Raw genomic sequence first — 72,089 nt, forward strand, 5'->3', positions numbered from 1 at the left:
TCGTGAAAATGTTTTTTGAGGTCGTGAAAATAAGCAAGATTTCCAAAATGACTACATAGGACGATAGTAACGTATAGCTTAACGCTGAACAGAATGACTTGGCTAACATGCAGGTTGAAAATGCAAGATTTCAGAACCCGATCTGAAATCTCGCTCTGAAACTGAAGCAGTTATTATGACAGATCACTTATTGTCAGAAAATAATGCTCAGTTAGGTGACCTTGCACGTAGTGCAAATCACCAATATGATGACAGGATTTCACGTGAAATAAATGTTCCAATGGGTGATATTTCACTTGAAACGAACATACAAATAGCCGGTCAGCCAAATGATTTCGTGGTCGTATTGTTACAAAAGTTTAAGGAAATGAGGGGTGACATGACCATGCAATTTGAGAACCAGTCCAAAAAAGTACAAAGCCTATCCAAATATCTAAAAAACCAATCTAGTAACATAAAGAAATTGGCTGCTAATTTCAGCACGTTGTTATTACAGTACGACTCCAGCTAATGATGTTTCACAATTAAAGGAAACTTATTGTGATCTTCTGGAAGCTGTTCAAACCTTGTCTAAATATGAAAAGCAATTAAAAGATACCGTTGTGCAGTTAGAAAACAAAGTCGATAGTTTCGTAGAAAAATAAGGTGTTAGAGTACAAAAACAGTTCAGTGATCATTGCAAGTATATTGTTGACGAATTGTCACAATGGCTTACGGACAAAGTTGTAGAAATTAATGCCAAATTAAATTCAGAACTAGAGGGCGTCGTAGGTGAAAGGTCACAGCCGCTATGTCCAAATTTGACAATTCTGGCAAATTGGTAAAATCCGAATTAGAACAAATAAACGTTATTTTAAATAAGGATTTGTCAGAATGACTTGACTAAGTAACTGCCCAAATCACGAGAGTAAAACAGGAATCGTCTCTAGACACGTGCATAGTTCAAGGCACGCCACCGACTGCCAATGAAACATGTGATTATTACGCCAGTTCTATTGCAACAGATCATACAACTTGTGGTAACAACACAGATTCTAACAGCCTATCGCCAACTCGTGTTCCATATGAACTAACGACTGCAAAATCAGTTTCTTCTGTTTTACTTGAAGAAAGTTTAATTCAGCGCAAGCAATTCTAGGTCTTTATGTCAAAATGACGGTGTCAAATTGTGTCGCCGAGTTATAATTCTAGTCTGCCTTATAGCTGTCTACGATAAATACAGGCCCGAGCGCACGCCTGTGTGACGTCAGCAACGTAGTGTTCGTGGCCAACGATAAATACTTACATTGACCGCTACTGTTCTGTAGCGGGTGATGGTACTTACCAAAACCCTTCGGTCAAACCTTTGCAAGCGTGGTAGGAAAGCTTTTAGCAAAAATCTTTGATAAAAGTTACAGCGAGGTCAATTGTTTACACGTCCCTTCACTTTATTTAGCGCATTTAAGCTATAAAATGAAGTACATTTGGTGCGTGCTACCACCACAGTGATCATTTCAAAATATGAAGAATACGAAATTCTTCATAACTCAATGCACGTTGACTACAAAAATCGTAATAAGAGGTTGGAATCTTACAAAGAAATAGCTGCTGCAATCAGCAGCAATCAGCCGCATTCAAAGTTGCTGCGCTGTGGAAGATGTTAAACTTACATTTGAAAAGAAATGATGAGAAAAGCCAATTGTGTTCAAAGTGTATGTAAGTGAAATAAATGTATTTATTTGTACTCTAAATAACCTAACTTAACCTTCATTTGCGTGATTTATATATTGGTCTACATGTTTCTTTAATAATATATAAAATGGTACACCGTGGCATTCGAGTACTATACTGCCTGTTGCTAAAAATCTTAACCACGAGATGGGTCTTCAGCAAAAATAGCATTCGTGATTTAAATAATGAAACCACTGCATCAGTTATGTATTTTTTTCGCGTTTCGCACCATGCTTCGCGAGATTTTATTCTCAATATCAAGTATAATTATTTACATAGGTATCTATGTGATACCTGTGTACAACAGTGAAACTTCCAGCAGTTACACATTAAACACAGGCGTGTGCAGGCACGCCAACCGCATTTCGCTCCAACACAGTAAATTACGAACCTATCTGTAGCAGGTTGACAACACCCGTAATCTATAGCGATTTGCAGAGGATTGTGGATTGGTAGCTGAATCTAAAATAGCTGAAGAGACCTGCTACTGTTCTTTTACGCCATTGACTACAAACCAATACAAGAAATACCAGTCGTAAAAAATATCTGTGCAGGAGCATCCCTATGGCGGTGAATTTCTCCCTGAACGATAGTATGGTATTTTTTCTCATTGTGATAGTTCTCTACATAGCTATTGACGGTTAGAGGACTAGAGGGCCTTCTAACTAACGGAGCAGTGCTGATAGGATTTCGAGAGAATTAACGGGGATCTGTGACTTGGCTGGTGGTATATGTGGCTATATATCTAAGACTGGAAGACTTGTGCAAATATGGGGTTAAGAGATACTCTGACAAAAAGAGGCTGAGAGGTGATCTCTTAACTGCTTTTTCTAATCGTTGTGAGCAAACATATTACTCTCATCTACATGTGTCTTGTGAAGTGACTGCAGTGAGAGCATAGTGAGTATACCTCAGCTGTTCGACAAACAGATCGAAGAAGTATAAAAATGTTCACGGAAAGACAGTAATACAGCTATATAAATGCGTCAGGAACGAGATAAATAGGAAGTGCAGGGCAGCTACAGTGATATGGCCGCAGGCAAAAGACGTGACGCGCTGTTTTCCTCCTTGGGATAGCTCTCTACGTAGTCAGTGACCGGTGGGGGACCAGACAGCCTTCTCACTAATGGAACAGTGCTGTCGGAACGTGATGGGGCATCAAGAGAATTATCAGGGGTCTGAGAATTGGTGGGGGCATCACTTACTCGTCCGGTTCAAGAAGAATCAAATGCTATACATCAAAGACTCATAGATTAGTGAGAATATCGTGGGTAAGCGATACTCGCACAAAAGGGGGGTTTAGATATGAGTCATACACCGCTTCTTCTTTGTGTTGTTGGCACACATATTACAGCCTCTCACATATAACTTGCGAAGTGACTACAATGAGAAAATTAAAGGATAATACGAAAATATGCAGCAGAAGTTCCGTCTTTTGTTTTCTCCACAAATGAGGGACAATATTCTTCCGTGAGTTTTGTGTTCCTGTAAACAGGTGCACTGACGTCTTAACGGGCAGACTAAATTTACATCCACATCTACACCGAAGCGCCAAAGAAACTGGTATAGGCATGTGTATTCAAATACAGAGATATGTAAACAGGCAGAATACGGCGCTGCTGTCGGTAACGCCCATATAAGACAACAAGTGTCTTGCGCAGTTTTTAGATCGTTTACTGCTGCTACAGTGGCAGGTTATCAAGATTTAAGTGAGTTTGGTGTCATAGTCGGCGCACGAACGATGGGACACAGCTTCTCCGAGGTAGCGATGAAGTGGAGATTTTCCCGTACATCAAGTTCACGAGTGTACAGTGAATGTCAAGAATATGGTAAAACATCAAGTTCCGGCTTCGCTGCGTCCGGAAAAAGATCCTGCAAGAACGGGACAAACGACGGCTCAAATGGCTCTGAGCACTATGGGACTTAACATCTGAGGTCATCAGTCCCCTAGAACTTGGAACTACTTAAACCTAACTAACCTAAGGACATCACACACATCCATGCCCGAGACAGGATTCGAACCTGCGACCGTAGCGGTCGCGCGGTTCCAGACTGAAGCGCCTAGAACCGCTCGGTCACAGCGGCCGGCTGACCAACGACGACTGAAGATAATCGTTCAACGTGACAGAAGTGCAACCCTTCCGCAAATTGCTGCAGATTTCAACGCTGGGCCATCAACAAGTGTCAGCGTGCGAACCATTCAACGAAACTTAATACGCTTGAACCCTTGATGACTGGTCGACATAAAGCTTTACGCCTCGCCTGGGCCCGTCAACACCGAGATTGGACTCTTGATGACTGGCAACATGTTGCCTGGTCGGGCGAGTCTCGTTTCAAATTGTATCAAGCGGATGGACGTGTACGCGTATTGAGACTACCTCATGAATCCATCCAACGTGCATGTCAGCAGGGGATTGTTCAAGCTGGTGGTGACACTGTAATGGTGTGGTGCGTGTGCAGTCAGAGTGATATGGGACCACTAATACGTCTAGATACGACTCTGACAGCTGATAAGTACGTATGCATTATGTCTGATCACCTCCATCCATTCACGCCCATTGTGCATTCCGACGGACTTGGGAAATTCCAGCAGGACAATACGACACTCCACACATCCAAAATTGCTACAGAGTGGCTCGAGGATCACGTTTCTGAGTTTAAACACTTCCGCTGGTCTCCAAACTCTCCAGACTTGAAAATTATTGAACATATCTGGGATGTCTTGCAACGTGCTGTTCAGAAGAGAACTCCAGCCCTCGTAGTCTTACGAATTTATGGACAGCAGTGCATGATTTATGGTGTCAATCTCCTCCAGTACTACTTCAGACAATAGTCGAGTTCATGCAACGTCGTGTTGCAGCACTTCTGCATGTTCGCGGGGGCCCAACACGATATTAAGCAAGTGTACCAGTTTCTTTGGCTCTTCAGTGTATATGCATACTTCGCAAGCCATAGTAAGGTGCATGGCTGAGAGTACCCTGTACCACTACTAGTCATTTCCTTTCCTATACCACTCACAAATAAAGGCAGGGAAAAAATGACTGTCCGTATGTCTCCGTATGAGCGCTAATTTCTCATATCTTATCTTCGTCGTCCTTAGGCGAAATGTATGTTGACGTCAGGTGAATCATTCTGCAGTCGGCTTCAAATATCGGGGCCTCAAAATGTTCTCAATAGTATTCCTCTAAAAAAACATCGCCTTCCCTCCAGGGATTTCCATTTGAGTCGTCTGGCGTGTGTAATCCGTCTGCGGGAAAAAATTTCTCATCATGCAAAGGGACCCTCATGATAAATTTAATTAATTAGCCAGTCAATTCGATATCAGTGACGTGCCACTGTGCGAGGGAAACCGAGAGCAAGAGTGACACGGATGAGATTCGCGAGAGGGAGCGGTAACCATATGCTTTTCCGTAGCAGCGGTATCTTTCAACGAATTTTCAATCTCCCACCTACACAGGGAGAGATGCCCATCGTAATAAAATCAGCTAAATTACCGAATTTATAATGCGATACGTAGTATTAATATGATATTCACTGAGAGGCAACCATATGCCATACTGTGGCATCAAGCAGTCAGGCCTGCAAGATGAGTGCTCTGCCAAGCGAGTGGATTCATTCTTATTTATCGAGTAACATGAACTCTAGTACTCACACTTAAGTTACAAGTTATCCTCCTATATGATTAATACGCAACGGAAACACGCATCTGACTATCAGTAATTTACAGAACTCTGACTGTACACTACGCACTGGCAATACCACATTTTCTTTCTTTTTTTTATTTAACGGCTTTTGTCAACACGTGGCCACCGCACTGAATATGAATGGCGCACACATTATAAATTCGGGACATTATGACAACATACAATTCGAAGGAAAAGTCCACCAATCTTTTTCTTTTCACTATCTTATTTATTCCGATAAATTCTCTAGCCTAAACACACAAATTCTATAACCTACAACAATAACACATGAGAAATTCCGCCCAGTGGGCATGGCTTTACATTGGTGAATCTCTATATTATGGTCTCGTAATTATTTAACGCTACAGTGCACTTTCTGGATAGGATGGTGGATCTTTTATTATTTCTCACACTTCGACTCTCACAATCATCATCACGAAACTATCCTCCAGACCGAGCAGTACAGAAGGAACAAGCATAACCCACTAATCTTTTGAAACTACCTTGCTACTCTCCCATGCAAACCACACATACCCAAATTACATGACATACACCACACTACAATATGAAATACTGTGCTGTCACCGCCAGACACCACACTTGCTAGGTGGTAGTTTTAAATCGGCCGCGGTCCATTAGTACATGTCGGACCCGCGTGTCGCCACTGTGTGATCGCAGACCGAGCGCCACCACAAGGCTGGTCTCGAGATACGGACTAGCACTAGCCCCAGTTGTACGGACGACCTAGCTAGCGATGCATACTGTCGAAGCCTCGCTCATTTGCAGAGCAGATAGTTAGAATAGCCTTCAGCTAAGTCAATGGCTACGACCTAGCAAGGCGCCATTAGTAACATTGCATGTATCTACAGAGTCTCACTTGTATCGTCAAGAGCGATGTACCACAAGTATGGATTAAAGTTAAGTATTCCAGAAGCTACGTACTTTTCTTTATAGCATTCATTACGTATCCTGTTTCAGACCTCACGCCCATCTGCGTGAGCTTAGCGCGTGCCTTTCGGCTACTTCCGTGGCGTGGCTGTCTTGCTACGCCACAACAGTTGGCGACGAGTCAAAAAAGGGTCTTGTTCTTTCTACTTGCTTACATATACTTGTGTCATGGCTTCGCCACAATCTCCAGATGTACTGTCCGAAATTTATCGCTTGCAGAATCAGCAGCCGCAGGCGTTATTGGATGCCCTTGGACAGCTCGTCCAGGGTCAATGTGCACTGCAAAACGATGCGGCCGCCGCCGCTTCATCGCTACCGCAGCCACAACATGCAGTTGCACCCCCATTTCGTCCCTATGAACCAGCTACGGAAACATGGACGGAGTGGTCACGCCAGTTTGGATTTCATCTCGCCGCCTACAGAATTCAAGGTAACGAGCGGCAGCCTCATTTATTGGCGTGTGTAGGGGTGCAAACGCACCGTGTGATAGTGAAATTATTTCCCCGACGCGACGTAGCAACTCTGTCCTACGACGAAATTTTGTCGGCATTGGACGCCTGTTTCAAAGAAACAGTCAATGTCGTTGCAAAAAGGTATACGTTTTTTCGTACAAAACGTACGGCCGGTCAAACTAATAGGGAGTGGGTTGCAACTTTGCAAGGCCTTACAAGGGATTGTGCTTTTGAGTGTGAATGTGGACTCCCTTATTCAGATACTATGGTGCGTGATGCAATAGCACAGAACGTTTCTGATGTTCGCATACGGGAACAGATTTTGAAACTCGTCAATCCCTCCCTTCAACAAGTGAGAGACATATTGGATAGACAAGACACGCTTGACTTTGCTCAGGAATCATTTGCAACTTTGCCAGCCGTGTGTAACATTAACCGGCCCGCCGGGCGCGCTGCACGGACCGGTAAACTGCCCTCGCGCACGTCCACGCAGCTGCCGCCATGCTCTAAACCAGGTGTGCCGCGCCAGCATACAAATGCAGTGAAATCATGCCCGCGGTGTGCTACTAGACATTCGCGTGATACTTGCCCGTCACGCCAAGCTATTTGCTTTTTCTGTAATAAGAAAGGACATGTTCAAAGTGTTTGCCAGAAAAAGCTCAGATCAGACAATCACAACCATTCCAGGCCCTTTGCTTCGCGCCGGAATCGAACCAAGAATACTCAGGCTCGTGAACCTTCGCCCATGGACATTCATGTAGTTAATTCCACTTCGTCCAGTGCCACTGTCTCTAACAGTGACTGTGTTCGTCCCCCACAAAGTGTGTGTCGACGTCGCCGGAAATCACGTCAATTAGCAAGTGATGCTGTACCTGTTTCAGTTCAAATTGCACGAGACAGTCACTCTTGTCGTCAGCAGGACAATAAACTTTTTGTAGATTTGGACTTTAATGGCAAGGTCATACCATTCCAGCTCGATACCGGAGCTGCAGTTTCATTGACCAATCACGACACGTACAAACAACTGGGCAAATCTCCGTTGCGTGCCGCAAATGTTCAACTCACTAGTTATTCAGGACAGCATATCCCTGTGTTAGGACAGTGCACTCTTCTTGCAGCATACAAGGGACAAACAAAACTTGTGTCATTTTACATCCTTCGTTCTTCTACTGCAGTGAACTTGTTTGGTTTAGATTTATTTCAGTTGTTTAACATGTCTATAGTAAATCAGATCCTATCAGTGAATCAGACTGTGCCTTCAGACAGTGTTTCTCATCTATGTGAAGAATTTGCAGACATTTTTGCACCGGGTCTTGGTTGCGCTACGAACTATGAAGCACATTTGGAACTGAAAGTAAACTTGCAACCGAAATTTTTCAGAGCGCGCAATGTTCCCCACGCATTGCGTGATGAGGTCGCAAGAACATTACACGATTTAGAATCACAAGGTGTAATTGCACGTGTGCAGGCTTCTCTCTGGGCCTCACCCTTAGTAATTTTGCCAAAACCTTCTGGAAAATGGAGACTTTGTGTGGACTTCAAGGCCACTGTGAATCCACAACTAGTGATTGCAACTTTTCCATTACCCTGCCCAGAAGATCTTTTTGATAAACTGTGCCCGGGTAAATATTTTTCGAAGTTGGACCTAGCAGATGCGTACTTGCAAATACCAGTGGACGAAGAATCCCAGCGCGTCTTGGTGGTTAACACGTATCTTGGTTTGTACCGATTCAAAAGACTGCCATTCAGGTGTGCCTCCGCCCCTGCATTGTTTCAGCAATATCTGCAAACTGTTTGTGCATCGGTCCCTACTGCTGCGAACTATCTGGACGATATTGTGATGTCCAGAAGGACAGCCGATGAACATTTAGCAAATCTAAGAACATTATTTCAGGTATTGCGACAAAATGGTCTTCGCTTGCGGAAGGACAAATGTGTGTTTTTTGCTCGTGACTTACCATATCTGGGACATGTAATCAATGCCCAAGGCATCCATCCCAGTCCAGAACACCTCCGTGCCATACAAGACTTGCCTTCGCCGCAGAATTTGAAGCAGCTACAGAGTGTGTTGGGTAAAATTAACTATTATCATCGCTTTCTGCGCAATGCCTCTTCCCTTTCAGCTCCGCTTCATCGCTTACGATGTAAAGGTGTTCCGTTCGTCTGGACGACGGAATGCGAACGAGCCTTTCGCCAGTTGCAATCGGCGTTGCTTTCTAATACTTGCCTTACGCCATTCGATCCCCAGAAACCCCTTTTGCTGATGGTAGATGCATCGGATTTCGGGATCGGTGCTGTGCTTGCGCACAAAGATGGATCGCATGATCGCCCTATTGCCTTTGCGTCCAAATTGCTCTCGTCTGCGCAAAGAAATTACTCGCAGATAGATAAAGAAGCTTTGGCTCTCGTCTTTGGTGTTACAAACTTTCATGATTTCTTGTATGGTCGTCACTTTACCATCATCACAGACCACAAACCTTTGACATCGCTTTTTCATCCGACCAACCCTGTACCTCCACGTACAGCGCAGACATTCATTCGCTGGTCTATTTTCCTCTCGCAGTACCGCTACGATATCTTGTATCGGTCCACTGCTAAGCACGGAAACGCCGATGCGTTGTCCCGTTTGCCTGTTGCTGAGGATAGAGCATTCGATTCTTCCGAACTTGTTTGCATGTTCATTGATGCGGAAACCGATGAAGTGGTCGAATCGTTTCCGATGGATTTTCGTCGTGTAGCTACAGCCACAGCTGCTGACCCTATCCTTGCTACCGTTTTGCGTTTTGTTGCTACGCAATGGCCTTTGTCAAAGTCTCGGATCGAGGATCCGTGGGTTCGCCGATTTTTTGCTCACAGGGAGAGACTTTTTGTTCGACGTGGTGTTTTGTTGTTGCGTTCTGATAATGATCAGTCCAGGGTCGTGGTCCCACGTTCGTTACAGTCCTCTGTCTTACGGCTTCTCCACCAAGGACATTGGGGTATAGTGCGAACGAAACAACTAGCTCGTCAGCACTGTACTTGGTTCGGAATCGATGCTGCGATTACGAATATGTGCTCTTCTTGCATGGCGTGTGCTGAACAACAATCCGCACCGCCGCAGAAATTCTTTGCATGGCCAAAAGCCACTTCCCCTTGGTAACGCTTGCACATCGATTTTGCTGGTCCATTCTGGAATGCTAGATGGTTGGTTGTGGTAGATGCCTTCAGTGATTTTCCTTTTGTTGTCCAGATGTCTTCCATGACGTCATCTGCCACCATCCAAGCGTTGTCTGCTATCTTTTGCATTGAAGGTCTTCCGCAGACTATTGTTTCCGACAATGGCCCACAATTCATGTCTGCAGAATTTCAGTCTTTCTGCAAGGCCAATGGTATTCAACATCCGACATCCGCGCCATTTTCGCCTCAGTCAAACGGTGCCGCTGAACGATTGGTCCGGACTTTCAAGTCACAGATGTTGAAGTTAAAAGAGTCGCATTCTCGGGAGGACGCACTGTTGCTCTTTTTGTCTTCGTATCGCTCTCAGCCCCGAGATGGTCCCTCGCCGGCTGAGTTGCTCCACGGTCGTCCTCATCGAACCTTGATGTCTTTGCTGCATCCACCGCATCAGGTTTCTGTGCAGCGGCAGTCTCCTGCTTTTGCTCCAGGCGACGTTGTATTCTATCGCAACTATCGAGGTTCACGGCGTTGGCTCGCAGGGCGCATTCTTCGCTGACTCAGCCCATCTACTGGCTCGCCTCATCCCCAGGTGTTACTGACGCTGCCTTCCATTTTGCCCCATGGCGACGCGTCGTCGCCGCCGCCGCCGCCGCCTGTTCTCCCGCCGACGCCGCCCGCAGTGGACGCGTCGCTGCGGCCGCCAAGCGCCTCCCTGGGTCACGCGCCGCCGATCGCTTCCCGTGACCAGCTGTCCTCCGCCATGGAACTCTTGCCCGCTCCGGACCACATGGCGTCTTCGCGCGTCGGGCACCCCGACGCAATGGAGGTCGACCCTTCGGCCCCTCCTCTCTCTTTATGGGCGCATACACCGCATGTTGACGTGCACCCTGGACTAGGTTTTCAGGCGTTTCCTAGCTCCCCTCGGACCGAATGGCCGGGTGCGGGTGGCACAGCCTCGCCTGTTGTTCGGCTCCCCACCTCATCGCATACGTCAACATGGGGTCCTCCCCACGGCGGGCGGAAGCCATATAACACGACCGTTCGCCGATTTGCGGAGGAGGAATGTGGTGTCACCGCCAGACACCACACTTGCTAGGTGGTAGTTTTAAATCGGCCGCGGTCCATTAGTACATGTCGGACCCGCGTGTCGCCACTGTGTGATCGCAGACCGAGCGCCACCACAAGGCAGGTCTCGAGATACGGACTAGCACTCGCCCCAGTTGTACGGACGACCTAGCTAGCGATGCACACTGTCGAAGCCTCGCTCATTTGCAGAGCAGATAGTTAGAATAACCTTCAGCTAAGTCAATGGCTACGACCTAGCAAGGCGCCATTAGTAACATTGCATGTATCTACAGAGTCTCACTTGTATCGCCAAGAGCGATGTACCACAAGTATGGATTAAAGTTAAGTATTCCAGAAGCTACGTACTTTTCTTTATAGCATTCATTACATATCTTGTTTCAGACCTCACGACCATCTGCATGAGCTTAGCGCGTGCCTTTCGGCTACGTCCATGGCGTGGCTGTCTTGCTACGCCACAACAAATACTACACAGAGAATGGTCACAACATTATCACTTTCAGCTTTCCCACTTCAATTAATATTTATCCCAGTTTCACACGACACTGCCCCACTTCATAATTCCACTTTCCTACTATGAACTCTGGAGATATATGCACGTCTTCCTGTGCAATGCAAGCCAAGTGGTGTTGCTGGATAGACGGCCGACTCACCTTGCTTCTCGCTCAGAGTTTCAATCTAGCGTCACACGGAATCATATCACGCAAAGTAATATTAAGAACGTATTCATCACACACGCGAGTCCTCAACTGATACCATGGACGAGTACTTCTCTTTATCTTTTGTCTCATACACAGATTGAGACTCACACAGTACTCACCACGTGGAAGTACTCCTCTCTAATTTCAAGTCCTGCACACGCCATTTCTTAAATATTTCAACTTATGGTACACACGCTATTTCTTAAATATTTCAACTTATTCTACACATGGTAGTAACTCAGCTTAACTAAAGCACACGGAAGTATTTCAACTTATTGCTACATGTGGTTTCATTGTGACCGTTGGTCACTTCCGAAGATTACTACAATCCCATTAATATTACCTGCCTGACATTTAATTCTCCCCACAAAAGTTCCTGAAATAGAGAAATTATTATTTCAAACTACTCTTAAATATTCCACATGCATACCATGTCTTCACTCTTTTGTCATTATGGAGCACAACTAAAACAGGTCTTAACAGCACAAGATCCAGCGGCAGAGTGCTGAAACATGGCCGTTCTCGAGGTCCTCTCGCACCTCTGCTGAAGTGGGGGAGCACCTTGCTACCGTATTGGTCAGCCACATTTCAGGCGCTCAAAGCTCAGGTAAGTTTCATCTCTTTGGTCCCACCAAAGGTGGCCAAAGGATCGTCTCAAAGATGATCATACATTCACATTCACTATCTGCGGTTAGCAGACGACCATACATTCATTCATTTCACAGATCTCACCAAACTGGATGTAGGGATTTATTTTGTGGGAGTGCACATGTTATTAATTAAATAAATAAATTGTCATTCTTTCCCACACTGGTATCCGGCTTCGCTGTATTAATTGAAATTGAGTTATTTTACAAAAAAAAATGTGTTGTTCTGACAAAAATAATGACGTATGTTGTACCTATTATCAATGTCGGGCGGTACTGTACCCTTTCATCACAACTCCTCTGTGCTTCTCTATGGCTGCCTTAAGAGACTTCGTAGATGACGATGCATTTGACTTCCTTAAGAGAGGTCAAATGTGAGGAAGCATCCTGTGACAGAGACAGAGCATGCTCTTACCACACCGTCATGAGCCAAAAATGAGTTTAATATTCTAGTCCTGTGATGCAGGATGCAACGGATATTACTCTGATAAAAACAACTTTTTTTACTGGTTAAGAGAATACGTAGAGGAAATATAGCATGTGCCATACTGTTGTACAGGATTTTCACACTATGGATCAAGAACTAACAATACTTTAGTGATGTGACAATGTGTGTATGCTCCGATATCTTCTGTCTTCGAAAATAATACGCATAAATGGGAGGAATCTAAATTTCGCATGAGAAATTCGAGTGAGCGGACTAAAACATTCCCATCTCAGATTTTTTGAATTGGTGATCCTATGTTCGGGGTGAAATTGCAGTTATAACTCTACGTTCAAGTCGTGCCTGCTTGTCTCGCAATGTGCTAGGATTTAGCGAAAATGGTCCACGGCCAGCAGCAGGTGTGGTCACGAAGGCTCAGCTCACCTGAAGTCGTGGCTTAGCCTCTCACGACCAGTCATGTACAAAGAAAGGCTTCAGCTGGTTGGCTCTTCAGGTAAACTATACACTAGGTATATGGCGCTGGTCTAGACTGGAGGTGAATGGCAAGTTTTTTCGTCTTAAGATGTTGTGTTTAAGTAATATAATGAGCACTGCATTCATAAAAATGTTTTATGACGTATTTGCCACTATTCTGTTGGCCAGGTTTCAACTGGCGACTCATAAGTCGGTATAAGTGTGTCTCGTTCCCCAATGCTGTTGCTACATGACTCCTGTATACAGGGAGCATGGATTTATAGCAGCACTGTGTCAGTTGGTCACTGTTCTAATACTATTACCCATCCTTATGTCTCTCCCAGCAGCTCTTCACTTGTAAATTAGCAGGGGGCTATACTCCTGCATTTCAATGATACTTTGCTGTTCTGTTATTATTACCCATCCTTCCCACATATGGCTATTGGCTAGCCTGACTGCAGCAACTCTCTAATGCTAGACTAATAGTGAAAATATCCTCTCTATATCCACGACGTATTGATGAGACTGCCTAGAGCTACTCTCTACAACTCGGTCAATGGCAACTACCCATCGCCACCTTCCATTTTCCATAACCAAAGACAAAAATTTGAATTTTCCCCCAGATTCTTGAATTTCCTGCCAATTTCTGAACTTCCTGCCAATAAGAGGAGTGTTAGAGCGCACCGGTATTCTGCGTCAGCTATCTTGGATTGTGACATCACAGTTAGATTGTGCCAGTACTCCAAAGACGATGAAATGAAGCGAGTACCCTACATCTTTCCACACAAGCGATATGCAAATTGAATTCTTGCAAATAATAAATATATTATTATTATGTCCTCTGCAGTGCATTGCAATTAACATTTGAATTGCCGCGCGGGATTAGCCGAGCGGTCTAGGCGCTGCAGTCATGGACTATGCGGCTGGTCCCGGTGGAGGTTCGAGTCCTCCCTCGGGCATGGGTGTGTGTGTTTGTCCTTAGGATAATTCAGGTTAAATAGTGTGTAAGCTTAGGGACTGATGACCTTAGCAGTTAAGTCCCATAAGATTTCACACACATTTGAACATTTTTTTAACATTTGAATTTACCACACAAATTCGAATTTACCTCGAAAATTTGAATTTCCCACTGATTTTGAATTTCTCGCCATTTTTCCAGGTGAGGGAAGGGAAGGGAGTGACTTAATTAATTAGCCAATTAATCTGATATCAAAAGTGCAACACTGCCATATCTACACCAGGGGGGCAGGTTGAGGGATAGTGGGAAGGCCCCCATCTTGAATACATTTGGCTACAATGCAGACTGCACCAGAATTAGCTTTATACCACTGCCTGTGGTTTTCAGCAGTCCAGGCTGGAGGTTGGATCTATGACAGTCTATCTCCCATCCAATAAGCCATCTAGAGTCTTTGATGGAACAATGAGTCCCACCTGGGGACACAGCCGCCGTGATTTGCAGTGCCACCATCTGAGACAAGACTGATGGGGAGCTGTAGGTGCCATAATCCAGCGGACCTTCTGGTCGTCTAACCAGCAGGTCTAGGGAGCAGACCATCGTGAGTCACTGCGCGGGCATGCAGCTGCCGCTGCCTGATTTCTGTTCCCGTAAGCAGAGTGCGATGCTCCCTTCCGTTCTCCCATACACTGGCTGCAGCGTGACTCCACATGTCCAAACACTCCGTACAGAGCTGGCGGTGCCTCTCCTGCACGCCATCTACCGTACAATCAGACATTCCCTGGTTACGCACGTTCTGGAGCTGCTACTAGTCGTGTACAGAGCGAGTGACGCCGTCCACACAGCGTGGCCAGTGGCCCTGTGACACCGCTGTGCACTGAGGCCGCGGCTGAGAAAGGAGACAACTACGTATCTTTGAACAATAAACGTTTACTGTGTTAACGGTGATTCACTGGCGCCTAAAGGCGTCTTGACAGGCCATCACGCACTGAGCCACTGCGCACCCTCATCCGTAGGTGGAAAACCAACTAGATCCCATCTCCAAAAACTTAAAGTAACCACCCAACATATTGTCTCACGATTCAGGGTGCAACAGTAAAAAAGTAATGTATGTGGTGCAAGTCCGTGACTGCGCTACTGGCTTGACTGCAAGCAGAGTGCACTCATTCTTTGCCGTGGCTGTTGGAGTTGGAGAGTGGTGGGTTCATCGCCCCTGCTGCCTTTTACCCCCAGGGAAGATCAACAATACTGATTTTATAGCAGACTGAGTGGACCTGAGAACGTTCAGAAGAGGCTGGAGCGACGAAAATCCCCACTTGAATCTAGGACTGAAACCGAGACATCTACGGGCAGAGTCTAGTGCTCTACAAGCTGTACCACTACCGCCAGATTTAAAATATTATTCCAGCCAACAAAAATAAATTTATTTGTGACTTCTGTCAGTGGTGGAATCGAAACATACCAAATCGTAGATCACCACCTGAACATCTATCAAATTTAGAAAAATGTAAAACACTCCCCATGAGCTTTAAACTTAATAAAAGCATTTACGAAGATAATCGGAGGTTGTTAAGGATGATACCAAGAAACGGGGGAATGTTTTTCATCGCCACTTAGGTATTACACTATTTTAAGTGCAGCAAAACTTTCTTTTCCACGCTGATAGTGAAGTCCTTTCATCTGTAAGCAGAGTAAATTTCTTATTATTGGTGCAGTTAATGGCGAAATATGCTCCCCCCATGAACAATCAACCCTGCCGTTGGTGGGGAGGCTTGCATGCCTCAGCGATACAGATGGCCGTACCGTAAGTGCAACCACAACGGATTGGTATCTGTTGAGAGGCCAGACAAACGTGTGGCTCCTGAAGAGAGGCAGCAGCCTTTTCAGTAGTTGCAGGGGAAACAGTGTGGATGATTGACTGATCTGGCCTTGTAACACTAACCAAAACGGCCTTGCTGTGCTGGTACTGCGAACGGCTGAAAGCAAGGGGAAGCTACAGCCGTAATTTTTCTCGAGGGCATGCAGCTTAACTGTATGGTTAAATGGTGATGGCGTCCTCTTGGGTAAAATACTCCGGAGGTAAAATAGTCCCCCATTCGGATCTTACGGATCGGAGCGTGGAATGTCAGATCCCTCAATCGGGCAGGTAGGTTAGAAAATTTAAAAAGGGAAATGGATAGGTTAAAGTTAGATATAGTGGGAATTAGTGAAGCTCGGTGGCAGGAGGAACAAGACTTTTGGTCAGGTGAATACAGGGTTATAAATACAAAATCAAGTAGGGGTAATGTATGAGTAGGTTTAACAATGAATAAAAAAATAGGAGTGCGGGTAAGCTACTACAAACAGCATAGTGAACGCATTATTGTGGCCAAGATAGACAAGAAGCCCATGCCTACTACAGTAGTACAAGTTTATATGCCAACTAGCTCTGCAGATGCTGAAGAAATTGAAGAAATGTATGATGAGATAAAGGCAATTATTCAGGTAGTGAAGGGAGACGAAAATTTAATAGTCATGGGTGACTGGAATTCGAGAGTAGGAAAAGGGAGAGAAGGAAACATAATAGGTGAATATGGATTGGGGGTAAGAAATGAAAGAGGAAGCCGTCTGCTAGAATTGTGCACAGAGCATAACTTAACCATAGCTGACACTTGGTTCAAGAATCATAACAGAAGGTTGTATACCTGAATGAATCATGGAGATACTAGAAGATATCAGATAGATTATATAATGTTAAGACAGAGATTTAAAAACCAGGTTTTAAATTGTAAGATACACTCCTGGAAATGGAAAAAAGAACACATTGACACCGGTGTGTCAGACCCACCATACTTGCTCCGGACACTGCGAGAGGGCTGTACAAGCAATGATCACACGCACGGCACAGCGGACACACCAGGAACCGCGGTGTTGGCCGTCGAATGGCGCTAGCTGCGCAGCATTTGTGCACCGCCGCCGTCAGTGTCAGCCAGTTTGCCGTGGCATACGGAGCTCCATCGCAGTCTTTAACACTGGTAGCATGCCGCGACAGCGTGGACGTGAACCGTATGTGCAGTTGACGGACTTTGAGCGAGGGCGTATAGTGGGCATGTGGGAGGCCGGGTGGACGTACCGCCGAATTGCTCAACACGTGGGGCGTGAGGTCTCCACAGTACATCGATGTTGTCGCCAGTGGTCGGCGGAAGGTGCACGTGCCCGTCGACCTGGGACCGGACCGCAGCGACACACGGATGCACGCCAAGACCGTAGGATCCTACGCAGTGCCGTAGGGGACCACACCGCCACTTCCCAGCAAATTAGGGACACTGTTGCTCCTGGGGTATCGGCGAGGACCATTCGCAACCGTCTCCATGAAGCTGGGCTACGGTCCCGCACACCGTTAGGCCGTCTTCCGCTCACGCCCCAACATCGTGCAGCCCGCCTCCAGTGGTGTCGCGACAGGCGTGAATGGAGGGACGAATGGAGACGTGTCGTCTTCAGCGATGAGAGTCGCTTCTGCCTTGGTGCCAATGATGGTCGTATGCGTGTTTGGCGCCGTGCAGGTGAGCGCCACAATCAGGACTGCATACGACCGAGGCACACAGGGCCAACACCCGGCATCATGGTGTGGGGAGCGATCTCCTACACTGGCCGTACACCACTGGTGATCGTCGAGGGGACACTGAATAGTGCACGGTACATCCAAACCGTCATCGAACCCATCGTTCTACCATTCCTAGACCGGCAAGGGAACTTGCTGTTCCAACAGGACAATGTACGTCCGCATGTATCCCGTGCCACCCAACGTGCTCTAGAAGGTGTAAGTCAACTACCCTGGCCAGCAAGATCTCCGGATCTGTCCCCCATTGAGCATGTTTGGGACTGGATGAAGCGTCGTCTCACGCGGTCTGCACGTCCAGCACGAACGCTGGTCCAACTGAGGCGCCAGGTGGAAATGGCATGGCAAGCCGTTCCACAGGACTACATCCAGCATCTCTACGATCGTCTCCATGGGAGAATAGCAGCCTGCATTGCTGCGAAAGGTGGATATACACTGTACTGGTGCCGACATTGTGCATGCTCTGTTGCCTGTGTCTATGTGCCTGTGGTTCTGTCAGTGTGATCATGTGATGTATCTGACCCCAGGAATGTGTCAATAAAGTTTCCCCTTCCTGGGACAATGAATTCACGGTGTTCTTATTTCAATTTCCAGGAGTGTATTTCCAGGGGCAGACGCGGACTCTGACCACAATCTATTGGTTATGAGCTGTAGATTAAAACTGAAGAAACTGCAAAAAGGTGGGAATTTAAGGAGATGGGACCTGGATAAACTGATTAAACCAAAGGTAGTAAGAGCTTCAGGGAGAGCATAATGGAAAAATTGACAGGAATGGGGGAAAGAAGTACAGTAGAAGAAGAATGGGTAGCTCTGATGGATGAAGTTGTGAAGGCAGCAGAGGATCAAGTAGGTAAAAAGATGAGGGCTAGTAGAAATCCTTGGGCAACATAAGAAATACTGAATTTAATTGACGAAAGTAGAAAATATAAAAACGCAGTAAATGAAGCAGACAAAAAGGATACAAACGTCTCAAAAATGAGATCGACAGGAAGTGCAAAATGGCTAAGGAGGGATGGCTAGAGGACAAATGTAAGGATGTAGAGGCTTTGTTCCACTAAGAGCGACGTGTTGCGTTCAGTCCGTAAGGAAGTCTTCAATTCAGTCGCAAGTTTGGTCCGATGTTCGGTAACCTCGTATTTTTTTCGCTAAACGACAGTGCAGAACGGTGCCAGATGCCTTCCTGAAGTCGAGGAATATGGCATCAGCCTGAGCGCCGATGTCTACAGCGCTATGGATCACATGGAGTAGCAGCGGGAGCTGAGTTTTGCAACATTTTTTTTTTTTTGCGGAATCTCTGTTGATTTTTATAAACGAGATTCCGTTCTGCAAAAACGACATAAAACATGAGCGTAAAACTTGTTTCGTAATTCTGGAACATATTAACTTCGATGGTATAGGCCAATAATTATGTGCATCTCTCCTACAAACAATCTTGAATCTGGGAATGACCAAACCGCTGCTAGAAGGGGAACAAGTTGTTTCGTATAATCTCTTTAGTATATTGCAGGTATTTCGTCTAACCCTAATGCATTTCCACTATAATGATATGGAAATTAATATAACTAGAAAGAGAGTAAATAAAACAATGGCGGGTGATATAACTCATGACGCTGGGTTTTCGATTCAGGAAGTTCATCGATCAATCTATGAATACATAGACCTATTTATAAAAGAACTGCCACAACGATAACGACCATGAAAAAATTCAGAAAAATTTTCGAAATTTTTGAAACAAAAGTCCTTGTTGAGGCTTCCTATGATGCTTGGGTTGTAGAAATTTACGGTGTGTTCGATAACGATCAGATGCTGCCAGAATTAAAAAGTTACCGTAGGCATCTAAGTGCAACCGATACGGCCGGCCGGAGTGGCCGAGCGGTTCTAGGCGCTACAGTCTGGAACCGCGCGATCGCTACGGTCGCAGGTTCGAATCCTGTCTCGGAAATGGATGTGTGTGATGTCCTTAGGTTAATTAGGTTTAAAAGTTCTAGGGGACTGATGACCTCAGACGTTAAGTCCCATAGTGCTCAGAGCCATTTGAACCAAGCCATTTTTGCAACCGATACGAGCGTGGACTTTGCTGCTAGATGGACCGCCCAAGAAATTCTTCTTTTTATAATTAAATGGGACTTTGGTAAATAATTACCCTCTTATAATCCAATACAACTTGACGATCTCTATCTCAATCGCATCAAGCATGAGAAGTTTTTTCTAAACTGAAACTAAGAAAAAATTATTTCCGGTCTACGAAGAATCAAGAACAACTATCCAATCTTTCCATTTTAGCAACTGAAAGAAATGTTTCAAATAAAATATATTTCAACAACGTTATTGAGAATTTCAGTAAAATAAAACACGAGAATATGTACTGTAATAGTATCAGTAATAACTACTACCTCGCACTAAGCTTACAGAACTGATAGTATAAATGTACAAGTTTTGTTTCCAGACATATAAAAGGTAGTTTTCTTATTCTATTCTTATTATTTCTTTGCACTCTACCTGATGGTTGCTGCTAGATGTTGATTCGTGTTCTTAGTTTCCCATATATATCTTTTAGCATGCATATTACAATGACTAGAGCATAGAGGACACACATTATAAAGACTTAACTTTTTTTGTCAGCAATTACATCTGTGTTATTCATTGTTTACAAAATGTACACTACAAATACATCAGTTTCTAAGCACACTGGGGGCCTCATTTAGTTTCGCGCCCCAGTCCTCGGACGGGCTTAGTCCTCCACTGACTGTGTGATCCGGTTTCGCCCTGCCACTACAACTGGCATCCAGGTTGTCTGTCATCAAAGATCCAGGTACCCTAGTAACGCCGCCTATATATTCTTTCCGAAACTTCAAATTTGGAGGCGCCACCAAAACCAGTTCCAGCCACAGTTTCACCATCCTCCGTCGCCTACGCCAACGTTGCTGTACAACTTAACGTCCCATGCCGGAGGTTTCGACAGTGACGCCTCCTAGTCAGTCGATGTCGTCAGTCGGGTTGCCTCACAGCATAGGCACTCCTATCTGCGAAATGTCCACTTCTGTGTGCCACAGTTCCTTGTGTGTAGCCAGTCACTAATTTGGCCTGCACACTCGGGAACCTTTGAGAAGTACACTTCCTGCAGACATTGCAAAACCCAGCTGAGCAGACAAAATAAGACGAAATACAGGAAAAATGACACCGCATTGTCACATCGTTTCACGTCTATGTTAACAGCGCGCACCTTCCATGTGTGAGTGTTACTGAATTTCCGAATAACCTCGGCTGCCATTTATTGTTATACATCGAATGAACCTCTTGAGACGTCATGTTCGTAAATAGAATTTTTTGACGAAAAATTTGAGCTAATATCGTTTAATATTGTTTTCATCAATTCATCTGTTATGTCCCAGCGTTTGTGAAACTGTACTTATAACTTTAAGTTCAAGAATGTGTTTCTCTTGCTTCATTCGCTAAGTTTCAGACGATTCTTAATCTCTCACAACGAATGTATCATAGCACTGTGCTACTGGGTCACTTGACATCTGCGTGCCAATATTTTATAAATTAACATAAAGAAGGATTTAAATAAAGACGCAAGTACATTTCTATGCATTTAATATTTGGGTATGTTTCAGCGACAAAATGTCTTTGTACTAGGCTATAATAGCTCTAAAAATAGAATCGTGGTTGATTATATAATACTATGATTTCAATGCAACATATCGCAAAAGTAGAAGTGGAATGTTTTAAAGGTGATGAATAAGGACTCGAGCCCAATCATATGATGTCTGCAAGACAACAGCGTTGAAAATGCGCAGAGGCAGCTGCCTACGCAATCAGGTTGAGAACGTTTCACGTCTACGTGTTACTAAATATTTCAAATCTGACACACATATGGATTATAACACTCAAATCGTCAAATACCACCAAAGCGAGGAAAATATATTATACCACTTGTACAAAAAGTTTGCTTTAAAAACTCAGTAAATAATTAGGTTATGAGAATTAACTAAACAGCAAATTAAATTCTTCTATGCATACAATAGTTCGTCAAAAACCTTATTTTTATATCTCAATCATTTCTGAAATCACATGGTTGTGCTCTTTTTATAGACGGTCTTGTATCTACAGCTAACACCATGCTCCACGAGACACCTCATGCTGTGTCACGGAAGAGGCACCCCAAATATATTTGAACACTTTAAATATCGTGATTTCGGCTTTCGCCTCGATAAAATCACAATCGTCTCGTAAAATAAGGATCTAGCTAGCCACAAGACAACTTTGTTTTCCCAAACAGGACACTATGATTTTCGGTTCTACAATTTCAGCTATTGGTGAGACAAATTTAGTAACTCCACAACTTTTTGAAACTGAGAAAAATTTAGAGAGTAAAAATTGATTTATTATTGAGGTTTTTCTGTTGCTCTTCAACTGGGTTGAGGGATGCAACACCTAGATGTTTAATGCGCTCTCTTTGGAAATAACCATGCCTGACAGGATAATGTCAAGTAATTATTTGCTAAATAATAGTATAGGTAAAAGGATTTTTTAATTAATAACTGCCGACCGGGGTGACCGAGCGGTTCTGGGCACTACAGTCTGGAACCGCGAGACCGCTACGGTCGCAGGTTCGAAAAAAAAAATTATTAACTCTCGTGTCACAGTCTGATACTAACTAGGCAGGTCACTGCTGCAAACTAAGAAACGTGTAGATTGTAGAGACCAAAACCGACGCTAAGTCGACAGCCCAAAATGCGGGAGAGAATGAATTCTATGACTGAAAGTGACATACTGAGTGAGATAGCGCAGTGGTTAGCACACTGGAATCACACTGGGGAGGAAAGCAAGTTGAAATCCTCGTCGGTCATTTAGACTTAGATTTTCCGTGATGTCCCTAAATGGCTCCAGGTAATTGTCGGAATGGCTCCTTTGGAAACGGCACGGCCGAATTCTTTCCCCATCCTTTCGTAATCTGAGGTTGTGTTGCATCCCTAATGACTGTGCTGTCACCCGTATGTCAAACTCCAATTTTCCATCCTTCCTTCAAGTAACGTGATGCCCAACTCACTGCCACTGAACGACAGAATCGTCTTGTACAACACGCAGTCAACCAGAGCTCCAAATCAAAGTCCAGAACAGTAAGAGTCGGCATAACGAGGGCTTCCACGTAGCGACACTTATAAGGAGACCAAACGAACTTCCCCTCACAGATTTGATTTATATTGGCAGAATGTGCAGGGCATCACCAGAAGTTCAACGTATATAAACAGGAAAACGAAACACTCAACCGTTTCCGTGAAAATCGAGATTGAACATTTTAGGCGTGTTTATACAATTTATATAGTCGCCAGTTGGTTAGGAGTGCGCAGATGTGCGCTTAAGCCGGTATGGTAGCTCATCGTGTTCGGTCAGAGGGATAGCTGCTCTCTGTAATACTAAAACTGAGTGAATTATTCAATGGTTAACTGAACAGATGTCATGTGACGTCCGAGAGAGAGAGAGAGAGAGAGAGAGAAGAGCGGTAAACAGCGCATCTTTTTGGAGATAAACAAATAAGTGATTAATCTCATAAGCCCGAGGTCCCTGGATGGAATACGGCTACCGGTACTGTTTTTTGTTTCCGTTCCCACGTTATTCTGTCAATGTCCAGTATTAAAGAAATTCCTCCCAAATGTACTCCGCTGGTGCAGCCTTGCGACGTTCATTTTTACATGCAGGTGAATGACATAAAACGACTACGAAATCGCGCGTACATCATCGAACACAATAGAGAGAGATACCTTCTAGAGAAGATTGCATCAAAATTCAATCAATTGTCGTTTTTACCAACATTAGGTGATGTGCTTCAATATCCGTGGAACGCCGTTAAATTGTGTGGTGACCTAGTACCGTTTGTTTGTTTTGGAAGAGAGAAGTTGAAAAATCATGCGTATGCAAAATTTCGGCGTTAATCATACGTGCTATATGTTGCAATAATTATTGTCACTGTCATCCTCAGCCGGCCGCGGTGGTCTAGCGGTTCTAGGCGCTCAGTCCGGAGTCGCGCGACTGCAACGGTCGCAGGTTTGAATCCTGCCTCGGGCATGGATGTGTGTGATGTCCTTAGGTTAGTTAGGTTTAAGTAGTTCTAAGTTCTAGGGGACTGATGACCATAGATGTTAAGTCCCATAGTGCTCAGAGCCATTTGAACCATTTTGTCATCCTCATTCGTGTAGTGCTCCATCGGTTGGATTGTACACGTGTCACAAATGTAGATACAATAATATAAATGAAATGACTGTACTCATTTCATTAAATGTTCTCGTGTGTGATTTTTATTCCCAATCTCTTTACCAAAAAAGTGTTCTTCTTTTTTCAGGAGAAATATTACGTAAATAATACATGAATCATTAAATATTTATAATTTGCACTGTCATAATAAATTTTTTGTTACAATTGGAGCCGGCCGGAGTGGCCGAGCGGTTCTAGGCGCTACAGTCTGGAACCGCGCGACCACTACGGTCGCAGGTTCGAATCCTGCCTCGGGCATGGATGTGTGTGATGTCCTTAGGTTATTTAGGTTTAATTAGTTCTAAGTTCTCGGGGACTGATGACCTCAGAAGTCAAGTCCCATAGTGCTTAGACCCATTTTGAATTACGTGGAGATGAAAAAAAATACAAGCAGCGAGATTTGATCCAAAGACCTCGCTTTTATGAAAATACGCTCCTACTCATTTGGGTGAGGACTGCTTAAGTATTTGCGACCATACAGAGTAATTTAAATAGGTCTAATATTTTCAAACTCGATCTTCTCGGAAATAGTTGAGAGGTGCGACTTACTGTTCAAGTACCTGAAGTCCTAACCATGCTCTACAAACCCTGTCGATACGAATCAAAACGGTGAGGCAAAGTCCGCAGAGTCCCCTTATTACTACCGCTCCGTCAGCCAGGCCCTATCTTTTTTGCTTGCAGGAGGTTAAAATACATCGTCACGTAATGTGTTTACCGCGACCCATGGACTCACGGTTCCCAATGGCGGAACTATGCGCCATACAAAGAATGTCGTCGCCACACCCCGAGTCTGACCCCATATCGTTAAAGTGGCGGGATATTAGAATAATAATGTCTTAATGTTAATATTTATGAAAGGCATACGTCACAACAAACTTCTTCGCAGTGGTTCCATTTCACTTCATTCAAATCCTCCAAAGGATGATCGTGTGTTTCCTACCACGGTAGGATATGCTTCCATTTGAAGTGACAAACTTCCGAATGATGCGTCCTTCAACACCCTGCAAGAACCACAGTGATATCATAAATTTAAATTAATTTTCACTGCATATTTTCTTCTCAGATCTATGATAATTATATCACTTAATTTGTTTCATACGGAACTGTTACACTCTCCAACTAAACAAAATAGAATTTCCACCTAAAAAAAGTCAGTTTGACTTATATGTCACTGGTTAACAATGTGACGAATATACTTCACTGATATATAAAGTCCTTGCTACTATTTGAACAGGTGAAAGCAGATTAGCGATATCTTAAACATCTTTTAAGGAGTTAAAGTGGAAAAGTTAGGTGGCGAAGCCTGTACAATAATTACTTTACTTAATACTCCGAAAAGCGTTTAAATAAGTACCACACTAACGCTATAAAAAAATCATATGCGGTATTAAACGAAATTTGTGGCTGGATTGAGAATGTCATTGTAGGGAAGGCGCAGAATGTTATCTCAGACGGACAATCATCAAAAGATTTCCTTGTCGCTGCTCCAACTTTTTTTGTCGCTCCCTGAGCTCATCTACAGCTCATCTACTAGCCATCCTCGCAGTCGCTGTGATGACTGTCGACTAAACTACGCCATGATTTTTCTAAGACAACAACGACGAGAAGTCTGACTGTGTCAAAATTCTCCTTCGCTCTAACAAAAATCCTAAACACTTTTTCATCATAAGACCAGCTTCACAGCTTTTGCTATGTTTTTAAGTACGGAAAATTTCATGACAGTTAAAGAGGATATTGTCATACTACTAAATTTGTTCTGATACGTACGACATGGTCTATAGCCGATGTCCAAATTGGGAACGAAACTGTTCACTACTTCATACAAAATACACTGAAGAGCCAAAGAAACTCATACACCTGCCTAATATCGTGAAGGGCCCCCGCGAGCAAGCAGAAGTGCAGAGGAAGTGTTTTGAACTCAAAAGAGTGTTCCTGGAGCCACCCTGTAGAAATTTTGGACGTGTGGGGTGTCGCATTGTCCTGCTGGAATTGCCGAAGTCCGTCGGAATGCACAATGGACATGAATGGAAGCAGGTGATCAGACAGGATGTTTACGCACGTGTCACCTGTCAGAGTCGTATCTAGATGTATCAGGAGTTCCATATCACTCCAACTGCACATGCCCCACACCTTTACAGAGCCACCTCCAGCTTCAACAGTCCGCTACTGACGTGCGTGATCGAGGGATTCATGAGGCTGTCTCCATACCCGTTCACGTCCATCCGCTCGATACAATTTGAAACGAGACTCGTCCGACCAGACAACATGTTTCCAGTCATCAACAGTCCAATATCGGTATTGTCGGGCCCAGGCGAGGCATAAAGCTTTGTGTCGTGCAGTCATCAAGGGTACACAAATGGGCCTTCGGCTCCGAAAGCCGATATCGATGACGTATCGTTGAATGATTCGCACGCTGACACTTGTTGATGGCCGAGCATTGAATCTGCCGCATGCGTGAGGGTTGCACTTCTGTCACGTCGGTACGATTCTCTTTAGTCGTCGTTGGTCTCGTTCTTGCAGGATTTCTTTCCGTCCGCAGACACGTCGGAGATTAGATGTTTTGCCAGATTCCTGACATTCGCGGTGCACTCGTGAAATGGTCGTACTGGAAAATCCCCACTCCATCGCTACCTCGTAGATGCTGTGACCCATCGCTAGTGCGCCAACTGTGAACACCAAACTCACTTCAATCTTGATAACCTGACGTTGTAGCAGAAGTAACCGATCTAACACTGCGCCAGACACTTGTTGTCTTCTATAGGCGTTGCCTACCGCAGCGCCGTATTCTGCCTGTTTACGTGTCTCTGTATTTGAATACGCATGCCTGTATCAGTTTCTTTGGCGCTTCAGTGTATGTTAACTAAAGCCTCTCGATTCCAGAAGGAAGAAACTGAAGTAGCCTCCTTCCTTTATCCAAGGAATACTATCTCCATCATAATTCTTCAAATATTATTGTATTCAATTATTTTCCACGAATGTATGGCACTTTCCCCTACTACCGTTTGTTAATACAATCGATGGATTCTAAGGGATTCCAAATACAGTTAGGACCCCTCCACAGCAGCGTAGCAGTATACTCGCACCATGCTTTACTCATATGACCACAGAAGCTGTCTTTTTTCAACTAGCCCTAATCTGTGCACCCTAATACTGGTTCAATATCTGACAATTCCAGTTAGCATGGACTCATAGAAGAGCTTAGTGATACAAGCGTCAAACTGAACCTACTGTTTCCCATAGTAATAACTATAATAGCTATGTGAGTACGCATGGCTATGGGAAACATAGATATCACCCAGAGATATCCCCTCCTCACCACACAGGTACTTCCCTCGATTACCAAATGTATCCTCAACATGTATCCTATCAATTTATCCCCTTATTTAGTCAAGTTGTGGCGTAAATTTCTTTCCTCCTCAGTTCGACTCAGTATCTCCTCATCAGTAATCAGATCTACCCACCCAATCTTCAGCATTCCCCAGTTGCTCCACATTTCAAAAGCCTCAGTTTTCGTCTTGTTCTCACTCGTCACCCACGTTTCTCAAATGTCTATCATTATATTCCTTAAATATTTCACATTTGAACGTAACTTTAATTTTTTCGTCTCATTAATTGCCTCCTTATAGTATTTCTTTTTCCTGAACTCAGACTGGACACTATTTAACCCTGTCAACATTCTGTCATGTTTTAATCTACTATTTTCAGTACTTACAGTGTGAAACATAAATAGTTCAAACAAGAAGAGAAGATAAGCTTTCGAAATGAAGGAAGGAAGACTGGATTTAACGTTCCGTCGACATCGATGTCATAAGAGACGAAGCACAGGCTCGGACTGTGTCAAGGATGGGGCAGGAAATCGGCCGTGCCCTTTGAAAGGAACGATCCCGGCGTTTGCCTGGAGCGAGTTAGCGAAATCACGGAAAATTTAAATCTGCATAGCCGGAGACGGGTTTGGACCGTCATCCTCTCAAATGCGAGTCCAGTGTGCTAACTACTGCTCCATCTCTATGGGTATTTCGAAATGAGATGCTGCAGGAGACTGCTAAAGATTATATGGTTATATTGGTTTATCAGTGAGAAGATAGTAAATCTAAATGATGAGATATGAAATTTATGGCACAACTTGACTAAAAAACAGGATAGTTTATAGGATACATCCTGAGACATCAAGGAATCGTCCATTCGGTAACAAACAGAAATTTGTTAGACAGAAACTGTACAATAAGCAGACACAAATGGATACAGGCTCCAGTAGCTATGTAGGAATGGTGAGGCTTGTACATGGTAAGTTAGCTTGGAGAGCCGCGTCAAACCAGTCTTCGAACTGAAGACTAGAAGAACAGTGTGAAACAACACGAATCGCTTTGGAATTCATGGCTGTTGTACCCTGTAGCGTACTATGGCCGAGACTACAGTAAGTTTTGCGAGTAATGTACATGTATTTCTGACAACAGTTTACTGCTGCGCATCACTTACTGTCTTTCATTGAACATAGTTTTGAGTGAGCTTACTCAACACTTTTCGTCAAACAAGGAAATTAGACAAGATAGTCACAGCCTTTTAGATTATAAAACAAACTGCAAGCGACGCTAATGTTGAAACAAAAATTCATTATCATTCACATTCACAATAAATCAGTGCCATGGTACAATATCCTTGGCCGCAGGCTTGTCATTTCTGTCTCAATACTTATTTTCTCTCTGTTCCGACAGCTTCAACTCTTCCTTTTGCTTTTGTTTCTCAACTACTATCACATTACTTCACGCTAAAGATTGTTCCCAGTCGTTTACATATGTGTAGCGCTCGTAATAAAGCTTCATAATTGAAAGCAATCATCCATGGCAACATTAAGATAAGCTGAAATCTACTTCCTCTTTTTTATTTAATGGCGGCTACAAGGGGCCACCCAGTTATCGAGCGCTGACACAGCCGATAAGGAGCGCATACCGCGCTTACAAGCAGCACCCACTGCTTGTTTTCCCCTCGAACCCTCACGTTCAACGATATGACTCACTTTATTATGAGAAGAACAATTTGTTTGCGCTACATGAGTAATATTCCCAGCAATAACTGTAGGGAACTGCGCAGTTAACAAGCAAATAAGCATGTAGTAGCGATTCTCGAATCTCATAGGGCGAATTCCGAGGTGATACTACAGGGTGGCCACAACAAAACTGAGCCGCAAAGTATTCATATGACTGACGTGTAATGAGCCCTTGTTAAAGACAATGTCGGAAACCGTGAATTCAAGGCACCAATCGGTTGCTGTCACATGTATGCGCAAGTGCATCTCCCATATGCTATGCCCCTAGTACTTTACTGTGTCATTACTTTTGAGTGAGTGAGAGGAGCAGATTTGTTAAGTGACCAGCTGAATGTAACACAAAATGTTGCTCACGATAAAAGAACGCGTGTTCATTGTAGAATGTTATACGAAGCACAATACGTGGGAAAAGTTTGCTCAAGAATTCAAAACTGGAAGTATTTTGATAAAACCTCCAGTAAAGTTTTGTTAAATGGCGCGAACGGGCTATTAACGACTAAAAATCGTAGCTATCCGAAAAGAGTTCTAACACCAGAATGCATTGCTCGAGCCTAGAGCAATGCCCGACGATGTCTCAATCCCGTTTATCTGTGCAAGAAGGAATTTAAAGATCGTCGTGTCGAAACCATATGAAAAAGGATCTGCATCTGTATCCTTAGAAACCTAGTCAAATGTATGAGTTACAGTGTCTAGAATAACTTTCGTGTGCTGAGTTCTGTCGGCAGTTTCTGAGTAATGTTGAATCAGTATTTTTGGATCCTCAGCTTTTCATATCTTCAGATGAAGCACGGCTCGACACGCCGAGGTGTGTGAACACACGAAATATGCGTCATTATATATCAGAAAATCCCCGTCAGTACGTTAAACAGCAGTTGCATGAGCTCAAGACTGGTGTTTGGTGCGTAATATATATTGTCCTCATCGTAACACGATTCAAAGATGTGAAAATCACACTGTGAAAGATCCGGGCTGTACGGACGACGTTGCAGTGTTTCCCAACCAAATCACTGAAGAGTAGTCTTCGTCCGATTGGTAGTGCGGGGACGAGCGTTATCGTGCAAAAGGACGATTCCGTCCGACAAAATTGCTGGGTGTGTTGACTTCATGGCGCGTCTCAGTTTCTGCAAAGTGCTTTCACAGCGTTCGGGAGTGATTGTGATTCCTCACTCGAGGAACTCGACGACCAGAGGGCCCCTGCTGTCAGTCTTACCAGAACTTGTGTGAATAGCTTTGAATTTTTTTGGCAACGGAGATGTGTGCTGGCTTTGCCGTTTGCCCTCGGGCTGTCGGAATGTTATCGAACGGAATCATTCCGTTGCACGATAACACCCGCCCCCACACAGAGAATTGCGTCCGCAGCTCGTGGTCTAGTGGTTAGCATTGCTGTCTCTGGATCATCAGGCCCCGCGTTCGATTCCTGGCCAGGTCAGGGATTTTCCCCGCCCGGGGACTAGGTGTTTGTGTTGTCATCATCATCTCATCATTCGGGTAATGGCGAGACTGGAAATGGAAAGACTGGAAAATGTACAAGCGCTGATGACAGGGATGTTGAGCGCCCCACAAACCAACAAAATCATCACTGTCAATTGGACGAAGGCTACTTTTCAGCGATTTTGTTGGAAAAAATTGCAACCTCCCTCGTACAGCCCGTATCATTCAACGTGTGATTTTCATGTATTATACGAAGAAAGACATGCGTGGATGTCGGTTTCAGTTGAACGAGGAAGTGCAAGAGTGGGTGCGGTTGCGGATCCGTCAGCGACTGACCGCGTTCTACGAAACAGGAACTGATCGTTTCGTCTCCCAGTGGGATAGACGTCTAACGAGTGTGGCGATTACTTTTGAATGGAACCATTCCATGGACCCATTGTGGCGGGTGTTCGATTTTCATTTGACTGTCACTGATATTTACTATGTTATGTTGGAGCTTACCTTAGTTTAACTCGTTTCTTGTAGTGGCCATTTTCGCAGCAGCTGTATGTAAATTGCAGTTGTTTCAACGAAAATGCCTTTTGCATGCTGCATATCGAAATTTTTATTTTTATTTATGCACCCAGACGCGTTTCGCCTTTTTTACAAGGCATCCTCAATGGGTGTCCTGAAATATTACATGATTTGTCCTTTTTACACATAGGTTACTGTTTTACATCTAGGTTATAGATTTAAACGTTTTTTTACGAAATGGAAAGTACTTACAGGTAACTTCTAATTCACTGTATCAAATTAAACTAAAAAATTAAAAAACAAATACAGTCAGTGAACACAGTACATAAACACTCACAAACAACAGTACAACAAAACACTACACAAAGAGGCACAAACAGAGACAGAACAATAACGAAACAAAGATTACAGGAAAACAAGAAACAAGATTCAAAATGGTTCAAATGGCTCTGAGCACTATGCGACTTAACTTCTGAGGTCATCAGTCGCCTAGAAGTTAGAACTAATTAAACCTAACTAACCTAAGGGCATCACACACATCCATGCCCGAGGCAGGATTCGAACCTGTGACCGTAGCGGTCGGTCGGCTCCAGACTGTAGCGCATAGAACCGCACGGCCACTCCGGCCGGCTAAACAAGGTTCAAGATGTTACACAATGACACACAAGCACCAAACTCACACATAAAATAACAAACATAGCATTCAAAACAGACAATTCAATCCAAAAGCACAATCCAAAAATAAAAATAAAAACACAGATATCTACCAAAAAGCAGGAATATACCAACTACAGTGCAACACATGTGATGGAAGGTATATAGGACGAACCAGCAGAACATTTGACACCCCGTACAAAGAACATATCAGAGCATGGTAATATGGGACGAGCCATTCAACTTTTGCAGAACATTTGAGAGAAAATAACCACAAACCTACTACAAGAGAAAATGACATGAAAATAATTAGAATAAATAATGAAAGGCATCTCCTAACATTGCAGGAAAATTATCATATATACAAAACAAAGGCTGAAAAGAAACAACTACGAAATGACCAAGTAAATATAACTAACAACTCACTGTTTACATTGATTGATCATATAATAGACAGAAATCCCAACAAATGATTACACATCTGTCTCCTCTCATAAGTATATACAAGAAAATATAATAATAATAATAATTATTATTATTATTATTATGAATAATAAAAAAATAAAAAATAGTAAGGAAAAGAAATCTCTCTCCCTCTCTAATACACACACACCACAAACACACACACATTCACAAAACAGATGGTAACACTTAGAAAAACAAATGAATTTCTGTATTAAAAAGATGGAAGTTACAGTGATGTGTAACGAAAACAGTGAACTGAAACTGAACTGTAAGATGTCCACCTGGTTGCCAGATGAGAAAAAGCAGTTTGCTTAGATGCAATGAATTATAAGTTACCTGTAAGTACCTTTCAATTTCGTAAAAAAAACGTTAAGGAACTGTTTTTAAATTTATAACCTTGATGTGAAACCATAACCTATGTGTAAAAAGGACAAATCATGTAATATTTCAGGACACCCACTGAAGATGCCTTGTAGAAAAGGCGAAACGCGTCTGGGTGCATAAATAAAAATAAAAATTTCGATGTGCAGCATGCAAAGGCATTTTCTTTGAAAAAACTGCAGTTTCTAACTTAGCTTATTTTTTTTAACCCTAAGCCTGTTCTCTTTTTATTCGTTAGTTTACAGCTTGCAGGTTAGTGAAGAACGAATGCCAGAGTGATGGTGGTAAACTTGTACAGGCGTCTGCACAATACTTTTAACAACGTCTTGCAAACAGAGCAGTTCGTCGCTTTAGTTATACAAGCTGTTCCAAAAAAAAATTGTCGTATATTTTGAGAGATGGTAGTATTCAATGAGCTAATAAAAATAGGTCAAAAATCATGGGTCCGAAAACACACACTTTCTAATATAACAGTATGTATACTTTTTTGTAGGAGCGTCTGAAAGACTTCCCGTTGCACGCACGATCACATTAGTTGGACTGACGCTCGGTCAGCAGGGTCACCAACACGTTTTCATGTCTTTCTGTATCACAGCACCCCCAGGTGCAGATTAGTCTGAGCATTAGGAAGTCTGCAGTCAATTGTGTGGTTGCAGCCCCTCCTGTGAACAAATTTTCTTGCGTTTTCGGATCCGTGTTCACTGGCCTTGTTTTCCTTGTTCCGATACTGCCCCTCATAATATTCGACACTATTTTTAATATCACGTATATGTGCAACAGACGAAAAACTTTGGATTTACTTCTATTCTGCTCGAATAAGGTTCTCTGTCTGACCTCCAGTTGAAAATCTAGCTTTTAGCGTAGGTAATACATCAGAAACGACGAATATTTGCAAATAGCATTAAGTTGCTGATCCTCTCAAACTGGATGCGTGACTGTTGCAGTGAATTCATGTCACTTTTTGTGACAGTCATTGCACCATGAAGGTATTATCAGATGTTGAATATCTACTCCAGTAGGCTTTTCCCCGTTGTCTTGTAAATGGGTTGGGGTTGTTTTGGGAAGGAGACCAGACAGCGAGGTCATCGGTCCTATCGGATTAGGGAAGGACGGGGAAGGAAGTCAGCCGTGCCCTTTGAAAGGAACCATCCCGGCATTTGCCTGGAGCGATTTAGGGAAGTCACGGAAAACCTAGAACAGGATGGCCGGACGCGGGATTGAACCGTCGTCCTCCCGAATGCGAGTCCAGTGTCTAACCACTTCTTGTAAATGGCATTGTAAAAACTGAACTGGGAAGAGAGTTAACGGGAAGAACTTAATAACCAGAGATTTGTAGAGGACATTGCACTATTCGCAAATTTTGAAGAACTGTGAAAGATGATATCGGAAATCGCCTCGGAATGCCAGACAGTGGGACTGAACATAAACCTTTTCAAGACAAAAATTATGTCTAACAAATGGAGCAGCTAATTTACAACTCAAAAACATCCTACTGGACACTATCAGAGAACACATCTCTTGGTCAGCTTGTAAATATGACGGTAAACGTAAGACTGGAAGTCTTTTCGACGCAGCGAACTAAACTAACATGCATATGAAAGACATTCATCTATATCAGGTCAAATATGGCAGAATAACCGAAAAAAATAATTTTCGATCAGTGTGTCCGTTTTTATTAGCTTGGTGTGTAAGTTAGTAGCGTTTTACCTTAAGATTAATAAACACAACCGATACACAGAATAGATATTTTAGTCATCAATAATATATTCCTCTTCACTATTTACAACAGCGTGCCAACGCTGGGATAACTTTTCGATTCCTCGGCTGTAGAAATCACACAGTTTTGAGGCGAAGAACTCGTCCAACCATGTTCAGAGCGCATTATCATCCGTAAAGGAAATTCCTTGAAGGCTGTTCGACAGAGAGCGGAAAAAGTGAAAATCTGAGGTCGCAAGATCAGGTGAATAAGGTGGGTGCGGAATGACTTTCCAATCCAACTCCTGTAGATTGTTTTTTGTCAGTCTAGCAGAATGCGTGAGGGCGTTATCGTGGATTAGCATCACTTCACGCAGTATTCCTGGTCGCTGTTCTCGGACTGCGTCTGTAAGACGTCTCAGTTGTTAACAATAAATGTCAGCAGTGATCGTCACACATCGGGGAAGCAATTCGTAGTACACCACACCCTCGCTGCTCCACCAGATGCATGACATACGTGCAGGTCTTTGTACGGGGAGCTGCTGCTTTGTTTGGTCTCAACCATTCCCTTCTTCTCCTTGTGTTAGCATAAAAACACCATTTCTCTTTACCAGTAGCTATACAGGACAGGAATGGTTGGTGTTGTTCACTAGCCAATTGCTGACGAGCAAACAGAGATGCACATATGACCACCAGCTTATTTTTGTGATTTTTGACGTAGAGCATGTAGTACCTATGAACCTAATTTTTGAAATTTTCCCACTGCATGCAAATGTCGCACGATAGTGAAATGATCACAGTTCATCGCATCTGCCAGTCCTCGAGTACGGTGACGCAGATAATTATGGATTAATGCGTTTCAACGATCTTTACCCAACCCCGATTGTCTTTCTGAACGTGGAGAGTCACTAATGCCAAAACGATCCTCCTTAAAATGAGAAAACCATTTCCTTGCCCTGCTCTGGCGAATGGGATTATCCCCACATACCGCGAAAATGTTTCTGGAGACTCCGCTGTTGTCACTCCTCTCAAACAGATGAATAGATCGAAATTGTTTCGATTTGTCTACTTGGCACCCCATTTTCTAACTGCCACAGCTCCATATACGATCTCCAAATGACAAAATGACAATATGTAAACATAAATAGCAACAATGAACTATAAATAAAAAACGTAAATCGATAAATAAAAGCACAGAAGCCGGAATATCAACATGCCAAACAAAAACGCTACGAACTTATGCACCAATCTAATACTTACGGCTTTGAGACCTGGACACTTCGTGAGTACACAAACCGGAAACAGAACTGCACTGCGAGGAATGGAAAGGTCTATTTTGGGATTTACAAGGAAAGCCAAAACAAGGGCAGATGACGTCAGAACAATTACCGACGTCAAGGACATTCTAGAGAGAACAGCCACTATGAAATAGCAATGGGCTGACCATGTTTCTCGATGAAATGATGACCGATGGACAAGGACAGCTCTAAAATGGAGTCCAAGAAACAGAGACAGAGCACGAGGAAGATAGCCGGACCGATGAGACAAAAACCTGAGGAAGGTCGTTGGCTGAATATCGCCGAAGACTGTTCCCTTGTAGCACAAGATATTACAAACGTATCTGTGCCCAGTACTTGGACATACCACGTCATTTAATGAGAGAAATGGCTAATGGCGACGGCGATGATGATGAGTGACATATTGTGATGCTAAGAAATAACTACATGTAGTACACAGTAGTCAAATAATATAATATCTATTTTTTATTTAATCGTATTTCTAGGGCCCCCGCCGGGCAGACCGCTCGCCGGGTGCCGGTCTTTCAATTTGACGCCACTTCAGCGACCTGCAGTCGATGAGGATGATAGGATGATGATGAGGACAGCACAACACCCAGTCCCTGGGCGGAGAAAGTTCCCCGACCCAGCCGGAAATCGAACCCTGGCCCAGAGGATTGACAATCCGTCACGCTGACCATTCAGCTACCGAGGGCGAACATGATATCGCATGATGAAATTCAATACTTGGGGAAGCCACCATGTTTGGCAATAAAGCGTAGCGTTGTTGGGTTAACTAACATTTGACAGTGACGAATAACCTATAAAAAAGCTTCCGTCCGAGTGGAAAATTTAGCTGTATCGTACAAGAGACGGACCTCACCATCGAGTCGCCAAGCAATAAAAATCCGTACATTTTCAGTAGACATGTCAAGTGGGTTTCAAAAACACACAGGAAAAGCATTATCTTATGTTGGAGATGAACTAGTGTGAAGTACGATGGCAGTATAAGAATGATCACAGTTCTCCTCGAAGATACCTGAAGGAAAGCGCCTGCCTGTAGCGACAAGTCCATTTTTGCAAGTACTGACGTTATCAGGAATATGCTGTGAATGTAATTACGTGCACAAAGAGGTGATTGTCAACTAGTCTTCAAGATACGTATCATGTTTCGCTGACGGTGTTACAACTCTTACGTTTCTGAACCCTCGCCTTCTGCACACAACTCAATATGGCAACATTACGCCACATGCATGAAAACCAGTTATTCACCACCGTCCAAGGTCTATAACACATCTCCAGTCTCCATTTGGTACTAATGACTCGTACTGGTCTCTCAAAACACTTCACTGCCGGCAGACAACGGTACACAATATTAAATGCCACTCCATATACTTTGCGTCACGATTAAGATAGCAGTGATCGATTTCCAACTAAGCGTATAGCCACAAGGATTCATCAAATAGCGAACCAGGTATTTTTGTATAAGTATTAACCACCGAGATAAAGACATGGACTTAGAATCTGTTTATGGTGTCCTTCATTTCTATGCAGCTGCCGGTCTCCGTCTGCATCTTAATATCCTGTGTTTTCCGGTTGGAAGTGAAATACCCCAGATCGTAAGAAGTGTTGCAGTACCTATTTGGTGTGTTGATAAGTAACGTACGCTGCATTATTCCGATTCTCGGATTCCTAGAGTGATCAGACCTGTACTTGAGCAATGTATCCGTTCCAGCTGCACAGTGGGCTTCAAATGACTAAGATCCTCGTGTACGTCCACAGCGTTTCTGGACACTCCGTCAATAATACAGTCTCGTGTGCATCGTGCTGACTCACGTCATAAAACCTCCCTCATACCGGGGATTCCATGGTGAGTCAGCTTACTCACATCACTAATGTGTTTATGTGCCTTCTACAATCCAGACAACTCGTTTGTTTCCTTTCTTCCGATTCGTTGCAAAATACGTGGTATATGGTTCTAAAGGTAAATTTTATTTCTGAATGGAGCGTGTGAACCAAAGCTACCTTTTTCGTTGAACGAATTACCATACATAGTTAACGTATATTGTGTTCGAACATTATGAACTACCTCGAGGAAAATGGTTTATAGACACGCAGCCAACACGGATTTAGAAAACATCGTTCTTGTGAAACACATCTAGCTCTTTACTGGTTCGACGTGATGAGTGCTATTGACAAGGCATTTCAAATTGATTCCGTGTTTCTGTAGCACACAAGCGACTTTTTGTGAAATTGTGTGCTTATGGAATATCGTCTCAGTTATGTAACTGGATTCGTGATTTCCTGTCAGAGAGGTCACAGTTTGTAGTAAATGACGGAAATTCATCGTATAAAACAGAAGTGATTTCTGGTGTTCCCCAAGGTAGTGTTATAGGCCCTTTGCTGTTCTTTATCTATATAAACGATTAGGGAGCAGCCGTCTTAGGTTTTTGCAGATGACGACTAGTAAAGTCATCAAAAGATCAAAACAAATTGCAAAATGATTTAGAAAAGATATATGTATGGTGCCAAAATTGGTAATTGACCCTAAATAACGAAAAGTGTGAGGTCATCCACATAAATGCTAAAAGGAATCCGTTAAACTTCGGTTACACGAAAAAACACTGAAATCTAAAAGCCGTAAATTCAAATAAATACTTAGGAGTTACAGTTACGAACAACTTACATTGGAAAGAACACATAGAAAATTTTGTGGGGAAGACTAATCAAAGAAAGTGTTTTACTGGTATGACACTTAGAAAATGTAACAAATCTATTAAAGAGACTGTCTACACTACGCTTGTCCGTCCTCTTTTAGAATACTGCTACGCGGTGTGGTTTGCTTACCAGATGGGATTGACGGAGTGCATCGAAAAAGTTCACAGCGACACATAGAGCTATACGTCTTCGACGAGTAAAACAATACTGAAACTAGATAGTTGCTGACAGGAGGCGTGTAGTGTGGGTGGCGAGATATGATTTTGCACTTTTCAATTAGTGACGCAAGGCGTCGAGTACATCAGTGGTTCAATCAGGCGTTTAACCCGCCAAGTGTGGATGGCGTACTGGAATCCGGAGGTGTTTCTGTACTGTTTTGGAAATGTTTTTCGTACCATAACTTGGACTCACCCCTTCAGCTTACCGCCAACATCAACCAGGACGTTTATTGCAACATTGTAGGTGACCAAGCGTTGATTTTCCTTCTGCATCTTCATGATGAGTAAGCTGCGGACATTCAGGTGCTCTATCGGACCCCGACTGGCCCGCTAATAATCGGATCTTAATGTGATAGAAAATATCTGCGTCTATTATTTTATGGTGGGTGAAACGTAGCAATCAATATCCCCGCAATTTGGTAACACTATTGGTCCAAATCATCAATGCATGATTTCAGCTGCATGTGGCATAGCTAAAGGAAATTTTGGACTCGGTTCTTCGCTGAATTCAGACTATTATGATATTAGCGAGATGTGTCCTGGTGGTGAATAGTTTTTTGCCTGGTGTGATAACGTATACGTCATTGCTGCAGCTAGCTGCATTGGGATAGTCAGAAATCCGCAAATGAAGAGGAGTCACGCAAGGAGTTTACATGTCTACAAAACTATTCTCAGTAGTTCTAGGCTCAAACAGGGAGACTGAAGAAGGAATGTTGGTTTACAGACTGTACCTGAACCACATACTTTTTTGCTGATGACGTTATACGGTTTGCTTCTTGAGCAGATAAATTGCAACAGCGCGTGGGAGCACTTAGTAATTAGAAAATAGGCACGAAAATCAGTTATGGAAAGACTAAAATATCTAGAGATTACAATTACGAGCAACTTAAATTGAAAAGTTCACATAGATAATGTTGCAATGAAGGCGGACAAAAGATGCACTTATTATCAGAACCCTTAAAAAATGCAACTGGTCTACTGAAGAGACTGCCTACACTACGCTGTCTGTCTTGTTCTGAAGTATTACTGCACGCCATGAGATGCTTACCAGATAGCATTGGCGGAGGAAATCGAAAAAGTTCACAAAAGGGCAGCTAGTTTTGTATTACTACAAATAGGGGAGAGAGTGTAACGCATATGATACGTGAGTTAGGGTGGCAAACATTAAAACAAAGGCGTTTCTCGTTGCGACGAGAACTTTTCGCGAAATTTCGATCACTAACTTTCTTCAGCAAATGTGAAATTATTTTGTAGACACCCACCTCCATAGGGAGAAATGCTCATCGTAAAAATATAAGAGAAATCAGTGAGTGCACGGAAAGATACGTGTGTTCGTTTCTCCCGTACGCTGTACGGGGGTGGAACTATAGTGAAATAGTCTGAAGGTGGTTCGATGAAACCTCGGCCAGGCACTTATGTGCGAATTTCAGAGCAGTCATGTACATGATGTAGATGTAGAACACTGGCTCTTAGTAAGAAACGATACGAACTTCACGCAATAGCTCTCTGGTTTCTCTTAACCAAGTCGTTAACACTACTTCATTGAGGTCACTGGAAAACGACCCCAATTAAATGCCCGACCCAGCAGCATTTGTACAGGTGTGACATCATTACATACATCACAATATCTCGTTCCCATACCAAAACGACTGGCGGGACAGCAGTCCAAATGTCTATAAACATTTTTCAGTGCTCCACCTAGAGACATCTTAGCGGACTGCACGTATTTTTCAGTCCCTTCCTAAATTCTATATGACCAGTAGTGAGGCCACTACTGGTCATATAGAATTTAGGAAGGGACTTATCCGTACACTGTTCATTTGTTTTCTACCAGCACAAAAATCACCATATGTACTCTACCTCATATCTTTGCAAAAGAAATGTTGTATTGCAGAGTACTCATTAGCAACGGTCCACAATTTAAAAAGCTTTGTGATTAAAACAATATAAAAGATTTAAAACCCCCGTTTCATCCACAATCAAATGATAAAGCGCAACAGTTATTCCACACGTCTAAAGCTGAATTAAACACACTCTGGGACTACCCAACAAAGCTGAGTTAACGTTGAGTAAGAGTATCTATCAACGACAAGAGCCCAGCAGAATTTCTTCATGATCGGCGATGCAAGAATCTCCTACACCTGCAATACCTAACTCCACACATCGATAAAGGTGCACACCAAATCCAGTTCAGCTCTGTTGAGGCAAACTTGGCACGAAAGTTCGGCCACCAGCATGTCTGGGTACAACTAACTGTCGTCAAGAAATATAGATGTTAAATGTTTTTCCAATAATGCAGACAGTGCGGAGGCCTCCTGACATCTGCATAAGCCCTTTCCCTAAGTAACTGTCAACCAGCAGCCTCCATCGCTCCTGCAGAGATGACAGTTACCACCACTGCCACTGCTGACATAACCATCTACCAGCACCTGGTATCAACTAAGACCAACCATTAGTGTTGCTCCTCAGGTGAGACGACTTACAGCTAGTAGGCTGCGAACTATGCAGCGGCGCCACATCACTGAGGCATCATGCCGAGACACCACCGGCATTAAGCGACATTCTGGGTTCACAGAACGCCTCGATGTTCAGGCAGTGATATCAGGCTCTCTACTGATAATCCAGGACATCTGAAAGATGACCACACAACCGCCGTTAGGTAGTATTCTTCCCCACACTGCGTCAGAGCCACCTAAAAGAGGGTCGCTCACTCCGCTACATGAAGGGACCAAGAGCAGACAGCGTGTGGCCCAACCACAAGACGAAGACAACGCTACTGGCCGCTTGTAGGCTGGTGCATACAGATCCTGCAGCTCATGCAGAACAGACGTTGGATGACATGGACTGCCCACAGGCCCGTGATACCACGAATCACTGGCATAGCAGCGTCCAGATGTGTTGTTATGGACTTGTAGACGCCTGCCTACTGCTCCCTTTTCTCAAAGACAGGACAGAACTGGTGGCACCAGTAATACCTCATTCAAGGATCGTGTCTGTCACAGGCCACTGCAGCTATTCTACAGTCGACAGTGCTGTCCTTCAGCTTCAACCGTGTATATATATATATATATATATATATATATATATATATATATATATATATATATACTCCTGGAAATGGAAAAAAGAACACATTGACACCGGTGTGTCAGACCCACCATACTTGCTCCGGACACTACGAGAGGGCTGTACAAGCAATGATCACACGCACGGCACAGCGGACACACCAGGAACCGCGGTGTTGGCCGTCGAATGGCGCTAGCTGCGCAGCATTTGTGCGCCGCCGCCGTCAGTGTCAGCCAGTTTGCCGTGGCATACGGAGCTCCATCGCAGTCTTTAACACTGGTAGCATGCCGCGACAGCGTGGACGTGAACCGTATGTGCAGTTGACGGACTTTGAGCGAGGGCGTATAGTGGGCATGCGGGAGGCCGGGTGGACGTACCGCCGAATTGCTCAACACGTGGGGCGTGAGGTCTCCACAGTACATCGATGTTGTCGCCAGTGGTCGGCGGAAGGTGCACGTGCCCATCGACCTGGGACCGGACCGCAGCGACGCACGGATGCACGCCAAGACCGTAGGATCCTACGTAGTGCCGTAGGGGACCGCACCGCCACTTCCCAGCAAATTAGGGACACTGTTGCTCCTGGGGTATCGGCGAGGACCATTCGCAACCGTCTCCATGAAGCTGGGCTACGGTCCCGCACACCGTTAGGCCGTCTTCCGCTCACGCCCCAACATCGTGCAGCCCGCCTCCAGTGGTGTCGCGACAGGCGTGAATGGAGGGACGAATGGAGACGTGTCGTCTTCAGAAATGAGAGTCGCTTCTGCCTTGGTGCCAATGATGGTCGTATGCGTGTTTGGCGCCGTGCAGGTGAGCGCCACAATCAGGACTGCATACGACCGAGGCACACAGGGCCAACACCCGGCATCATGGTGTGGGGAGCGATCTCCTACACTGGCCGTACACCACTGGTGATCGTCGAGGGGACACTGAATAGTGCACGGTACATCCAAACCGTCATCGAACCCATCGTTCTACCATTCCTAGACCGGCAAGGGAACTTGCTGTTCCAACAGGACAATGCACGTCCGCATGTATCCCGTGCCACCCAACGTGCTCTAGAAGGTGTACGTCAACTACCCTGGCCAGCAAGATCTCCAGATCTGTCCCCGATTGAGCATGTTTGGGACTGGATGAAGCGTCGTCTCACGCGGTCTGCACGTCCAGCACGAACGCTGGTCCAACTGAGGCGCCAGGTGGAAATGGCATGGCAAGCCGTTCCACAGGACTACATCCAGCATCTCTACGATCGTCTCCATGGGAGAATAGCAGCCTGCATTGCTGCGAAAGGTGGATATACACTGTACTAGTGCCGACATTGTGCATGCTCTGTTGCCTGTGTCTATGTGCCTGTGGTTCTGTCAGTGTGATCATGTGATGTATCTGACCCCAGGAATGTGTCAATAAAGTTTCCCCTTCCTGGGACAATGAATTCACGGTGTTCTTATTTCAATTTCCAGGAGTGTATATATTACATACAGGTGTGAGTTAGTAATTCCTATCTACCACCTTCTGCATATATTGTAAGTAGGCTGTTTATGTTTTCTTACTGGCAACGTTACATAGCGCTCTGTATGAAAATCACTGGCTGTGCTGTGTGCAGTCTGTGGCTAGTTTGCATTGTCCTCTGCCATTGTAGTGCTGGGCAGCTGGATGTGAACAGCGCGTAGCGTTGCTCATTTGGAGGTGAGCCGCCAGCAGTGGTGGATGCGGGGAGAGAGATGGTGGAGTTTTGAAATTTGTAAGACTGGATGTCATGAACTGCTATATACATTATGACTTTTGAACACTATTGAGGCAAATACATTGTTTGTTCTCTATCAAAATCTTTCATTTGCTAACTATGCCTATCAGTAGTTAGTGCCTTCAGTAGTTTGAATCTTTTATTTAGCTGGCAGTAGTGGCGCTCGCTGTACTGAAGTAGTTCGAGTAACCAAGATTTTTGTGAGGTAAGTGATTTGTGAAATGTATAGGTTAATGTTAGTCAGGGCCATTCTTTTGTAGGGATTTTTGAAAGTCAGATTGCGTTGCGCTAAAAATATTGTGTCAGTTTAAGCACAGTCATGTACAAATTTTCTAAGGGGATGTTTCATATGGCGACCCTGCCAGGATTCGAACCTGGAATCTTCTATATATATATATATATATATATATATATATATATATATATATATATATATATATATATTGCATACGGGTGTGAGTTAGTAATTCCTATCTGCCACATTTTGCACATTGCAATAATAGAAATTATTCTGTGGAATAGAAGGCGTTATTAAGGAGAAACTTCTTCAATTTGTTTTTAAGTTTTACTTTGCCGTCAGACATTTTTTATCACTGGGTAAGCGATCAAAAATTTTAGTTGCAGCATTAAGCACCTCATCTTCTGCTAAAGACAACGCTAATGCGGAATAATAAATATCATTTTTTCTTGTGGTGTTGTCATTATGTATATATTTCTTGTGAAATTCAGTGGATTTCTTACAACAAACTTCCTGAGGGAGTAAATATACAGTGAAGCAGTAGTTAAAATACTCAATTTTTAAACAGATACTTAAAAGATGATAGTGTGTGAGCACCACATGTTATTTTTACAGCACGTCATTGGGCAACGAATACGCTCTGAGAAAGCGGTAACACGGCGCGGCCTCCAGCCGCCTTAAGATGAGTGACAGCATGGGTGGTTGACCCCGACCCCAGACGCTAACCTTGGTGGATGGCCTGGGAGGAGCTATATAGCAGAAGTTGAGAAGAAGGGAAATTTTGTGGGAATTGGTTCACTTCCCAGAGCAGGCATTGGTCGGCGCTGGGAAGCGACGCATAATTAACGCGACTTGCGCTGCAGTTGGCGTAAGTGATTTTGCTGGAGGGGAAACCGAGGCAAAGAGCGGACTGTGAGAAGTCTCCGTAGCGGTCTTCCGTTCCCAGCTTGCCTAGAGTGCGGACGTGGCGTTCTTTACTCAGCTTGCCTGAGAAAGAGTGAGCATCTCTGCGGTTTAGGACTTAGCAAATGGAACGATTGAGCATGGAGATAGAAAGTTTTGGTTCAGCTATGTACTGAGCAAGATAGCTAGGAGTGAATAGACGAGCGCAGCCTTGCAGCACCACAGGGTCGGCCGACGTCCACACAATGACGCCGCTCCGCCATGATGTATTCGGTGATATTGCGCCCACTCCGGCCACTGATTAATTTGTTGGATCACGTCGGCAAAGTTTCCACGAGGGTTTCATGGGCCGTGTACTGTAGAATTCTTCTCGCACTTCGCATTACGCCTGGGTCAGTCGATAGGCATTACTTTTGAGTTATCGAGCTTTCCTCCACGCAAACGCAATTTATTACCACTGCCTGATACGAGAGTCATGTAATGTGATGATTGAAGGTCGTGAGTTAAAATAAATTTGTGATAATCGACTGCATCTGTTTTCAATCAAGTAGTTGAAATTCCAAGTCACTTTCTTAATTAATTTTATGTTCAACATTTGCATCTGGTGTTCAATAGCTGCATATAACATCAATGTGCACCCCTTTTTAATTAAAAGTGATCAATTCTGAATCAATTAATGTCAACACTGCCAACGCAGTTCAATCAGGAGTCACAGGGCCTTATTACTTTCTTTGCGTTATCCGATATTGCAGCAGTTTTGCACCCTCTGTTGATCTGTTAGTCAATTAGCTGGGGTGAACACACGCCAAAACCAGATAAGTGACGGGTGGTGTGTAACATATGGCTGACCCATGCCAGGATACGATACTTCGGGATTTGCTAGGAAGTAGTCTTTAGAAAAAAGGATATTTTTCCACGTGATCCATTGCTTAGACATTTTTAATTGATAAACGGTTAGCATTAGTTACAATAAGTTACATTGTCTTCTTCATGTGCTGTCCTTTCAAATTGACATTTATAGGTGCCTCTGCATTGTATTTGTGAGTTGTTGGAGTACTTATGATGTGTAGTGCCGTAATCATCCGATGCTGAGCACACAGAACACAATCATTGGTACTAGCCTTTTTGGGGGAATTCTTTATGAAATTTTTGTCGGGTCATTGCTCACACCCAGTGTATCAATTTGTGTCCTGATATATATTTTGTGTTATCTAATTATTGAGTGTAAGGGGTACCTGGGTCTTGAGTTTTCGTGTAACATAAAAGTGCAAATGATAACGAGGGGAAAAGCCAAGACAACGGCAGAATATAATCAGACTGTTACTCGGGAGAACATGGGTGATAGTAGGGAAAGCTCTACCGATGAGCGTGACGAATGCGAGTTGCAACTTCCTGAAACTACGTCTCATGACTGGTTTAGTCCGCTGAATAGCAAAGACGTTGATTCAGGCAGTGATACTGAGGGCTCGGGGGACGCAGGGAGTGCAGGATTAATCCATAAGTATGGAAGATCCAGCCTAAGAAGCCAGAGTGTGTTGGAACAAAACGGTGTCCGACGATTATCAAACGATTCATTCACAAGTGATCCGACGGGGGCGCGGAGACGGTACTTGTCTAGATATCGAAGGGTTCCTCAAAACAGAGGAGAAGAGTCGCATTTTCAACCACAAAAGGACGAGGATCAAAATGCGGCTACTCTCAAAAACATTACGGACCTGTTGCAACAGATGCAAACGGTGAACTTAGAGCATAGCGCCAACCTTAATGCCGAAATTAAAAAGGCGAATTCGGAGCTGAACTATAGGCTCACAGAAGTTCACAGGGAAGTAAAAGAGGAGGTAAAGAATCTAGGCGTCAAAATAGAGAAAGAGATTGCCATCATCAAACGAACGGCAATTGAAGCCAAATTAATTGCGAAAGGTGCAACGAAAATAGCGAGAGAAACTCAGGACTCCACGCAAAGCACGGCAAAAGTAGGAAAGGTCATGTTATCGAGGCTACAAAACCGGATAAAACGTGTTGAAGAAAAGCAACAAGAGCAACCGGACATAGGGCCTAACGAGATGTTGAAAGAGGAGGTGGCGATATTAAAAAGAAATTTAGAGGACGAGGTAAAACGTCTCATTACAGAGACATCAGGAAAGGAGAAGGGTGTAATTACTGCGTCGACTGAACCGTCACGTGCCGGAACACAGATAACCGCTTCACGGTGTGACAAAGTTGACACTATAAGCAACGGGAGCCATGCCTTCATTCACAACTCTGAGGCAATGACCGAGGTAAACACGGACAGCGCGCAGCAGTCCAGTGAGCACAATTGCTGTCAGTTGATCAGATATACCGAACAACTGTCGAAAATACAGAGGGGGAGAGATGACGATAGCGTGTCGGAACGAATTAGTCCACGTCCCCAAGTTCATACGAATCGTAAAAACGGTCGAAATGATAACGGGAATGATGACCGGTTTGACTACAAGCATTTTGGTATCTTTGCCCCCACACTGGCCATTGATGTACCAGCTGGATTTTGTGTGCTCCCATATGGAGGGCGCGACCGCTGAGTACATGAGAAATGTAGCGAAGACGAGCGTCTCGTTCGAAGAATTCAAAAATGCCTTCTTGGGCAAGTATTGGTCTAAAGAAACCCAAGAAAGGATCAAACAAGAAATTATGATGTCCAGAGATATGGAAGGGGCAGGGTACCGGAGTCCGGTCAAATTTTTTGAAAATATGACAAAAATGAACCAGTACCTAGACAACCCATGTAGCGGTGCGGAAATCATCAGATTATGCTACATGAAACTTCCCATCTCGTATCAACAATCACTTGCCGGTCGTTGTGGTAGCGATACTGAGGTATTTAAGGGCATTTTGCGCGAACTGGAATTCGCATTTCAAGAGGAACAGGCGCGGGAGAAACGCCGACAGCGTGAACAAAATAACAACCGACGCAATAATGGACCTCAGTGGGATAGTAGGCCAGTGCCGAACTACAACGGCCACAATCAAGGTAACAGTAATGGCAACTCGAAAAGAAGGTATACGGACGATGAGCGACACTCTCCGGTGCAACATAATAAATTACAAAGGACTTGGGGCGGTAATCAGCAATCGGGAAGGAACAGGAATAATAGTTACCAAAATAACAACCAGGAAGAGGTCGAAGTCCGCCCTCCGAAGCCTGGTCCATCCCACCTTAACGGGCAGGATTACGAATGACTAGACCAGAGCGCGAACAGGAGTTGCAAAACGTCCGTAACCTCGGAACTAGTCAGTAACATAAACATTATCGAATACGAGGATGTCACCGAGTTACTCCTCGAAGAAAAGGAAGGGCAACAAAATAAAGAAATATACCCAGTAATCAAAATCAAAATAGGTGACTTAACGGTGGCCGCTATAATTGATAGTGGAAGCCAGCTTTCAGCGATGTCAGAAGAGGTATTTAAGACATGTAAGAATGTGCTGAACCCACCAAGTCTTGCCACACAAAAGACGAAGGTTAGTGGTGCATTACTTGGAAAGAGTATAGAAATATCTCAACAGACGCGTTTAGAATTCGAATGTCAGGGACATCAGTTGACGGCTAATCCTTTTGTCATTCCTAAACTGTCCACCGATATTATCATTGGTGTGGATTTTCTATCATCGAACAAAGCGATAATCGATTTGGGTCGAGGAGAAGTCACATTAGGAGAGGGTGACAAAATCCATTTTCGTTTCGATGAACAGGCAATCCCAGGGCAGGTACAAAAGAGCTGTCTCAGGAGAATCGAGATAGTACTTCGAAACAAGCACAGTTAGTAGAAATACATAAGGAAATAAGCGAGAAATTGCAGGGCATAAAGGTCATAAGAGACGCAGACAAAGAAGGGTTAGACAATGTGCTAAGAAGGAATATTGAAGTTTTTCTCCCCAAGACGGGCTCCATAAAGGCTATCTATATAAATTTGACGTAAAGAGGCACAAACCGTTTCAAGTACCGCCGTACCCGATTCCGTGGTCGTACCGAGATCGTGCTTTTATCGAACTCCAGCGGATACAGAGGGAGGATGTGATAGAGCCAGAAAAGTCACAATACAACAGCCCCCTCAGGATCGTAGACAAAAGGAACGGGGAAATTCGACTTGTGTTAGATTCCCGGCAGATCAATACGATCATAGTTCCGGAAACCGACAGACCCGAGAGGCTCGATGAGTTGCTGCAGAAATTCCATGGAGTTTCGGTGTTTTCCTCTCTGGATTTGAAATCCAGCTTCTGGCAAATCAAGTTTGATCCAGAATGTAGAAGATACACGGCGTTCATCGCACTTCGTAGATGCTATCAATTTAAGAGACTCCCCTTTGGCCTGAATATTTCGTCTGCAGCATTTATAAGAGAATTAGGAACAATTTTGGATGAGGGGTTAAGGGAGAGAATAACATGTTACGTTGATGATATCCTCATTGCAGAAAAGACATGGGAATCTCACAACAATCTTCTAGGAGAAGTGATCTCCAAATTAAGAAAACATGGGGTGACGGTAAATATAAAAAAGTCCTGTTTTGAAGGAAGACAAGTACATTTCTTGGGTCATATCATCTCAGGGGAAGGAATTATGCCAGTCCCAGAGCAGATGAGGGCAATCGCAGAATTTGCAACGCCTACCACAAGGAAACAGCTGAGAGGCTTTCTCGGTGTCGTGAATTTTTACAAAAAATTCATATATATAGAGGCATTGGCGACACCACGACTGTGTCAATTAACCGGAAAGAATGCGGCGTGGGTATGGGACAATGATGCAAAAAGCAAATTCAGTATGCTAAAATCAGCTCTGGTAAAGGCTCCGATTCTGTCACATTCTGATCTGGCGCATGACTTCTGTATGGCCACGGATAGTGCGAAAACTGGGCCAGGCGTAATGGTCTTCCAAGAATACGAGGAAGAAGGAGAAAAGATACGATCGTGTACGGGAGTCGGGTGCTGAGTAAAAGCGAAAGGAACTACTCAGTAACCGAACTGGAGGCCCTCGCGATAGTGTGGGGGTTCCAGAAGTTCAAGTACTTTTTATTCGGACGTAAGACACATGTCTATACCGATCATAGAGCTCTGAAGTTCTTACTTACGGCCAAATTAACGCATGGGAGGCTTGCGAGATGGGTTGCTGTCCTCCAGGAATTCAATTTCACAATAGCCTACGTACCGGAACCCACAAATGTAATAGCGGATGCGCTATCCCGTTCCCCTCTGGGGATAAGCGATTATCAGGCTGAAGAACTGGAACAAGAACATTTCTCCTTGTTCTATCTACGAAAAGTGGCATTTGAAAATTATATCACAGTGACAATGCGTGATATTGGGCGAGAACAAGACAAAGATCCTGTGCTGAGAGGAATAAAAGAAAAGTGGAAAGATAGATCGCAAGCCAGGCTTAGGCAGCATTATCTGTTAAGAAAGGGAGTCCTGTTTTGCAGAAGAAATCCGGGTGAGACGTTGTGGGTCGTGTGTGTGCCAGAGAAAGTAATAAATAAACTCATCTGGTATACACATCTCAGTTATGCTCACTTCGGACCCAGGAAGTGCTTCTTGAAACTAAAAAGCGTCTGTCACTTCATAAACATGGAGAGACGAATACGCAAGGTTCTCGCGGTATGTAAGAAGTGTCAGAAGGCGAAAACAAGTACTGTAGCCATGCAGCCGCCTCTGTACCCCATTATTCCGGAGAAATTAAGACAAACAGCGGCGACGGACTTGATGGGTCCGTTACCAATCACACAAAGGGGTTATAGATACATCATGGCGGTCTTAGAATTAACGTCTAAGTATGTCACCCTGACACCATTGAAAAGAGCAACCGGGACAACGGTGAGCAGGGCGCTACGTAGAGATTTCCTGGCACAGGTAGGGCGAGTAGAGTATATGTTGTCAGACAATGGGCCACAGTACAGGTCGGAGGTATGGAAGAGAACACTTGAAAGTCATGGAATTAAACCAGTTTTCATATCCCGCTTCCGCCCCAGTTCTAATCCCTCTGAAAGAACAATGAAGGATTTACGAAACCTTTGCAGATTGTACTGCAGTAAGAAGCACGCCACATGGGACATCTTCATCAAAGATTTCCAGGAAGTAATTAATGAGATACCCCACAGCAACAACCTGTTAGCTCCAATCACGGTACTAAAGAACCGAGACCCGCCGGACAGTCTCCGTCAGTTAGTGGAGTTTCCTCCAAGAACACGGCAGAGACATGGAACCGTCGTGGAGAAATCCCTACAAAATATCCGACGTGCAGGCGAGAAGCGCAAAGCACAAGCGGATAAAGGGGTGCGAGTACGACAATTTGTGGTTGGGGAAAAGGTACTCATTAAGACACACCGACTGTCAAACAAGCAAAGGAAGTTGTGCCACAAATTCTTCGCCGCGTATAGTGGGCCTGTGCGAGTGCGGAGAATAGCGCATGCCAACGCGTTGGAAGTAGAATCCATGAGAACAGGAAAATCACTGGGAGTGCGTCCGATAGCACATGTAAAGGCACTTGTGGAATGGTGAACTGCAGATTTTGTACATGGAATTGTAGTAAATATAGGCTTAGAATAAGGATTTTTGTTAAAGTGTCTTGTTTGTTTGTGTATATACTGATCTTAGTGGTAGAGTGTCTCGTTTATATGTGCCGATATTTTGCGTTTTTATTATTAATAATGATATCTCGCCTCTCGATGTCGTGAAAGTAAAGGGCACTAGAGTATTTTGTAAAGACACATGATTAAAGAATGGAAAACAAGTATTTCTGGGCGTACCCCTAGAAAAAGATAGCTTAGGAACTCTGTAAATTACAGAAAAGTTCCCATAATTGTATCTCCGTCATTGGAGAACATATTTAAGGTGGCCAGTCGCGTAGGTCGTTACGAGGACGCACCGACGCATCTCGTATGCCCCTGAATACGTAAGAGGCGGACAGCCATGCGCAGTTGCGTGAATTAGCGCATCCAGTGTATGTTAAAATGAACCGGATGTAATCATCTACAGAGCGAACAACAGTATTGATACGCCAGAAATACTTGTTGATACCAAGATAGTGTGAGCAGTGAGCTATATTTGTGTTGTGCCATTATGACATTGCTAATCCGAAACATGTTCACAGGCATTATAAAACCATTCATGACAAAAGGAGAAAACGGGAAGAAAATAGAGGAGAGAAGTAGTGTCGCAATAGAACACGATAAAGGACGCTATCCAAAATTCCAACAAAAAATCTTGGTAAGACGGACACATGTCTAAGCTTGTTGTGTTTTATACATGTTCGCAGGCACAATAAGAGGGACGTCTGCCACATTGGGAATTCAGAAGAAAAAACAAGATTAGAGATAAAAAGTAGTAAATAGTAGATATGTAGTCGGGTTGGCCAACACCGTGTTAGTCGTAGGAAATGGTAGTTAGAAATGGTGATGGGATCCTGTCCAGATAATACTGATTCCCTATCCCTTGATTGTGTGTGTGTGTGAACGACTGTGAAGCAAGTTGTCCTGTACCTTTTTTATGTTTATGTATAAAAAGAATGTATGGTACTGATGGTTAAACATGAGCACTTTCCATGTACTAAAATTAGTTGTCTTAGTGTGTTGAGGTAGCGTAACTGAGCAAGAGGGAGTTGAAGCTACGACACCTGGCACACCACACACGAGCTGACAAGGAACGAGAACGACAGCAATGAGGGGAGCACACAGCTGACGATGATGATGGCATGCAGACCACGCCCTGAATCGACGGTCCGGTGGTCAACTCAGCAGCCAAGGAGAGGTGAGATCCTGCATCTCTGTGTACAACAAATAGGTCGGTCCTGGTCTCTGTACACAGTGCGGATCGGGGGCAGCAATGAAGAGGTACATGAAGGTTTCTATATTTGTTGCTCGCCAAATCAGGTGGACCGACAGCCCAGCTGACCTTTTGTGCCTAATGACACAAACTTTGAGGGCCTGAGCAAAAAATAGGCTCTTGTCTTATCACGGTCCCTCCCTTGCCCTAAAACGTCTATAGAACGAACAATGACCTGTGGCTGAGCCGCGAGAGGTCATCGATCATAGATGCACCGATGGGGGTCTTGTGCCTGTCGGACAAGATGTCAACAACGAGCTCTTAGGTGAGAGCCATCCTGCCTCAAGAAGATGCGGGCGCCTGTGGCGCCATCTCCGTAATCGACGTTGCTCTCTTCTCAGCCGTTAGCCATCCCTCAACTTGCTAGTCAGAACTATTGTCACTTCCGTTTCTGCAAGAAACTTGTGCCGTGTGTGTGAGTGTGTCAGTGTGGATTCAAATGAATAGCATGCGGTTCAACGAACGTACTCATTTGTTCTGTTCATGAATTATGTTATAAGAAGATTATGATTTTATAAATGTGCCATTTGTTAAAACGTCATATATTTGTCATGCCACGTCTGTTTGTGTTAGAATAAGATTTCATACTTATACCTTGTTACAAATACACAACAGTGGTTGCTGAATACGCAATGATTCTTGTCATTTTGCTTGTGTTTTATATATATAAAAGTACATGTGTGTACACAATCCAGACACTGGACTGGGCCAGACCTTGTTGAATTGTGTAAAGATGACACTTACACCATGCACAATATAAACGTCCAGAGATAGACACAAAAAAAACCTGTATTTATAAAATGTCAAAGGGGGATTCACATATAATTTAATGAGACCAACTACTATCAACTTCACAAAATGTTACACGAATATTGTTCATGTATGTTTTTTAGTAATTTAAGGGGCTCCGGAAAGGCTCAAAATCACGAAAAGTTCAATTTTTACTTTTTTGCGTTTTCTGAATCTGCAGACTATTACCTTTTAATAGATATATAGTTTATTCGTTTCCGAAGACTGCTACTATTTTTAAATTTTTTTTGAAATGTGTTCTACATGCGCGTGACCCACTGTGGCGCTGTTAAACTGCTGTCAAATGGTGTTATTATTAACGTCCGTGTTCATCAGGTACATTTTAGTGATGTGAGATAAAGTATGTGTTGTGGTTAACCTGTGATGGTTCAATATATATCGCTGGTGTGATTGTCGATTGTTTCATCTTTATTTACTCTGTCGTTATCTCGAAAATATTCGTAATTAATTCTGTTTCTTGAGTCTCTGTTTTGTTGAAGTATAATAATGAGTAAAAGTAAAGTTATTAGAAATCCTCTGAAGGCTTTTAAGAAAAGGAGAAATGTTGGAAAGCCAAAGGTATGTGTTATTACTGTAAACAATAAAGACGATAACCAAGTGAGTGAACCTAACCTCTCAAGTACACCTGCCCATAGCAGTCAAAGTGGGAAAGAAAATACTTCACAGAAGAAGCTTGGTTCAAAGAGTGAAAACTATGAATGTTTTATGGGCGAATCGGATGTGAATGAAATATTTGATATGTCGGTTCTCAAAGGAATTTTTTCAAACTGTGTAAGATGTATTCATTGTAGTGAAGTTGGTCTGGAACTCTCCATAATAAAGCACGTAGGACTTGCTAGTGAAATACAACTGAAATGTGATAAGTGTTCATACATGACCACCTTTTGGAACAATGTTGCAGTAACTGCAACTGAAAAAATGGTAGCAAAACCTACGAACACAACAACGAGCGATGCTTGCTGTAGACAAGGAACGCCTTCGGGCTGCAGACAGGGCTGTAAAGAGTCTAGAAATACAAGCAAGAGTAAACAGAAGGAGGAACAAGAGGAAGCTGGAGGAGGAGTTTGCAGAGGATTAAGATAATCCATCCTATGGACCTGGAATGCACTAAAAAGTAAATCCAATCTTTGTCGCTCGATTCCCAAAACTTGTATTTTCTCATACTAATTACATGTTTTCTAAGGATCTTCCAAACATATTTGTTTCAAACTTTCAGTAAATGTTACACAGTACATTCTGCATAATTTAACACAGCCTTTTTCCAAAAACCTGTATATTTTTGAATATATAAATAAAAAATTGCAAAAAAATGTTGTGAATTTTCATTACAATTGAAAAAAATCATCTTTAATAACTGAACTAAAATTTTGTAAAATCCCTGTGTTAAGTTGTAGCCCATATTCCAATAAATAATCTGTAAAAAGTTCAACTTCCTACCTCAAATACTTTGTGAGGAAAGATGTAATTTATAAGCGTTATTTTAACATTGCAAGTATAGGGCGTTCCGGAGCCCCTTAAGTCGAGTAGGGATGAATAACCGAGAGTTAATGGACCTTAAGTTATAATTGCAGGTCTTGCCATTCAAATGACAAGCACAGAGGTGCTTAAACATGTGTATTTGCCCTTTGCGACGTGTGTCTTTGTAATATAATTGTAGTTTTCTTTTGAGTACTCTGACCAATAATTATCTCAGGAATCGGCAGAGATTAAAGTAAAATGAAACTAAATAATGACCACGTCTTTAACAGTAAATCCAGTCACTGAAGGTAGGTACCCTAGGAATGAGTGGGAGTTTGCATCAGAGAGGAGGCAGTGGTAATCAATCGGGCGTAACTACTCACGCGAATGGATTAAAAATACCAATTATGGAGATATTAATTATGTACCACAGGTGGTAACACCATAAGAGTCATCACCTGTACTACAAAATTGATTTGAAGAGAGGGGCTACGTAAGATGGCAAGAACTATGCCCCTTACATGAAGTCATTAAAGATCACCTAAATCACGTTGAGCGAACAGTAGGGTTGAACAAAATGAGCGACAAGGCACAATGCATCTTGTAGAGGGTGTAGTATGGACGTAGTGGAATAATTAATGTCGGGTGATGGTTTTAAAGTAATTCACATGACATGAAAACTTTGTGGAAACGAGTCAATTTACTGGACGCTAGTTTACCCCAGGGAAGTATTTAGAATTGACCATGGCCGGATGGGGAACAGCGAAGGGAAGCGACAATAGGCAGCTTAGGGTGGCTCAAGCTCTGAGAAAGCGGTAACACGGCACAGCCTCCAGCCGCCTAAAGATGAGTGACAGCATGGGTGTATAAAATAAATAAAATAAATCAATAAAAATATATTGTTATTTTAAATATGTTAATTATTCTATCTGTATGATGATGATTGTGATTGCAATTGTGTTCGCTTATCTGGAACGTGGACGTTTGATTATTCGTTATCAGACGCTTGACAATGGCTTTTTCGTAAAGGCAATGTTACTCGTAGTTGACCGTGAAATAAAACTGAATAATCGGACTTCGTAATTAAATCGTTTCCAAAGACTGCTGCGGTAGGTGCGGACTCATAATCTAAATCTCAATAGTACAATAATTTGCCAGCCATGCCAATACGTCGTACAGAGGTGATTGTCTTCTAAACATAAAAAAGTTACACAGTTAGTTAAATCAGATATATTCAATGAATAAGCCTACAGTTCATAATCCTACTTACTTTTATAAATATAATTCTTTACAGAATCGAGTGCCTAGTGTGGTTGCAACTCGCAGTATTCTTCTATAACATGAAATATGGCGGTGTGCCAGACAATAAAATAAAAATACGTGCTTCTCGCACCACTTCTACCAGAGCTCTCCCTTTCTTAATCAGACATAAGAGTAACGTAATTGTGCTTTTGTTTTATCAGCGACACAGCGCTGCAGTTGTGTGCCATAGGCTTTATTTATTTGTCACTGATTATTTATTTAATTAATATTTCGCGTTTCCGAGGAAACTCACGCTCGGCATGCAAATGTGCCTTTATATTGCCCCCTGAATTGCGAGGCGAAAGGACACACCTGCAGGCGAGCAATTCACCTAAAGGCACAAGAAAATCTAAGTTATCTACAACTATTTACATGACTTACATTACACATTATATACAAAATTTGAATGACGCGGGCGCGCGGTAAAAGTTCTAATGTTGGCAGATAGAGTGCGCGCATGCGCAGATGCGTCTGTGTAACTGCGGCACTGCCGTTATATCGTACAGTTAGATTCACGCGGCACAGTATTGCAGATCATATTGTTCGTGTGCGCGCGTTTTTCAGTCGTTGCACAAAGAAAATATTCAACCAAGATTACATATGAAGACTACATTCTATGACAGGTAACTTAGTTTTAAATTTACAATATTTGTTATAACACAATACAACTTAGATTGTTGAATGTTCTTAGTTACATAGTATTGTTTTGAAATACTTCAAAGAAAAATGTCCGTATTTTTCAGGTGCGTTGACCTATACACATCGTGTCGTTATTACAGTTCATATTCATCTGCTGCACAATAATTTTTTACAGGTTAGTATCGTCGTGGTAAAGTTTTTTGATCACAGTAACATCGTTGTATAACAACGTGATTAACACATAAGCGTGTCCATTTCTCATTTCCATTATAGTCGTAGTGATGCAGTTCGTTGTGACTAAAAGCATTGCTTATTACAGATCAGATGTGACCCGTCGAGTAATTGGTCCACGTGCAGTTCGTTTTTTACATTCCGTGGAAGCTTGGCTGCAGAACCTCGGACGGCACATAGCTGGCGTCGATCCTTGGACAGTCCAGGTAAGAGTGTCCGTCACATTTCGAGAACATTTCATTCCCTGAAGTTCCAACCAAAATTCTTCCACCCGACGTGTTGTTTTCTGGATAGGCACTTTGTGTCCATTTAATCCAGTTAACATCTTGAAGTTGGGTACTGTAGTAATGTCACTAGACGATGCACGAATTATGCACTTCACATTTTCAGTTTTTTGCTGAATATAGCTCACCCTAATGTTCGTAGTTATTAATCAAGGAAATCGTTCATCGCGTTTACATAGATACGCTGCATAATGAATGGCATTAACAGTTTCTTTCACATAGGTTTCCGCGTAGTTGCAGAGTTAGTAATGTTCGTTAATGTCCGTGAACAGTGGTTCACTATGCAATGTCTTTTTGGCACTCGTTTTGTTCAAATTTTTACATAGTAACAGTTGCACTATACATCAGTTAAAAAAATAAGTAATTATACATACACACGTCACATATTTTCTTAGCATAAACATAATATAGTTGCACATAAACATGTTTACATCATCATTACATCGCTATAGGTTATTACATTGTGTCACATTTGATTTCATGAATTGCAGATATTTACATCCTCTTTAGCGGTTTTGCTGGGATATTATCGATGTTTTTTGTGATGTCATCTGAAATTAAGATAGGTTAGACACAACATTCATTACATCAGTAGGCAAGACCAGGCGTTTTCACTACTCAATAAATATTCAAAATAGTAAGAGAGAGAAAATGTTCGATTCCTCGCGTTTTGTGCGTGTGTGTAGAGTGTCTGTGTGGCCTTGACTACTGATAGATGCTTTTCGTGTTGAGAGATGTGTGTCTAATCTATTTCTCAAAGTAAAAGATCGCTTCACAGATGACGTCTGTCAGTTCGTCAGGTGTCACACCAAGTCAGTGGTACCTTCAGTAACAAATGTTCCGTGAAAAATTAATATGTCATCCACTGCTACGTAATCATAAATTTTACTTTAATATTCCGTCTTTCAGGTGGAGGCGCGCCCTGAAAGAAGAGTTCTTCTGTCTTCAACTGCGTCACTGGAACCGCTGAAATGAAAATTTCTATACTACTTATTATCTGTGTTGTAACAACAGAGTTTTTCGAGTTGCTTAGCAATATTTTGATGGGTATGACCTTGACATTATTCAGCATGAAATGCTCTAAGATCTCGGTGTGCGTATAGCCCAATAATTTTGTTAGTTCTAGGATGTTGTAACAGATACGCACCAGGATGCGGTATGTTAACAATTATATAAGGTCCTTCATATAGCAGACGCCACTTAGCGTTGCGTCGTTTGAGTGCTACAGATTTATGATGAGTATGAAGTAGTACAAGCATTCCTACCTCGAATTTTTGTTTTCTTTTTATTATGTTTCTGTGATGTTTGTTTCGTATTTGTGCGTGATGTGTCAATGTAGTCAATACTTCTTTTATTTTCTGTTCAGGTGTGATTTCCTTGTCTGACAACTTAGGTAATGGTTCTATCCACTGATCGTTCTGTTTGCAATTGAACATGATCTCGTTAGGTGTGTAATTTGTATCGTAAATATTTAAGTTATTGTGTACGTCTTCGAAAAGACTTAGGTAGGACACCCAATTAGTATGTTTTGATGAAATATAGGTCCTCATGAAACGGTTTAATTCTCGGAAAAGTCTCTCAGTCGCGTTACATTGTGGACTAAACCTCGAAATAAATATACTTTTAATGTTATTGTCCTTCAAGAAATTTCTCCATTTGTACCCAGAGTAGTATGCTGCATTATCTGATAGAATTGCTTTAGGTTTTCCCACGTGCGTCAGGTAATCACTTGAGAATCTTCGTATTATAGCATTTGCAGTGGCGGATTTTAAAGCATAAAGTTTTACATGTTTAGAAAATATATCGTAAAAAGCTAAGATATATTTGACGCCTCCAGAGCTTGCTGGATGCGGTCCACTGATGTCAGTACACAGAATTTCCAGGGGTTTACTGGGTAAAATAGAATGTAAATCTGTTTTTGTGGATAAATTCTGAGGTTTTGATTTTTGACATATGACACATGTTTTTAGTTCCCTGTAAATTTTTCTTCTCATATTGCTAAAATAACAGTATGTGCTGAGCTTTGCCAAACACTTTTTCGTCCCATAATGACCCCAAACTAAGTGTGTGTGCCAAATTAGATTACGTTCAGACTCTTTGGGAATGCATACACACCAGTTAGTAGCATTTGGATGTCGGCGGTAAAATAACACATCATTGTGTAACTTGTAATACTTAGTCAAAGGATGATTGTGTTTTTCTACCAGTAATGTTATTATCTTATACCAGTGAGGATCAGATTTTTGTAATTCAGCCATGTTTCTGCACATATCAATATAATATTGGTGATACTGCTTGTCTTGCATTAAGAGAATCCTGTAGTCATTTATATTTTCTAAGTCACTGTTGGTATCATTCATACCTTGTGGAAGTCTAGACAAAGTGTCTGCAATGGTGTTGTCCTTACCTCTTATGTACTTAATTTCAAAAGAGTAGTTCTGAAGTGTAACTGCCCATCGTGATAGTCTAGGATGTACAAGTTTACAAGTTAACAAAAATGTCAGGGCCTGGTGATCGGTGTAAATTACTGTATGTTTTCCAAATAAATAATAATTGAATTTCTTGAATGCCCATACTATGGAAAGTGTTTCTAACTCAGTAGTGGAGTATGTACGCTCACATTCAGTTAGTGTGCGACTCGCAAACCCAATAATTCTTATCTGTTCCTCCTCTTTATTCTTTACAACTTGAAATAAGCAACAGCCCAAGCCAGTACGTGAAGCGTCACAAGTCATACAAAAATCTAAATTGAAATCTGGATGGCTCAATATGTTAGCATTCACTAAAGCATGTTTAATTGTATTAAAGTCATTCTGGCACTGTTCCGACCAGATCCAAACTTGATTCTTTCTGAGTAGATCTAGCAGATGTTTACTGTTCAAAAGTGGTTGTGGCAAAAAACGTCTGAAAAATGAACATAGCCCAAGGAATGATTTTAACTGCTTTTTAGTTCGAGGGCTAGGAAAGTTTCTGATAGCATCTAATTTACTGGGATCCGGACGTATGCCCTGTGAATTAATGATATGTCCTAAATACTTTATCTCACTGCAACCAAATTTTGATTTTCTTAGGTTGGCTGTGACTCCAGCTTGTGCAAATTTTTCTAAAATTCTTTGAAGTGTGTCAACGTGTTCATTCCAAGATTGTGTAGCTATCAGTATATCATCTACATAGTGTGTGACTGTCTCAACTAAATCGTCGCCAAGCACGGTATCCAGGGCTGTAATGAATACCCCAGAGCTGACATTCAGTCCGAAGGGTAGAACACAAAACTGATAGGTTCGCCCCCCGAACATAAATGCAGTATATTTCCGAGAATCAGGAGTGATACCCACCTGCCAAAACGAATTAGCGAGATCTATTGTGGAAAAATATTTTGCATCTAGAAATTTCTGTAATTGCTCTTCTAAATTTTCAGGTTTTGTGTGAACCGGTAAAATTATTTCATTAATAGCTCGTGCGTCTAACACTAACCTAATGCTTCCATTTGATTTTTTGACAACAAGTAGAGGACTACAATAAGGTGAGGTGGATGGTTCAATGACCTTCCAGTCTAACATTTGTTTTAATTCTTGCCACACAGCAGGTCGTTGAGATGACGGTACGTTATATGTCTTATGGTAGAAGATCTTGTGAGGCTTAACCTCAATCTTGTACACATACGTGTTGATAACACCTAATCGTTTGGTAAAAACTTGTAAATATTTGGATAACACTTCCTGTAGTTTTATACGTTCATGTACACTGAGAGCTGTAGCTTCACTTATCTTATGATCAAGCAATGTTTTCAAGTCCATTAGCTCTGTGTCAGATGAGTGTGTTTGCATGTCTTGAATGTCATTGTCAAGTACTAACTGAACCTTGTACCCTGTACAGTGTTTGTCATGCTTTAGAGTTCTCCTGTCCAAATCAATAATAATTACACTGCCTTTATCATTTAAAATACATTTACCTTTGGAGAAGTCTATAATGCAGTCCTTCTCGCTCATAATATCTATTCCTAATATGCAATTTGTCACAAGGTTTTGTACAACCAGGAATGGCCATTGTACGGTTCCATTACCTATTTTAACGTTTACAAAAACTTGCTTCGTAACCCTACATGACTTATTACCTAGTGCAGTAGTTATTTTACAGTTTTGGGCAGGAAACTCAGGCACAGGTTCCAATTCACACATCTTTTTATAGAAATTAAAAGACAAAACGCTTACAGCTGCACCTGTATCTAGGATAATAGTAGTTGGAATCCCACCTACTACACCAGTAGTAGATGCTAAAACAATTTCATTTGTGTTTAAACGACATTGTGTACTGTCTTGTAAAAGTTCATCTGATATATTGTTATTGTGGTTGTATCTTATAAATAAAACAGGTAGTTTTTGTTTAGAATTACTCGGCATATCATTATTCTGTTGTTCAAGTGTGGTGTCAAATAACTGATTAACATTGAAGTCGCCCCCCAAGAATTCTTCAGCCACGACCTGGGGCAAAGTAGTGACTGTTTCTAGTTTGTTGGATTATCATTTGTACTAGGTACTGACACAGATTGAGGTTGTGCATCAGGTGTCATTTCTATTATATTCACATTCGGATATTGCCTATTATGATCTCCAAACTTTTGCGGTTGTTGTTGCTGTTGCGCATTATAACTTACCTGTCGGTCGTAAGGTATGCTCCAATTTTGACCTGGTGGCTGCTGTGGTAAAGCAGAGTTTGAATGAAAGTACTGATCGTTACGAGTCCAACCTTGATGCTGTCTTGGCTCGTAGTTACTATTATTTCTATTTCTGTTTGTGTTTTTGTTATTACCTTTGTATCCGTTGTTACCGTTGTAGTTATTACCGCGGTGCCTTTTGTATGGATTGCCGCATGAAATGTTATTACTGTTGTAACTATTGTTTGTATTGGAATACGCGTGTTGATTTTGATTTCCGTACTGAGACGGCATGTGAGTTTGCTGTTTTTGTTGTACCGCGTATCCAACTGTGGGCGCGCCAGAATTGTGTTGGCAAGCCTGCATGTTTTGCATACCACTAGTGTAAACATTGTGGCTGCTGTTTTGCCGCGCGAAGCGCTGATCTTCAAGTAACATGTCAACCGAATCTAAAGCTGTTAAAAAATAATCTGAATCGTCATCCGGGATATGTAGAAGTTTTTCCTTAATGTTGAAAGGCAATTTGGCCTTCAACGCTCGGAGTATATCACGCGTTGCGACTGGTTCGTCTAAAAAATGTCCCATGTTCAAGTATTTTTCAAAATATCTGCGTAAGTTACCATTTTTACTGTTAAAAGTTTCAGGTTCTAAAATTTGTCTTCTGAGTCGCTCCTGGACGGATTGCGACCAGAATTTGTTCAGAAAAGCACGCTCAAACTCACTGTACGTGGTACATACGTCAGCTTGACTGTATGCCCAGACAGCTGCATCGCCTTGGATGTAACCGACAATATATGAAATCTTTTTCCGGTCACTCCAAGTGCGTGGAAATGCGTTACTAAAAGATTTAAGAAAAATCACCGGATGAATGGTTCGTTTTTCTGGGATAAAAATCTGAAATTGCCTGTGTTTCATTAAGCTTTCATCTTCCTTCGCATTGTGATATGGATTTATTCCACTGTAATTACTGGTATGTTCAGCTGGCGAGTAATTACGATAATGTTGCTGTGGTTTACCATGATAATAGCTTGTGTTTGTGTTTCCACATCGTGGTATGTGTTGTAGTCGTGGTGTGTTTTGTTCTTGTGTATTTGTCGTGTGCGGAATGTGTGTATCATACTCGAATGTATATTGGTTTCTGAACTGTACATTTTGACTGATATTTTCGTTACATTCAGACTGTAGTTGATCGGTGAATTGTCTCATGGGTGCAGTGACGGATTGTGCTGCGTCACTGATCAGCTGTTTGTTATTAGTAATGTATTGCGCTACGGAGTCGTGCACAATTGTTGGTAAATTTTCACGTAAGCATCTATCAAAATGTTTGTCTTTGTTCTCAACCCAATCATGAAATTCTTTATTAATATTTTGAAAATGAGCTGTGGCATCTGATTGTAAGATGTCAGTCAGGTGTTGTTCAACATTGTCAAATTTATTCTGTACGTCAGTAATTCGTTTTTCAAGATTGTCATGTACTGAAGGATATGTTTGAATTTGTTCAGTAAGAACTTCACACGTGACATTAAGGTTTTTTACTTGTGTCTGTAAAAGTGCTACGTCAGTTATAGTCTTTTCTAGTCTCGTATTGAGCTGGGAAAATTTAGTACTGAGTTCGGTCATCTGTTTGGTCAGTGTGGCGTCTATAAGTTCCACACGCTTACATAAAGTGTCATTACCTATCTTGATTGCTATGAGATCAGATTTGATTTCGTCATTTTGTGTTTTTAACTGTTCATTTTGTGTCTCTAATTGTGCCTTTAAGGTTGCCATGTTTTCGGCGTTTTGTTTCATTAGCATTTGTAACATGTCGGCAATGTTTACCGTTTGCAAGGTCTCTGCCCCCGCCGCGTCATTAGACGTGACGTCATGCATTAACATGGGCTCTGATTGAGATTTTGAAATTTTTGTAGTGGACGGCCTATCGTCAAAATTTTCGTCAACACTTGCGTCAATGTTTGATGAATCGTCACTACCGGTTGCTGTCGTAAAGTCATTTTCTAACACTTGTCTCACGTCCGAGTCGGATTGCGTCTGAATAGTACGTCCTTGCTGTTCCATTTTCGCGTATTGTTTTCTAGTTATTACCATGCCACACGTGATATATGTTTCAAGAAAATTTTTGACACTGATTTTAAAATAAAATGTAGTTGAGCATGAATCGCTCGTAGCAACAATGACTGTCTGTTAATTTAAAAATATAAACTGAATTTGAGATTATTGGTAATGGCTGCTGGCCATGTTACATGATATCGTACAGAAGTCGGCCATATTGTACACTCGTGTATTGGTATTGTTGCATACGTTATTGTTTAGGGAAAAGTACTGAGAATGAAATTTATCACTGAAACTGTTATGCAGAAAAGAAACACTACAGCATTTACTGAAAAGCTAATACACTGAATTATACGTCTGGTCAAGCCTACCAATGCAAAGATGCTGCGTCTTACCTTATTTTGCTGGAAGTTTCATTGCGTCTTCCCGCAAAATTTCAGAATTGGAAAATATCTTCAGATTTTGTTATCTCTCATACATTGACGTCCAGGTCCAGAAAGTTGATTTTTTACATGAAACAAAGAGAACAATGTAACAAATGACAAAATAACAAGTCCTGTCACGGTCGCCAATATAAAATAAATAAAATAAATCAATAAAAATATATTGTTATTTTAAATATGTTAATTATTCTATCTGTATGATGATGATTGTGATTGCAATTGTGTTCGCTTATCTGGAACGTGGACGTTTGATTATTCACGCGAATGGATTAAAAATACCAATTATGGAGATATTAATTATGTACCACAGGTGGTAACACCATAAGAGTCATCACCTGTACTACAAAATTGATTTGAAGAGAGGGGCTACGTAAGATGGCAAGAACTATGCCCCTTACATGAAGTCATTAAAGATCACCTAAATCACGTTGAGCGAACAGTAGGGTTGAACAAAATGACCGACAAGGCACAATGCATCTTGTAGAGGGTGTAGTATGGACGTAGTGGAATAATTAATGTCGGGTGATGGTTTTAAAGTAATTCACATGACATGAAAACTTTGTGGAAACGAGTCAATTTACTGGACGCTAGTTTACCCCAGGGAAGTATTTAGAATTGACCATGGCCGGATGGGGAACAGCGAAGGGAAGCGACAATAGGCAGCTTAGGGCGGCTCAAGCTCTGAGAAAGCGGTAACACGGCACAGCCTCCAGCCGCCTAAAGATGAGTGACAGCATGGGTGGTTGACCCCGACACCATGCTGATGTACCGGGAAACAGGCAGAGAACTTTATGCCTGTTGATAAATGTCCGTCTTCCTGTTTTCTGTGAAATATGCGAGAAAGCCGCGCAAATCTACTGTGGAGTGGTCAACAGAGGTCAAAATATGCGTGTTCGTGACTATAGCAACTTCACGGTGAATTCACGGTCCACAGAGCCTGAAGTAAATCAAGTGAAGAGCGACAGCATGAAATACGCTGGCCTCCGATGGGAACGTAGGACCAAGGAATTTGGAGTACTCTCCTGGGAGTCATAATTCCGGAAAACTCGGTGTTTGTGCAGACGCTAACCTTGGTGGGTGGCCTGGGAGGAGCTATATAGCAGAAGTTGAGAAGAAGGGAAATTTTGTGGGAATTTGTTCACTTCCCAGAGCAGGCATTGGTCGGCACTGGGAAGCGACACATAATTAACGCGACTTGTGCTGCAATTGGCGTAAGTGATTTTGCTGGAGGGGAAACCGAGGCAAAGAGCGGACTGTGAGAGGTCTCCGTAGCGGTCTTCTGTTTCCAGCTTGCCTAGAGTGCGGACGTGGCGTTCTTTACTCAGCTTGCCTGAGAAAGAGTGAGCATCTCTGCAGTTTAGGACTTAGCAAATGGAACGATTGAGCTTGGAAATAGAAAGTTTTGGTTCAGCTATTTACTGAGTAAGATAGCTAGGAGTGAATAGACGAGCGCAGCCTTGCAGCACCAGAAGTTCAGCCAACGTTCACACAACGACACCGCTCCGCCATGCTGTATTCGGTGATATTGCGCTCACTCCGGCCACTGATTAATTTGTTGGATCACATCGGCAAAGTTTCCACGAGGGTTTCATGGTCCGTGTACTGTAGAATTCTTCTCGCAGTTCGCATTATGCCTGGGTCAGTCGATAGGCATTACTTTTGAGTTATCGAGCTTTACTCCACGCAAACGCAATTTATTACCACTGCCTGGTAGGAGAGTCATGTAATGTGATGATTGAAGGTCGTGAGTTAAAATAAATTTGTGATAATCGACTGCATCTGTTTTCAATCAAGTAGTAGAAATTCCAAATCACTTTCTTAATTAATTTTATGTTCAACATTTGCATCTGGTGTTCAATAGCTGCATATAACATCAATGTGCACCCCTTTTTAATTCAAAGTGATCAATTCTGAATCAATTAATCTCAACACTGCCACCGCAGTTCAATCAGGAGTCACAGGGCCTTATTTCTTTCTTTGCGTTATCCGATATTGCGGCAGTTTTGCACTCTCTGTTGATCTGTTAGTCAATTAGCTGGGGTGAACACACGCCAAAACCAGATAAGTGACGGGTGGGGTGTTACAGTATATTAGGTGGAAGATCGTTAACATATATGAGGAGCAATGATGCACCTACAGTTGGGGAACCCCATACGTGATTTATCCCTCTGGGAAGAATCTCCCCTGGTTGCACTCTTGAATTACTTGGTAGTACTCCACGTATTCTTTTTGTTAGATATGACGTTATCCATTGGTTGGTTATAGCATCAACCCCACAAAACCTCAGCTTTTTTCGGAGAATATTATCACACAGTCAGTGCCTTAGATAGGTCACAGAAAACAACAACTGGTGCTGTTTTGTTATTTAATGCTTGTAATATTTGATGAGAGGAAGTGCAAGTCGCATCCTCACTAGAGCAACTCGCCTGAAATCCACGCTGATTTAGTGAGGATATTACTGTTGCACAGGTGGGATACTGTTCTAAAATACGTCACCTTCTTAAAAATTATGGAAATGATGTCAGTAGCGTAACAGGTCGGTAAAGGTGGTGGTAAGTTCGTGTGCGACCAAACTGCTGAGGTCATCGATCCAAACAGGTCGGTAGTTATTGACATCTCTCCTATCATCTTTCTTATGGAGATGTTTAACAGTGACATATTTCAGTCTCTCGGGAAAAGTGCCTCGAGTTAATACGCATTACCTATTTCGGATTAAAAGCCGATTGCAGCAGGAAACTAGCCCTGTTGCTTTGTGCGTCTCGTAGCACCCACTCCTCGTACTATCTGCCAGTATTATCGAACTATGCAATCTCCAATGGGCTATGGTTCTAGGCTTCGCTATTATGATCTAAAATGCCATGCAGGTGCGTCAGTATTTCATTATGTCGAGCTTGTGGTGTTTAACAGTGTACTTGAGTTTGCCAGTCACATTCATGTGACCACCACGTGTTTTCGACGATAACGTTCAATAACCACTAACAGACGACAGGTGGCAGCACTAGCAGTGGCGGGAGGGGGAGGGGGATGGGGGACACGGAAAACAGTGCAGTCGTTGTCAACTGGTCCTCTGCTGGCACATACAGCCTTATCGAGGTGATCCCACAGGTTCTCGATTGGGTTTAAATCCGGGGAATTTGGTGCACAAGGGGTTACGGTAAACTCATCCTTGTGCTCTTCGAACCACACACGTATACTGTGAGCAGCGCGACAAGTTGCATTGTCCTGCTGGTGGATGCCATCGTACCGAGGAAAAACAAGCTTCATGTAGGGGTCTGACATGGTACCCAAGAATAGACGCATACTTGTGTTGATCCACTGTGTCTTCCAGAACGACGACATCATCCAGAGAATACCATGAAAACATTCCTGAGACCATAACACTCCCTCCTCCGGCCTGAATCCTTCCGACGATTGTCGGTGTGTTTGCTTTCAGACGTTTCAGCGGCCATCTGCCTGGTTGAGCATAAAACGTGATTCATTTGAAAAGGGCACCTGTTCAGTGGACGTCCAGTTGCGGCATTGGCGTGCAAATTCCAGCCTTCGTCGCCGATGAATAGTAGTTAGCATGGGTGCATGAAACAGGTGCTTGATGCGGAGGCCCGTACGCTGCAACCAGAAGACATCTCCACAACCGTCGATCACCTCTGCTATCTATGCCACCTGGTACACCACAGTGGCCTCGGAATCGTTTTTGGATGGCGCCATTTTGCCATGCGTGGCATACTTTGATCATGACGGCAAGCGAAAAGTTTACAAACGTAGCCGTTTCGGAAATGCTTCCATTCTTGGCTCGCAACTCAATGATCATGCCCTTTTGGACATCAGATGAATCGCTCCGTTTCCGCATTATGACAACGACTGCGCCAGCCACTGTGGCCGAGCGATTATAGGCGCTTCAGTCCGCGCTGCTGCTACGGTCGCAGATTCGAATCCTGCCTCGGGCATAGATGTGTGTGATGTCCTTAGGTTAGTTAGGTTTAAGTCGTTCTAAGTCTAGGGGTCTGATGACCTCAGATGGTTCAAATGGGTCTGAGCACTATGGGACTTAACATCTGAGGTCATCAGTTTCCTAGAACCTAGAACTACTTAAACCTAACTAACCTAAGGACATCACACACATCCATGCCCGAGGCAGGATCCGAACCTGCGACCGTAGCGGTCGCACGGTTCCAGTCTGAAGCACCTAGAACCGCTCGGCCACCGCGGCCGGCTTGGACATTTAACCCTCCCGCAGAGTGTCTCCCAGAAGCTACGGAGAATGATGCGAATGTACGAAGTGGGGTCTTGCATTCCGGATAAAACGAGGAGAACTATCAGGGTAGCGTCAGGGTCGATAGCCGAATACAAGTCTCGTAAACCAACTTTGGCAAGTACACCATAGTAATGTACCACGCAAAATGTGTGACACATTCGTTAGTCGAAGGAACTCTGTTTCGCTAGAATAACATAAATTTATATCCCACTCTGCTAACTGTCCTGAGCATATTTCAGGGTTTAACGTTTCGTCGACATCGATGTCATTCTCACCATACTTTAATTCAGAACAAATTCATATATAAATCTTGAACTTCTTTAAGACGTGTGATAATTGTTTGCTAAGGGTTTGGCTCTGAGCACCATGGGACTTAACTTCTGAGGTCATCAGTCCCCTAGAACTTAGAACTACTTAAACATAACGACATCACACACATCCATGCCCGAGGCAGGATTCGAACCTGCGATCGTAGCGGCCGCGCGGTTTCAGACTGTAGCGCCTAGAACCGCTAGGGCACCCCGGCCGGCTGCTAAGAGTTTATTCATTTTTCTACGATAGTAACTGAAACAGTTCTCTCTGGCACTCAACGTAATATATTTAGTACTCCATTTCGAACAATCATTTTATGTCGCATTTATACAATATGAACAGTAAAGAGAAGCCCAAATTAGAAATTTAATCTTTCACGATAATGAAGACAATAAGTTTAAATATAGACCACAACACTCTACACTGATCTTTTTTAACTAAAACCTCTATTTTTGTTTTGTATATATAAATTAAGTGAAGTTGTCATGAAATGTAGAGTCGTTGAACACTGTAGTGGTGTATTACACACATTTCTATAGGAGCAGCCCGTGAAGAAACTCATCCACCCAGTTTGTGGGGACTTACCAATTAACGTGGTATCAGGAAGATATTGCAACTTTAATTTTACGCGTCTATTAAAGCATGGCAGAAGAAAGTATTAAGTGTTAAGAAAAAATTATCCGGTTCTCTAGATATTAAACTCAGATCTTCAAAATTTTAAACATTTTCCTGCTATCGGTTTTCAAAATAGTAAAACCTTTCTCAGTTTTCATGGTACTGAAATGTAATGCACCTATACGATCCAAACAAGTGGAATGATAGAAAATAATGGAACGTGATCTGTTGCTGAAACATAGGAGCTATGTTGAGGTGCAATGTATGATATATGTGTTTCTGATAACCACAGGAAAATGGGGCATGGAAAGAATCTTTGTGCGTGAAAAACGTATTGTTTCTGCACAACACAACATATCACCCGTCGCTTTCGCAGCTAGAAAGATTATGCCCGTCGTTTATGACAACTGCTTATAAATTCATGTACGAAGAACACTGTAGCTAGAAAGGCCCAAAGGCACTGGCCGGCCGCCGTGTCTTCCTCAGCCTACAGGCGTCACTGGATGCGGATATGGAGGAGCATGTGGTCAAAACACCGCCCTCCCGACCGTATGTCAGTTTACGAGACCGGAGCCGCTACTTCTCAATCAAGTAGCTCCTCAGTTTGCCTCACACCCCGCTTCCCAACAGCGCTCGGGAGACCGGATAGTCACCCAGCCCGACATTGCTTAACTTCGGTGATCTGACGGGAACCGGTGTTACCAATACGGCAAGCCCGGTGGCACTGTAGTATTTCCTAGCCGGAAAACAGTAGAGTGGTCGTGGCGAAACTGTCTGCAAGTAGCAGGACACTTCGAATTCACACTTTATCCAAGTAGGCTGGCAAAGCTCTGTACGTTTACTGCTAGGCAGTTTCTGAGTCTCCAACAGCAATAAAACGCGCGTTCTATGCACAAGGCGTTGAAGTATGCAAGGAAATGCTCTCCACAACTGCGTTCTAGTAATGGGAACTTTACATAAGGTAATCACTTACTGAAAGGTACGATTAAGGTCGATATAAAGCTAAAAAGCAGCTTCCAAGGTCGCAGTATAATCCCTGATACTATCTTATTGATGGATCACATACAGCGAACGCAGAGATTAACTGCTAAGCCTCATCAGTGGAGAAAAGACAGACTTAAGTCTTACTGACAAAAGTGCCGTAAATTAAACCTATTTCCTATTGTGATTTTACGTCCAGAGGTCCAATAAAATCCGTTAATACACTGCCTGACAAAAAAGACGTAACTTCGTACGCGTACACGTCATCGGCTGATATGTACATGATTAGAGTTGCGGTTCTCTCTGACAGGTACAATGGACACCACAAGGCATCACTTTTGTCCGTATATATTGCTGTTACCGGGCCTTGCAGGGCACACAAGGGTTGTGAACAGCGTCGCATATTGGAATGGTTCAAATGGCTCTGAGCACTATGGGACTTAACATCTGAGGTCATCAGTCCCCTAGAACTTAGAACTACTTAAACCTAACTAACCTAAGGACATCACACACATCCATGCCCGAGGCAGGATTCGAACCTGCGACCGTAGCGGTCGCGCGGTTCCAGACTGAAGCGCCTAGAACCGCTCGGCCACACCGGCCGGCTCGGATATTGAATGATCACTGTGAAGGACACAGAGTTTTCTGGTACTCGTCTGAGAGAGCGTTATCAGCACGTGACAGATTTTGAAAGGGGCCTCATTGTATGTGTCTCCACTCGGCCGACTGGTCGAGCAGTGCAATATCCAGAGTTGTGGGGCGTTCGGATGTGACAGTGGCCCGAAGATTGGACTGCATGGGAACAGGAGGGCATGCATAGTCATCGCCAAGATTCCGCTGGTTCACATCAGACCACCACAAGGAAGGGTCGCCGTATTGCGCACCAACTACAGCGTAGCCCCTACACGTCAGAGCCTGCTATCTGGGAACAAGTGAGGTACTCCCTGCAGCTTTCTCTGTCATCCCGCACCGTTGGTCGAAGACTAGGGAATTATCGTCCCATGGGTAGGCGCCCGTTCACACCACGACACAAACGGCTGCGTTTAGAGTGGTGTCAGACCGGGCAGCATGGACTGCTGACGAATGGTGTCGCACTGTTTTCAGCGATGAATCGCGGTTCTCCCCTATCCCCGACGACAATAGTCGGCAAGTATGGCGGCGACCTGGGGACAGATCCCATTATTCCTAGCGTCATGACCTAGGGAGTCGTGGCATATGACTTCAGATCACGGCTGGTAACGATTGAACGAAATCTGACGTCACATCGGCACGTCATGGACATCTTGCGTCCTCGTGTGTTACCTCTCTTGCGACAATATTATGGAGCCATATTTCAAACGGACAACGCTCGTCTGCACGTGGCACGTGTGCCTATAACTTGTCTTCGCGATGTTTCAGTGTCTAGGACATCAAGGTCCAGTTACAACCTTTGTAGATCAACTTGTCTCAAGAGAGGATTCAACGGCTTTATGACAACCTTCCCAACGTAATCAGTATACACATCCAGGTCAAAGAGGATGCATTGTTATACCGATAAGTGGGCTCATACTGTCAAGTTCTTTGCAAATTTAATTGATATTGTAATCAGTGAAATAACATCACATTGGTGAAGTTGCATTTCTTTCCTTTCTATCCTTTTGGTTGATTCTTTCATGCAATGTTTCTAGAGAACGACATTTCTTCTGGCTCCCTGAAATTTACTATCTCATCCATGATGAACTGTGTCGTCATGGTTGAGACTTATAATCTGGAAGAAAATCAACGATATTTGCGTC

This window comes from Schistocerca serialis, chromosome 3 (genome assembly GCF_023864345.2).
Source record: "Schistocerca serialis cubense isolate TAMUIC-IGC-003099 chromosome 3, iqSchSeri2.2, whole genome shotgun sequence".
Classification (NCBI taxonomy): domain Eukaryota; kingdom Metazoa; phylum Arthropoda; class Insecta; order Orthoptera; family Acrididae; genus Schistocerca; species Schistocerca serialis.